At 43.0% G+C, this 72,089-nt stretch overlaps 1 protein-coding gene across 1 annotated transcript; it reads right to left on the bottom strand.

The window, feature by feature from the left end:
- Nucleotides 1–46,369: 46,369 nt before the first annotated feature.
- Nucleotides 46,370–49,070, bottom strand: LOC109740287 (uncharacterized). The gene is made up of 5 exons (XM_020299322.4): nucleotides 48,373–49,070; nucleotides 48,193–48,243; nucleotides 47,461–47,537; nucleotides 47,038–47,378; nucleotides 46,370–46,594 (listed from the first exon to the last, which is right to left on the bottom strand). Exons 1-4 carry the CDS (start codon nucleotides 48,609–48,611, stop codon nucleotides 47,215–47,217), a joined length of 531 nt encoding a protein of 176 aa, XP_020154911.1. The 5' UTR covers nucleotides 48,612–49,070; the 3' UTR covers nucleotides 46,370–46,594; nucleotides 47,038–47,214.
- Nucleotides 49,071–72,089: the final 23,019 nt, after the last annotated feature.

Here is a 72,089-nt window from a genome sequence, read left to right as displayed (position 1 = left end):
GCCTTCTACGGGCCGTAGAAACAATGGGCCTTCTACGGGCTGTAGAAACAATGGGCCTTCTGCGGGCCATATCATCAATGGGCCTTATACGGGCCGTATGATCGATTGGCCAAACATGGGCCAAACAGACTGCATTATGGTCGTAAACGGGCTAGAGTTGGAATCGTCCGTTCATGGGCCGACCATAACGGGCCATCGTTAATAGGCCGTATTTGATGACGCTATGAAAACGGCCCAACGTATTAACATACCACAAACGGGCCGACTGTAACCACGGGCTGAATTTGGCCCACAAGCAGAAAATGACAGTAACGGGCCGTAAGTAAACGAATGCTGGAAATGAGCCCAAGAATAAATGGGCTCTGAGAAGGCCGAAAGATAACATGGGCTGGAAATGGCCCAACGGAATAACGGGCCGTTAATGGGTATAAAGTGATACACTGTTCATTACGGGCCAGTTTCACCACGGGCCGTTAATGGATGTAAAGTGATACACTGTTCATTACGGGCCAGTTTCACCACGGGCCGTTAATAGGCCAAGAGTTACATAGGGCCTCATATGGGCCGAAAGACGTCATGGGCCATACATGCGCCAGAAGTGAAAACAGGCTGGAATCATATTGGATGGCCCAGATGACGCTACTGGGCCTAATTCGGATAGGGCGTAACGGGCCGTTAGCGGGCTGTAAATGGGCTATATGCGAACGGGCCGTTAACAGGCTTTCCATGGGCCGGCCCGCCACCTTTTGACCAAGTCAAACGGGCCGGCCTTTTCACAGGAATGGGCCTCTGTTGGGCCATGCCACATGTCAACGTATCATAGGCGCCTTTCGTCCAAATGGTGGATGACATCTGTCCCAACGATGAGCCGACATGTGTTTCCTCCAGCCAATGATGATTTTACACGTGGAAAATCCCCATTGGTCGGGGTTGTTAACGGGTTATCGGATCCAAAACCCGACCCGATAGCTTAACGGCGTTCCGTTATGGTGGATGCCACGTGTCGGTCACCCTTGACGAAAGCACTTCTGTGACGCGCGATTTATCGTCATGGAAGTGGACACTTCCGTGCTGATAATTTTGGCAATGTCATGGAACACTTCTACGGCAGCACAGGTATGACTATCTTGATTCTGTCATAAATTTGTCATGGATGTACATGCATGACAGAAAACGCGACCTACTGTGACAAACACGTATCATCACGGAAGTGTATTTTTTTGTAGTGATAGTATCCACTTCTCATTGAAACCTTTGTGCCTCAGAATTTGAACAATAGCATCATGCTCCATAGAGTCAAAAGCCTTCTCAAAATCAAGCTTGAGAATGACAATGGGCCTCTTGGCCTGATGGCACTGGTGCAAATACTCAAAGGTCCAACCAATGTAGTCCTAAATTGTTCTGCTTTTGATAAAACCATACTAGTTCTTATGAATACATTGCATAATCACATCTTGAAATCTGTTAGCTGCCATTTTTGAAAGAAACTTCAAGCCCATCCCAGTCAAGGAAATAGGTCTGAAATCTCCCACTTCCTCTGGCGGAAGCCGTTTAGGTACTAGAGTAATGTAAGAACCATTAATGTTTTCCAGAGCTGCAGCACCATCATAAAAAGCCTGAGCTAACTCATAGAAATCCTTGGAAATGATATGCCAACATTTCTTAAAGAAAAGGCCATTGAAACCATCTGGCCCTGGGGCTTTATCAACTGGCATGTGTTTCATAACATTGTCCATTTCCTCCTTCTCAAAAGGCTTGGTGAGCACCTCAAGTCCCTCCACAGGAGTGATAAGAGCAGAGAGGTCAAACCCCATCACAATTCCTCTTGAAACACCCATTCTGTTCTTAAAACAATTCTAGATCACTCCCTCCATTTGGGAATGTCCACTGACCACTGTACCATCAGGCAGCCTCAGACTTGCAATTGAATTTCTCCTATGTCTTTCAGTGGCCATTGCATGGAAAAACTTTGTATTCCCCCCGCCCCCACTTTATTGTACCCAATAGTACATCTTTTCTTCCAATAAATGAAATGAAGATGAAGTAGTTTTTCCACATGTGCTTTAACAATTTTCCTAAAATTAGACTCCTGTCTGAACAGAGGCCTAAGCTCTTCCAGCTCATCCAAAAGCAGGATTACATGATTGCATTTTGTAACCAAAATTTTGAGTTTGGAAACATTCATTTACCACCTCTTGAGACTCATTCTTAGTGTCTTAAGTTTATCTGCAATCCTAGCAATAATGTGGCCCTTCCAAGAAGGTTTTTGCCATGATAATTCCGCACAGTCCATAAAACCCTCCAGATCTAACCAAATAATTCTCAAACCTAAAAAGATTTGACTTTGGAATGGAAGTCTTGATGGTAACTACACATGGAACATGATTAGATGCATTTCTAGCTAGAGGAATCACCTCAGTCATAGGATAGTCAGATATCCAGTCCACAGAAGTGAAGAACCAATCTAGTTGTTCTATTAAAGGGGTGTCTTGCATATTTGACCATGTAAAAGTTCTTCCCTTCAGAGGTAGTTCCAAGAGACCCAAATGTCCAATTATCTCATTAAAAATGAAGATATCATTTAAATCACCCCCAGGCAAATTTATATTATCAAGGAACCTCAAAAAAATTAAAGACTCATAACAGAAGCTAATTCTCTCCCAAGGGAATCTGCAAGTTATAAAGCCAAGTTACAAAACTATCTCTGGCTTCACCTTGGCAAGTACCCTATACAGAGACCAATGTCCATCTTTCATTATTTTGCCTGGGTATAAATTCAATCACCACAACAAACTGTTGAACTTCTAATAAAGTCCCATCAAAAGTTGATGAATTCCAGACCACAAAGATTCCTCCTGAAGCACCCAAGGAAGGGCAATAAGCAAAGCAATCAAACCTCTTTGGACAAAAGTTTCTAATTGTTCTTGAATCAAAAGAGGAGCATTTATTTTCTTGAAAACATGCAATAGCACACTAGCTCCCATCTATTTTCTACCTGACTGCCCTTTGTCTAGTCTCAGCATTCAAACCCCTGACATTCCAACAGAGAATATTTTAGTTTCTACAAGGTTTACTCACTTAAAAAGATCATCATAATGTCTACAAACCACATGGCACACAATGCCACATGCACATAACACCCAGATAAGTCTGGGAAACCAATATTACATAAAAGTTTTCCACAGAATACATCGATAGGCATAGGAGATAATTAGCAAATTTAGGGGCTTGCCAGACCCAGAAAGAAATAAACACACTATTCATTAGAAGTAGTGTTGCCAGCATTAAGAGGATCTACCATCAGCGCATCCACGGTTAGGAGCTTTGCATCAATTCCAAGGTCCTGCCCAATTCCCTAGAGATGACTGATTGGCGTTGCTGGAGGAATATCTGCATGTGCAGGGTCATCTGGCATCTCAGCAGAAAGGGGCTTGGCCTTGGGCTTCCTTCGATTGGGCTGCAAAGCCAACTCCTGGAAAATGGGCTTCATTCCATCACGCTGAACAAAACTCCTTGTGCACCGTATGACAGAGGTTTCCACATGGAGTTGGCGCCAAAGTCTTGTGTGGCCACCTCCCTTTCTTGCTCAAAGAAGTGGAAGAAAATGCCTATGTGGTTGATTTCTTCTCAACATCCTCTGAAAAAAAAGAGCCCTGGCAACAGGCCTGGCTGGTTCCTGCTACTTCCAGGTAAGCAGAGGGAGACCATCCTGACTGAAAGCAAAGTCCCGGTTTCTCTTTGAAAGAATCACAGGAGGTGCGGGCTGGAACATCAATGGTTTTGGCACTTCAAAAACAGTGGGCGCTTCCAATAGACTTTCAAAAGACCTCCTCCAAATCATCTCCGGAGGCAATGGGGGCCCAAACGGGAGAACAACAGTCTGAATCTCCAAAGATGGCAGGTGAATCATAGGAGGTTGATAAACCACAATTGCCCAATTGTTAGCTTCCACCTAAGCCTGGACATCCACCAAATGCACATGATAATTGGAATGGCAATCACAGGTACTGGCTGCACCTACTGCTGGGCTTCAGAACTAGGTTGATCAGGTCAATCCACCACCATTGACTCTTGATCTTGAACTACTGGTTGTTCTTCAGCATCATTCCAATTACCCCAATTATCATCTTCCACCTCATTATGTGTTGGCTGCTCTGGAGGGGGAGGGGGTACATCATTCTATCCCAATGCAGGATATGGGAGCAGAATAAAAGGTGCATCTCAGGGAAGGGCACACCAGGCAAGGGATGTGGGTTGCCATTGATGGGCATCCAATCCTCATCCTGGGGCATTTGCTCAGCAAAATTAGCACCAATCATGTAGAGTGGAACTATCCACGACACTCTAGCTCCCCCCAAGCTGCATAACCCATGAAAACCACATCCCTCGGTACAAGAATATCTTCTGGAAAAGAGGCAAAAAATCAGAGTTCTAACCAAGTATGGATCCTCACTGATCCAACGGTGAACTTGCCAAAAGTGTTCACTGCTGCCCTGACGTTTTCAGTGTTACGAATATCTAGAGGCATTCCCAAGAACATAAGCAGACCCTGATGAAAACCATGAGCCCCACGAAAAGTCTCTCCCTCATCATGCTTCATAAAGCGGACAAAACGATCATCGCCCAGAGCTTGTGGTGGTAGTTGAAGAAGCGAATAACGGACTGCGGCATCCCTAAGCTCAAAAATACCAACACGAATCCATGGCTGTGCAGACCTCATAAAAACCCCATGGGCTTGGAGCCATTGAACTACTTCCTCCCTAGCAGCACCAATCTGATCAGGCGGCAGTATAGGCATTACCTCAGCAAGCATGAACTCCTCGTGCGCACAATCGAGGTATGTGGCGTCACAAAAGTCTATGGCATACGAGCTTCACGACCGATCGCCCGCCTGCACATACAACATCGGATCAAGGTGGAAGTTGGCCATTGGAGCAAGTCAGAAGAAGGTGGACACGCCGCGGGCGGCAGGCTCGATGGCGGCGATGGTGTCTCCGGCGGCACATTCGATGGAGTCTTGGGGCCGTGGCTGATGGAACTGGTCGAAGGAGTAAATGTGGAAGTGCAAGAGAGGTCCAAGTTTGGTAAAAGCTCTGTCAGAGAGATATTCCCGCTGCCAGCCGACGGATCCTTGGAAGTTGCAATGTTACCGGGTTTTGGTTGCCAAACCAAACCCAAGATCTTAGCAAATCTGTTACAATCCTTTTTAATATGCCCAACCCATGAACAAGCATTACACCAAATCTTGGACGTGCACGCTGAAGAAAAATGGCCCTTCTTTAAACATTTTTGACACATATGAATTTCCTCAACCATTTCTGAAACCATATTGTCAAAATCCTCATGCGTCTGCTGAGAAGATGGCACTTCAAACGGCCCAATAGACTATGCAGGCTCAGCTCGGCCGTGGCACGCACATTTGATGGCCTAGCACGGCCTGTGACGTCCACATTTGAAGAAGCAAGATTCCCGCCTAGAGAGGGCGGCACCCGATCAACTGGAGCAATCAGATCTTGCAATGTACCAAAAGACATTGATGGCATCGCCGACGTCCACCGGAGATTTGCCGGCAGCGTAGGATGAATGACCACCCTCTCGTGTCTAGGAATCATATAACCCGCCATTTCTATGGTTTCAATGCAATTTTGAGTGGCTAGATAGCGATAACCATGACAAGCCGGATAGTTTTGGAAGGTTGCAAAAGATAATTTCTTGAATACAGAATGATCAGATCTAACTCAGGACTTGGCCGGCTTGGAGCGCATAGCTAACAAACCAAGAGCAGCACGTCGTTTTGAGGTAATCACAATGATCCATTCAGCATCACATTCCAATTTCCAATCTTAAACTCACGAGCCCAATTTGGGTCACCGTTACCCCCTAGATGAAAGTAACATTTAAAATGATCACATGAGAAAGATCTAAGGCTGAGGATAATCATTGCCACAACCTTGCAAGAAACTTGAAATCCAAATACCTTATCCTTGGTGGAGAAAACCAGGAACTCAATGGCCGAACCACTAATGGCAGCCTCAAGTGCCGCCGCCACTAAATCTTCATTAAGACGAAAATCATGACGGCCAAATGAAACAACCATGGTAAAATAGCCCGTGTCATCCATGGGGTGCACCGAAAAACCAGTAGATTGAAAAACCCTATCTGCAAAAGCCAAACCCTTGGAGAAATCCAAGCCAAGGGTAGATCCATCATTGGAACCCATAGAAGATGGGTATGAGCGTGTAGATCCCAAGACGCCGGAGAGATCTAGTGGAGAGAAACTAAAAATTGGTGGCCAGTGGAGGAGATCACCAGAGGTGGGGGAGGTCGCCGGGGTGGGGTGGGAGAGGGCCATCCCCCTAATATTGAGACAAAATTTCATGACCTAGATGTGAAGGTCATTGAGATACAGACCACTATGGAGAAGCTCCAAGAAGATGCTGAGGACAGGGAGGATAGACCCACTACAAATACTTTCCAGAGAGTGCTAAGGGCACAAAGGTCATCAGCAGTGCCAGTTGCCAGAGACTCCACGACTACAGGGGCTTATAGTTTCGCCTCCCAACGTATTCAGCTCAAGGGTGATGTCAACAATAATAACTCATGCCCACCCATATTCAACTTGATATATGTGCCTAGATCTTTCCTCACCACATGATGTTTGCAAAAGAGAAAATAAAAGGAATAGGGGAGAATACTTTGACTCTTGCATAAAAGTAAGGCCCTTCGCAGAGGGAAACAGAGGTTTCCATGCGCTTTTTCATTGTATGCTCAATCTCTTAGTGCAAAAGAACGTCACGTTATATTGCCCCTTGTGATAGCAACCTTTATTATGCAGTCTGTTGCCTTTATTATTTTGCCATCACAAGTTTGTACAACACTCATTTTTCTCTTACACTAAATGATCTAACACAATTAGAAGCAATTTTTATTGTCTTATTGCACCGATGACAACTTGAAGGATCTTACTCAATCCATAGGTAGGTATGGTGGACTCTCAAATCAAGATTTGGGTTTAAGGGTTTTGGATGCACAAGTAGTATCTCTACTTAGTGTGGAATTTTTGGCTAGCAAAGATAGGGGCAATCACCACATGTTAAAGGATCTATGACGATATAACTTCTATGTGAATATGAACAAACATAAATCATTACGTTGTCTTCCTTGTCCAATGTCAACAATTTTTCGCATATATTATTTTGATGGGGGCTCACAATCATAAAAGATGTCCAAGATAGTGTATTTGCATGTGAATCTTCTCTTCCCTTATTACTTCTTTCATGAATTGCATCATTGACCAATGTTATGTTTGTCAATCTACAATAAATTTTAATACTTATACTTTTCCTTATGTGATGTCATTACTCACTATGAGATTAGCATATGATCTTTTTCATTTATTTTCCTTTCTTTTTATTGGAACATGAAAATAAAGAAAGAAAAACTCAAACTAAACTTTATTATATATTTCACACTCGATTACAAGGATAGATAGATCACTAAGCAAACACTCGAAGAAAGATCCAACTAAATTTTTATTCAACTAATCAAAAGATAACTAAAGATCGAGCTAAGATAAATAAAGGCAAAAGATAGTGGTGGTGATACGATACCAGGGCACCTCCCCCAAGCTTGGCACAAGCCAAGGGGAGTGCCCATACCCGATACTCAAGTCTCCTTTGGTGGTGAAGAAGGTGGTGGGGGTGAAGTAGTAGCAAGTGTATCCTGCGTCGGAAGGTAAAATTATCCATCGTTAACTCCTCATTCTCCGTCTCAAGCTTTATTATCCTCTTGCATAATGCATCCTTGCTTTCTTGCTTGAAACAAGGAGGGACTGGTTCATCTTCATCTTCCTCATCGGTGAACCATATATAGGTATAGGTGTCCTTGAAGATATTTTTGTCTAAAGGCTGATAAGAAACTGGGCAATCCTCCTCTGAATCTTGAGACGACATATTTTTTAGATCTGTCCGGAAAACAGTGAGAAAGAAGAACAGAAGATTTCTCCGTGATACGGTGGTCAATAGGTTCGGGGGGTATATAAAGATTTTTTTTATCTTGGCAAACAAGCAAACGGGAGAAAAACGGAGGCCGGAAGGTACCCGAGGTGGGCACAACCCACCTGGGCGCGCTTGGCAAGCCTGGCGCTCCCTGGTGTCTTGTGCCCACCAGGGTTGCCTTCCTGGTTGTTTCTTATTTTCCTAATTTTTTTAATATTCCAAAATTGACAGAAAATATTTTTGCGGATTTTTCGGAGTCCGTTTACTTACTGTATCACGTACCTCCTTTTATTCACGATTCTGGAGTGTTCTGGAAGGTTTCTTTTATGTGTTCCTCCAGTGTCATGGTTTGGATAGTATTGCTTTCAACATTTATAGGCATACTTGAGATATAGCATTTTATTCATTGCCCATTGACAACCTTCGGGTTAGTACCTTCGGCAATATTTATTTTGATAGCTCCAAAATGATAAACCTCTTCGATAATATATGGTCCTTCCCATTTGGAGAGAAGTTTTGCTGCAAAGATTCTGAAACGAGAGTTGTACAAAAGGACACACTCACCCACTTTGAATTCCCGCTTTTGGATTCTTTTATCATGCCATCTTTTAAATTTTTCTTTAAATAATTTGGCATTTTCATAAGCTTGGGTTCTCCATTCATCTAGAGAGCTAATATCAAATAACCTCTTTTCAATCATAGTTGAGTTCTTTTATTGCCCAATATGCTTTATGTTCTAACTCAAGCGGAAAATGACAAGTGTTTCCATAAACCATCTTATAAGGAGACATACCCATAGGATTTTTATAAGTTGCTGTGTAAGCCCAAACTGCATCATCTAATTTCTTAGGCCAATTCTTTCGGGATCTGTTGACAGTCTTTTGTAATATTAGTTTTATTTCTCTATTGCTAAGTTCAACATGACCACTAGATTGGGGATGATAGGGTGATGCAATTCTATGGTTAACATCATACTTAGCAAGCATTTTATGAAAAACACCATGAATAAAGTGTGAACCACCATTAGTAATTAAATATCTAGGGACTCCAAACTTAGGAAAATAACTTCCTTAAGCATTTTAATAGAGGTGTTATGATCAGCACTACTAGTTGGAATAGCTTCTACCCACTTAGTAACATAATCAACATCAACCAAAATATGTGTATACCCATTAGAGGAAGGAAAAGGTCCCATGTAATCAAAGCCCAAACATCAAATGGTTCAACGGCAGGAGAATAATTTATAGGCATTTCTTAACACTTACTCATATTACCAATTCTTTGACATTCATCACAAGATAAAACAAACTTACGTGCATCCTTGAAGAGAGTGGGCCAATAAAAACCAGATTGCAATACCTTGTGAGCAGTTTCTATCTCCCGCATGATGTCCTCCATAAGCTTCGGAGTGACATTTCCATAGGATTTGTCCCTATTCATGCTCAGGTACACAACGTCTAATAATACGGTCTACTCCTTCTTTGTAAAGATGTGGGTCATCCCAAAAGTAAAGTCTTAAATCATAGAAGATTTTTTTCTTTTGTTGGTATGTGAAACTAGGTGGTATTTATTTAGCAACAATATAATTAGCATAGTCAGCATACCAAGGAGTGTTATGGGAGACATTTATTGCAGCTAGTTGCTCATCAAGAAAACTATCATTAATAGGTTGTGGGTCATCAAGAGGATTTTCTAATCTAGACAAGTTATCAGCTACGGGGTTCTCAACTCCTTTTTCTATTAGTGATATGTAAATCAAATTCTTGTAACAAGAGAATCCACCTAATTAGTCTAGGTTTAGCATCTTTCTTTTCCATAAGATACTTTATAGCAGCATGATCGATGTGCACAGTTACTTTAGAATCAACAATATAAGATCTGAATTTATCACAAGAAAACACAACTGTTAAAAATTCTTTTTCATTAGTAGCATAATTTCGTTGAGCACTGTCTAGAGTTTTACTAGCATAATGGATAACATTTATTTTTTATCAACTCTTTGTCCTAGAACAGTAGCAACATCATAATCACTAGTATCACACATAATTTCAAAAGGCAAGTTCCAATCAGGTGGTTGAACAATCGGTGCAAAAGTTAAGGCTTTCTTAAGTGTTTCAAAGGCTTCTACACAATCATCATCAAAAACAAATGGAACATCCTTTTGTAAAACATTTGTAAGAGGCCTAGAAATTTTAGAGAAGTCTTTAATAAACCTCCTATAGAAACCAGCAAGACCAAGGAAACTATGAATTCCTTTATATCTTTAGGACATGGCATTTTCTCAATTGCATCAACTTTAGCTTTATCCACCTAAATACCCCCAAGACAATACCTTCATTAACCATAAAGTGGCACTTCTCCCAATTCAAGACAAGATTAGTTTCCTCACATCTCTGCAAAACTTGATCAAGGTTGCATATGCAATCATCAAAAGAAGTTCCATAAACGGAAAAGTCATCCATGAAAACCTCAATAATCTTTTCACAAAAATCAGACAATATAGCAGTCATACATATTTGAAAGGTAGCAGCTGCATTGCATAAACCAAAAGGCATACATCTATAAGCATAAGTTCCAAAAGGGCAAGTAAAGGTGGTTTTCTCTTGATCAGGTTGTGAAACAGGTATTTGAGAAAAACCAGAATATCCATCAAGGAAGCAAAAGTGTGTGTGTTTAGATAGTCTTTCTAGCATTTGATCAATAAAAGGCAAAGGGTAATGATCTTTTCTAGTTGCTTTATTTAATGTTCTAAAATCAATTACCATTCTATAGCCAGTGACAATTTTGTGTGGAATGAGTTCATTTTTATCATTAGGAACAACAGTAATAGCTCCCTTCTTAGGGACACAATGAACAGGACTAACCCATCTACTATCAGCTATGGGATAGATTATACCTGCTTCAAGAAGCTTTAATATTTCAGTTCTTACCACTTCTTTCATCTTAGGATTCAAACGTCATTGGTGATCAACAATGGGTTTAGCATCAGGTTCCATATTAATCTTATGCTGACAGAGAGTGGGACTAATGCTCTTAAGATCATCAAGAGTATATCGAATAGCGGCTCGGTGCTTCTTCAGAATTTTCAATAATCTTTCTTCTTCATGTTCTGAAAGGTTAACACTGATAATAACAGGATATACCTTTTTCTCATCAAGATAATCACATTTCAAAGTGTCTGGCAATTGTTTTAATTCAAACACAGGATCACCTTTAGGTGGAGGAGGACCTCCTAGAGTTTCAATAGGCAAATTTTGTTTAAGGAGAGGTCGTTGTTCAAATAAAATTTTATCTATCTCATTTCTTTCATGCATATGCATATCATTTTTGTGGTCTAGCAAATATTGTTCTAGTGGATCAGTAGGAGGCACGGCAATAGAAGCAAGACCGGTTATTTCATCCTTATTAGGTAGTTCTTTATTATGAGGTTGTCTATTAAACTTGGAGAAATTAAATCCATGACACTCATCACCAAAGCTAACACTGACAGTTTGTCTATGACAATCTATAGTAGCATTGGCAGTGTTCAAGAAAGGTCTACCAAAGATAATGGGACAAAAGTCATCTTGTGGGGAACCAAGAACAAGAAAATTAGTAGGATATTTTATTTTCCCACACAATACTTCAACATCTCTAACAATCCCAAGTGGTGTGATGGTGTCTCTGTTAGCAAGTTTAATAGTAACGTCTATGTCTTGTATTTCAGCGGGTGCTATATCATTCATAATTTCTTGGTATAAGGTAAAATGAATAGCACTCACACTAGCACGTAAATCACATAAACCATGATAACAGTGATCTCCTATTTTGACTGAGACAATAGGCATGCCAACCATAGGGCTATGTTTATCCTTTTCATCGGGTTTAGCAATTCTAGTAGCTTCATCACAGAAGTAAATAACATGGCCATCAATATTTTCTACCAAGAGATCTTTGACCATAGCAACACTAGGTTCCACTTAGATTTGTTCAGCAGGTTTAGGTGCTCTAATATTACATTTGTGAACCACAATTGAAACCTTAGCATGTTCCTTTATCCTAACTGGGAAAGGTGGTTTTTTAATATAAGTAGTAGGAACAACTGGATCAACATTGTAAATGATACTTTCTTCTTTAGCTATTACCGGTTCTTTAATTTTTCCTGAGGCTACTATCTCAGAGTCAAGTCCATATTTAGTGCTAAACTTGTGAAAAGCATCAGTATTCATAAAAGATTTAACATGGACAAACTCAAGCTTAATACCTGACTCTTTACCTTCGTCGAGTTCCCATCTTCAGAGTTGCATTTAATTCTTTCTAAAAGATCCCACCTAAATTCAATAGTCATCTTCATAAAAGAACTAGAACAAGAAGTATCGAGCATGGATTGATCATCACGAGAAAGCCGAGCATAAAATTTCTGAATGATAATTTCTCCCGAGAGCTCATGATTGGGGCATGAATATAACATTGAATTAAGCCTCCCCAAGCTAGAGCAATACTTTCTCCTTCACGAGGACAAAAATTATATATATAATTCCGATCACGACGAACTAGATGCATATGATATTTTTTTGGTGAAATTCCAATTTCAATCGATTCCAATTCCAAGATCCAATATCATCGCATAGCCTATACCATGCCAATGCATTTCCCTTCAAAGATAGAAGGAAAACCTTCTTCTTAGCTTCATCTCCGGGTAAACATGCAAGCTTAAATAATCCACAAATTTCATCTACATATATCAAGTGCATATCAGGATATTCGGTTCCATCTCCTGCATAAGGATTAGCTAGCAGTTGTTCTATCATACCCGAAGGAAATTCATAACCAATATTTTCAGTACGTGCAATAGGTCGAGGGGCAACTAATTGTGGTTCCGGTTGAGGTGAAGATACCCTGAACAAACCCCTCAAATGATTGTTCTCCATAGTAACAAGTGACAATAAATTTTAGCACATAGTAATAATTTTTCCTTACCAATTTCCACTAACCAAGAGTGCTTCACTCCCCGGCAACGGCGCCAGAAAAGAGCCTTGATGAACACAAGTATATGGGATCAATCGTAGTCCTTTAGATAAGTAAGAGTGTCGAACCCAACAAAGAGCAGAAGGAAATGACAGGTGGTTTTCAGCAAGGTAATTTCTGCAAGCACTGAAATTGTCGGTAACAGATAGGTTGATAGCAAGATAATTTGTGACGAGAAAGTAACGGTAACGGTAATTAAAGTGCAGAAAGGTAGCCCAATCCTTTTGTGGCAAAGGACAGGCCAAAACGGTTTCTTATAATAGGCAAAGCGTTTTTGAGGGTACACGGGAATTTCATCTAGTCACTTTCATCATGTTGATTCAATTTGTGTTCGCTATTTTGATAATTTGATATGTGAGTGGACCGGTGCTCAGGTGCTGTTCTTACTTGAACAAACCTCCTACTTATGATTAACCCCCTCGCAAGCATCCGCAACTACGAGAAAAGTATTAAGATAAAATCTAACCAGAGCATTAAATTTTTGGATCCAAATCGGTCCCTTACGATAAACTAGGGTTTAAGCTTCTGTCACTCTAGCAACCCATCATCTAATAACTACTTGTAACGCCCCGAGACCGACGCTCCAGATGACTTCCATATTTTTTCGTTATCGTTGTGTGTATTTATTTATTTGTTGCATTCATCATCGCATCATCCGCATTGCATCGGCACTCGTTGCCGTCATTGTTTTTAAAACTTGCATCCGTTCGTAGTTCCCGCTTCTCCCTGTTGCCTTCATTGTCCCTTTCGAGGCCAACCGTTCTTTTGTTGTCCGACTGTTTGAGCCTCTCTGCACTATGCACAAAACCCCTTCTCGCGCGCGTTCGAAACATCTCCCGAACCTGACCCGGGCTGGCATGACCATTGGGTCCGGATCATCCCCTAACATCTATAAAACATCTTCGTTTTATTTATTGGACTCCCTAGCCTATTTTTCCCGACCGTCCGATTTTGATCGAAGGATCAGATTAACCCCCTAAGCTAACCCCTTCCTATAATTAGACCCTAACCCTAAATTTTAGGAGCAATGTCCCATCCATCCTCCTCCCTCCTCGGATCAGCCGCCGCCACCCATCAGATCCATTCCACCGCAGCCGACCACATTCCTTCCTCGTTTTCAGATCCACCCAATCGCCGCAGCCATCCATCGATCTACCCGCAGCCAACCTCCACCTTCCCGATCCGCCCGTGCACACAGGAGCCCGAGCTCCCAGCCGAGGAGACCGCGTCCCTCCTCGCTGTCGTGTGCCTCCAGCAGTTGCGCCGGCGAGCTCTGCCGCCGGACCACCGGAGCTCCTCCCCTGCTCTTCGTTCTCCCCTTCCTCTCTCTGCCTTCTTTTTCTTCCCTGTTCTCAAACTCTCTCCCTGTCTTGTTTTGGACAGGGAACCAAAGGAGGCGCCATGGCCTGAGCTCGGCCTCGAGGTCCCGTTGCCGTCTTCTGCAGCTGTTGCTCTGCTGCATTGCTCGCTGGTAGCCGGCATGCCTCGCCGGTGAGGACCTTCCGCCGCGCGCCCCTTTCTCTGTATCTCTTTTGGACGCTCTGACCTCTTCTGCTCTCCCTCCCTTTCTCTTCGAACAGAAGCAGGAGCATCCCACCAGCGCCGCCTCGCCAAGTCGTCGCCGTCCCCACCTCCGGTGCCCAAGTTCCCGCCGCCGCGCCATGTTGCCGTTCCTCTGCGCCGTCGCCTGCCGCAGTCCCTGTCGCCGTCGTCTTCAACGGTTCCTGACGAGGACGATGCCCTCCTGTCCGTCTCGAGCGCCAAGTCCCTCGCCTCGCTGCCTCGTCGCCGCAGCAAAAGCAGCAGTTCGCCAAGTCCCGGCAACCGCTCCACCTCTGCGCGCCCGTCGCCTCCTCCACCGGATCTCGCTCACTCTGTCGCCCAGCCGCCGGTCTCCTTCGCTGCATCGAGAAGCACCAGTTCAGACAGAGGAGGGCGATGCCTCTGCCTCGACACCTCCCATTGACCGCGCGTGGACCTCCTCTTGCCTCGCAAAGGGCCAGCGCCCACCTCTGCCTCCCCTTCAACCGGCCTCCCACTGCCCCAGCTGGGCCGAGCCCATGGGTGAGCAGCTCCTCTAGCCCCTCTGCTCTGTTGTGGCCCAGCCAGTTTTGGCCCGTGATGTTTTTTTCCTGCCAAGACGAATTTTCTAATTATCCAGAGACTGCCAGTTTTGCAGAAAAGTCCCTCTAGATCATGCATTTAATAACTCACAAATGGTGCATCGGATTAAAATGATTTAAATATGAAAAGTGCTTAGAATTTTGTGTAGTTTCATAATATGCCACTTTCATCCATGTTTAAAATGTTTAACCTTGCTGTTTGTTTAATTTTGCGTAAATGCCATGTTAAAATGATTTATTTCATAACTAATTAATCGTAACTCGGAATTTAATAAACTTTATATGTAAATGGGGTAAAAAATGCATAGATTAACATGGAAGCATTACTTTGCATGTTTAACAAATCTAAAATATGGTTTTAGGCAGAACAGTACCAAATCAAAAATAAGGACATGAGGATTTTCCGGAATTGTTGTTTGTCATTCCGGCCTCATTTAAACTTGCCTAAATAGGTAGTTTTCATATGCTTCACCTCTTGCCATGTTTAACAACATTTAATATTGTTGGGTACATAACCGAGAGAGAACTAAATAATCGTATGTGGTGTTTCGTCAATATGCAACGAGTTGCATATTGAGCTCCACTTAATTTGTAGTATTGTTTGTGCATTTTGCTATGCCATGCCTCATTAAATCGGACATGCATCATACTTGATTGTGCATCATGCCATGTTTATGTGATGATTGTTTACTATGTTGCTTGCTTCTTTCCGGTTGCGCTTCTCCTTGATAGTTCCGATTACGTTGCGATTGTGAGGATCCGTTGGACTAGGTCCGTTTGTCTTCTTCATGGACTCGTTCTTCTTCCTTGCGGGATCTCAGACAAGATGACCATACCCTCGAAATCACTTCTATCTTTGCTTTGCTAGTTGCTCGTTCTATTGCCATGCTGCGCTACCTACCACTTGCTATATCATGCCTCCCATATTGCCATATCAAGCCTCTAACCATCCTTTCCTAGCAAACCGTTGTTTGGCTAAGTTACCGCTTTTGCTCAGCCCTTCTTATAGCGTTGCTAGTTGCAGGTGAAGTTGAAGTTTGTTCCTTGTTGGAACATGGATATTATTTTGTGATATCACAATATCTCTTATATTTAATTAATGCATCTATATACTTGGTAAAGGGTGGAAGGCTCGACCTTATGCCTGGTGTTTTGTTCCACTCTTGCCGCCCTAGTTTCCGTCATACCGGTGTTATGTTCCTTGATTTTGCGTTCCTTACGCGGTTGGGTGATTTATGGGACCCCCTTAACAGTTCACTTTGAATAAAACTCCTCCAGCAAGGCCCAACCTTGGTTTTACCATTTGCCTACCTAAGCCTTTTTCCCTTGGGTTCTGCAGACTCAAGGGTCATCTTATTTTACCCCTGGGCCAGTGCTCCTCGGAGTGTTGGTCCAAACTAGAGCCACTTGTAGCGCCACCTCGGGGAAACTTGAGGGCTGGTTTTAGTTGTACGTAGTGTTCATCCGATGTGTCCTGAGAACGAGGTACGTGCGACTCCTATCGGGATTGTCGACACATCGGGCGCCTTTGCTAGTCTTGTTTTACCATTGCCGAAATGTCTTGTAAACCGGGATTCCGAGACTGATCGGGTCTTCCCGGGAGAAGGAATATCCTTCGTTGACCGTGAGAGCTTATAATGGGCTAAGTTGGGACACCCCTGCAGGGTATTATCTTTCAAAAGCCGTGCCCGCGGTTATGTGGCAGGTGGGAATTTGTTAATATCCGGTTGTAGAGAACTTGACACTCGACTTAATTAAAATGCATCAACCGCGTGTGTAGCCGTGACGGTCTCTTTTCGGCGGAGTCCGGGAGAGAACACGGCTTTTGGGTTATGTTTGATGTAAGTAGGAGTTCAGGATCACTTCTTGATCATTACTAGTTGACAATCATTCCGTTGCTCCTCTTCTCGCTCTCATTTGCGTATGTTAGCCACCATATATGCTTAGTGCTTGCTGCAGCTCCACCTCACTACCTTATCCTACCCATAAGCTTAAATAGTCTTGATCTCGCGGGTGTGAGATTGCTGAGTCCTCGTGACTCACAGATACTTCCAAAACAGTTGCAGGTGCCGACGATACCAGTGCAAGTGTTGCAACCGAGCTCAAGTGGGATTTCGACGAGGACCTTGGTCGTTACTATGTTTCGTTTCCTGATGATCAGTAGTGGAACCCAGTTGGGACGATCGGGGATCTAGCATTTGGGGTTGTCTTCTTTTCTTTTGGTTCCGTAGTCGGACCTATGTGTGTACTCTCATTGATGTATGATTTATTTATGTATTGTGTGAAGTGGCGATTGTAAGCCAACTCTTTATCCCATTCTTGTTCATTACATGGGATTGTGTGAAGATGACCCTTCTTGCGACAAAACCACAATGCGGTTATGCCTCTAAGTCGTGCCTCGACACATGGGAGATATAGCCGCATCGTGGGTGTTACACTGCTCCACAATGCATCCCCCTTAGGCCCAAATGTGGTGAATTGTCATGTAGTCGATATTCACATGACACCACTAAGGGAATCACAACATACATATCATCAAAATATCAAACACATATCAAGTTCACATGATTACTTGCAACAAGATTTCTCCCGTGACCTCACGAGCAAAAGTAACTACTCACAAATGATAATCATGCTCAAGATCAGAGGGGTATTAAATAGCATAATGGATCTGAACATATAATCTTCCACAAAATAAACCATATAGTAATCAACTACAAGATGTAATCAACACTACTAGTCACCCACAAGTACCAATCTGAGGTTCCAGTACAAAGATTGAACACAAGAGATGAACTAGGGTTTGAGAGGAGATGGTGATGTTGAAGATGTTGATGGAGATTGCCCTCCCCAAGATGGGAGAGTTCTTGGTGATGACAATGATGATTTCCCCCTTCGGGAGGGAAGTTCCCCTGGCGGAATCGCTCCACCGGAGGGCAAAAGTGCTCCTGCCCAAGTTCCAACTAGAGACGGTGGCGCTTCATCCCGAAAGTCCTCTCCTCATTTTTCTATGTCAAAATGACTTATATGCCAGAAGAGGGGCATCGGAGGTGGGCCGATGAGGGCACAACCCAGGCCCAGGTGGGTTGTGCCCACCTGGTGGGCCTCCTCCGGTAGTTATTTGCTCGAGTATTTTTCTTTTATTCCAAAATAATTCTCCGTAAAGTTTCAGCTCATTTGGAGATGTGCATAATAGGTAACTCTGACATAGCTTTTCCAGGTCCAGAATTCCAGCTGCCGGTATTCTCCCTCTTTGTGTAAACCTTACATATTATGAGAGAAAAGGCATTAGAATTACTCCCAGAAACATTATTATGCATAAAAACATTGTAAATAATAGTAGGTAAACATGATGCAAAATGGACGTATCAGCAAGAAGAAAGGTGTTTGTCATGTCTGCGGAGATCCTGATCATTGGGCTCCTAGTTGCCCTAATCGTTATGACAAGCGTCAACATGGGAAAGGCGACAAGAGCGCCAAAGTTGTCATTGTTGACACTGAGATGAAGGATGGTGGGTACGGTATACTTCCCACTATTCTCCCAGTATGTCGTTCTCCCGATTGGTTGATTGACACGAGTGCTAATGTACATGTATGCGGTGATATTTCCATGTTATCTTCTTATCAGGCCGCAGGGACTACTTCCATGCTGATGGGAAACGGTTCAAGTGCTTCTGTTCCTGGTGTTGGCACAGTCGATCTGAAGTTTACTTCAGGGAAGACCGTGCGGCTGAAGAACATGCATTATGTCCCCTCCGTCAATAAAAATCTTGTTAGCGGGTCTCTTTTGTGTAGAGATGGCTACAAGCTTGTCTTCGAGTCCAACAAATTTGTAGTGTCCAAGTATGGAACTTTTGTTGGGAAAGGGTATGAATCAGGAGGCTTGTTCAAACTGTCCTTGTCAGATGTTTGTAATAAAGTTATTAATCATGTTTGCAACAATAGTGAATCGAATGTATGGCATTCACGTCTCTGCCATATTAACTTTGGTTGCATGACGAGGTTAACCAAATTGAGCTTAATCCTGAATTTCACCGCTGTTAAGGGATCTAAGTGTCAAGTTTGTGTGCAAGCTAAGCTACCCCATTTGACTGGTGGAGAGTATTTTTCCAATGAATTTGATACTTTTTGTGCGGAACATGGTATAATCCATGAGAGGACGCCTCCCTATTCACCTCAGTCAAATGGGGTAGCCGAAATAAAGAACCGTACTCTAACTGATTTGGTTAACGCCATGTTAAACACATCAGGTGTCTCCAAGGCATGGTGGGGCGAGGCGATATTGACTGCATGTCATGTCTATAGAGAACAAAGAGATAACTCCATTTGAGGAATGGGAGAAGAAAAGGTTGAAACTCTCTTATCTACAAACCTGGGCCTGCTTGGCGAAAGTGAATGTACCAATTCCAAAGAAGCACAAGCTTGGACCAAAAATTGTGGATTGTGTTTTCCTGGGCTATGCTTTTCATAGCATTGGTTATAGATTCTTGATTGTAAAATCTGAGGTATCATACATGCATGTTGTTACAATCATGGAGTCAAATGATGCGACTTTCTTTGAAGACATCTTTCCCATGAAGGATATGGGTAGCTCATCAAATCAGGAGTTGGCCTAGTTCATCGAGTCAGGATATACTTGCAATTGAACCTACCATTCCGACGCAACATCTTGAAGATCATGTGGAGGATAAAAATGAGACTCCTAAAAGGAGCAAGAGACAAAGGACTACAAAGTCCTTTGGTGATGATTTTCTTGTTTATCTCATAGATGACACTCCTTGTTCTATTTTAGAGGCCTATGCATCTGAAGATGCCGACTACTGGAAGGAAGCAGTCCGTAGTGAGATGGATTCCATCTTGGCAAATGAAACTTGGGAGAACATTGATCGTCCTTATGGATGCAAACCTATAGGGTGCAAATGGGTATTCAAGAAGAAGCTTACGCCTGATGGTACCATGGAGAAGTACAAGGCATGGCTCATGGCTAAGGGTTGTACTCAAAGGAAGGTGAAGACTTCTTTGCTTACTCATGTGTGACTCGACTAACCACTATTCGAGCACCGCTTTCATTAGCTGCCTCACATGGTCTTCTCATTCTTCAAATGGATGTTAAGACGACTTTCCTAAATGGAGAGTTGGACGAGGAAATTTACATGGAACAACTAGATGGGTTTATAGTGGACGATTGGGAAGGAAACCTGTGCAAATTGTTGAAGTTTTTGTATGGACTTAAGAAAGCTCCTAAGCAGTGGCATGAGAAGTTTGAAAGAGTTTTAACAGCTGCAGGCTTGGTTGTAAACGAAGCTGATAAATGTGTGTACTATCGCCATGGTGGGGGCGAGGGGGTTATCCTTTGCTTGTATGTTGACGACATATTGATTTTCGGAACAAATTTGTATGTTATTAAGGAGGTCAAGGATTTCCTATCTCGTTGTTTTGAGATGAAGAATTTAGGATTAGCGGATGTTATTCTGAACATCAAGTTATTGGGAGATGATGTGTGACACCCAAAAAATTTATTTGGCTTTATCAAAATTTTATTTGATTTGAAGGAGGTTATTTGAATTTTTCTTCTAAAGAACTCTCCTTCTCAAAAAATTTCTTTTATGACAAGTATTTAGTTTGGTTTCACCCAAGACTTGATCTTTGGTCTTGGAGGTTTCATCCTATGTTTACTCAACACCAATGTTTTTCATTGGAAAAGTTTTTGAAAATCTTTTCTTTTTTAAATAGCCCTATGGCTTATGGAGTGATCCTTTCCCCTTCCAAAATCTCCTCTTGCCATGACCTAAGTGGAAATCCCCTCCCAAAGGCCATCTCCCCTCTTGGTGTCAAGATAAACTTGAAATCCAGCAAGTTGAACTCCCCCATGATTTTGTTTCCATTTATTTCTTATCAAAAACTTTTTCTGCCTTCTATTTTGATCCTTGGAGATTTACAAAGGAACTACTAGTTCTCCTTTGAGTTTTGCCTCCAAACAAATTTCCCTGGCTAGTCCTTAGAGCCCTCAACCAAGATCCATGAAGATCCACTGGTCTCCAGTTCAAAAATTTCAAATTGTGCTTGCTGCAAGTTTGGACCATATTTGTCAAATTTGATGAAATTCATTTGTTTTCCCCTCCTAAAAATCTGAGAAAATTCAGGCAGCCTCTGGATGCATCGAGAGGTCACCTCACCAAGTCCCAGCTCCAGAAAAAAAATTCCTCATGCCAAGTCATATCATCAAACACCTGGCGTGCACTGCTACTGTCAAAGTTCAGTGTTCAGTGATACAGTTTCAGAGCCGCCGTCGTTTTCTTCAGAAACCTACCTCGATCTCGCTAGTAGCCGCGGTGGCGCCTTGCTCCCTGTTCCTTCCTTCTTATCCCTGCGCCGCACGATCGCCTGGAAGCTTGCGGGCATCGGCGACGAGCTGGCAGAGGTGCGCCTCCCCGTGAGTGGCAGCAGCAGTGCCCATTGCGGCTGCCAGAGAGGCGCAGCGTTGGACGGCGCCGTCCAGCGCCGCCCAAGCCACCAGAGGCCACCGCGTGGCCGTCCACTCACCTGTGCACGCTGCAGGGCCGTCGTCGTGAACTGGAAGGCGCAGAGCGCGCTCCCTGCCGCCGTCGTGCCCGTACGGCCGTTCCGTCGAGGGCCAGTGTATTACGCAAGCCCGACCGAGGTTTGAGCAGAGAAACGGTGCCAGTGATCCACCATGATGATGCCTAGCCACCTAAACCCCCTGCCCAACCTCTGCCTCGCCGTAATTTCTCGCCGGCGTTATCCCGTTCACGGCCACCCCCTCGGATCGCCTATAAAAGGAGGTCCCGAGCTCGAACTCGAACCCGCACCATCTCTACACACCACTAGTACCACGCCAAGCCACTGGGCAGACTTCGAGGGAGTCTTCTTCCCCAACTCCAGCCGCCTCGACCCGCTTCGGGATCCAGCACGATTCACTCCCGTGCGTGCATCCCTGCCTCTCAGCTCATGCCAGTAGTCTCCTAGTACATCCACCTCTCTGACCCGCGCGCCAATTTGAAGTTTGCAGCATCCACCGGAGAGCTCCACCCTCGCCCGAACCACCGTCCGCCGGAGATAGGGTCGTCGTCGACGTGGTGCTCGCCGACGGTCAAGTCCACCACCCACCGACGCGGAAGAACACCCTGAACCCGTAGGTATCCTCCGATCACTCTGCCTCGCCGTGGTTCAACGCCGGCGACCACCGCAGCCTTCGGGCACCGGCGAGCTCGGTTCAGAGTTTAAACCTGACGGGTGGGACCCCCCCCCCCCCCCCGTCAGCCTCTCTTCTTTTCCCCTTCGAACCGTTTTCTAAAAGCACCTTCGGGCTGAATGTGTTTTCTCTCTGGGCTGACGTATTCCATACCGAACCGTTTTCTGGTTTTTCAAACAAGCCCCTGGATCTTTTCTGTTTCATCACAGATTAGCCCTTGGACTAAAACCTTTATATCTTTTTAACAAAAGATGCTTTTTGATTGATTCTTTTTCTGTTAGTCTTGTATTTTTGTCTAGTTTTTTATAGTATTTATTTGGAAAAAATTTGGAAAAAAATTTATACACGCAACGGTTTTCACGTTAGTATACAGTTTCGTTATACCGTAGGTTCCGGAGGAGGTGACGGAGCCGCGAACTTCGCCGAGCTAGACTCCGACTTCTCCGAACCAGGCAAGCATGTTTGAACCTTTGATATGATGGGTGTTTTGCATGTAAGCTTGAATGGTTTGTGCATGGCATATGAGCATCGGTGAGTGTTACGTTGCATGCAAGGCAACTAACTGTGTGCTTCGAAGTTTACTGTGATCTTTTGATGAGAGATGACCTATCATGTGGTGACATGAGAGGTAGTAAGATGGTATTGTTGTAGCATGCCAGTCTTATGTCATCCAATAAACTCCGACGTTAACGTGGACTGAGCCACGTTACCGTTCTTCCCCTTTCGTGCTGCCACATGTTTTCTGCAAAGAATACGGTTTAGTAAGTTGCTAACCTCTTTCCTTGTACACACCAAATAGAGGGGCCGGGATGAGGGTTCCATGGCCCTGGATTAAAGCCAGTCATCCGGTCAGGGGGCATGGGTGTTTCCGGTTGGGACCGAGAGGGGGGCACCCCTTAGAGCGCGCGGTATAAATTTGATCCCATGCTACGCGAGGTTGTAGCCTCCCCGTCTCAAAGTTTTTCTTGAACGTTTCCTAGGGTGATTCCTGGCATCGGAATGTGGAATGGGTGTGTACTGGTTAGATGTGTTTCTCCCAAAATACCGTAAACGGAACTAGTCCCCTGTGACTACTGAAATCTGTTGGCTGTGGTTAAGAGTACAAACTCTGCAGAGTTAAACCTTCCGAGTCATCGTGACCATGGTCAAAGACCGTGGCCAGTATATCCATATCCATGTCAGTCCATGTGTCAGTCTCCGTGGAAATCCCCGGTAAACAAGCTTGAGTGGTAAACCCGGTTGAATGTTATTCCTGTGGATGGACTAACCGTTTTATTATTTCGTACCTGAATATTCCCTTGAAATGATTTAACTTCATGAGCTACTGGAATATTAAGTTCTGAAATATAAGCCCTTTATGTGATGTCGCTCAGACGTCCGACTATGGCACTCTCGTTATTTACCTTTGATATAAGCCCTTTACGTGATGTCGCTCAGACGTCCGACTGTGGCACGCACTGTCGTTTATATCCCATTATAAGCCCTTTATGTGGTGTCGCCTTGACGCCCGACTGCGGAAAAATGTTATTTTATTTGTATCCTTTCGAGGAGTCATTTCAGACACTCGATTGGCATTCAGTATTACATTGGGATTTCGGGAGGACTACCGCCCAACTTCCTTTTTTCTTTCCACGCATTGCCATTTTATTATCTGAGTGCGCATTATTAATCTGTTCATATGCATCATGTTTGCATTTGTTATATCTTATGTCCAAACTGTCTTGCGAGTACTTTCATAGTACTCACCTGGCTTGTTGATTTGGCCAGATGTTGACGAAGGCGATCTCATGGATGAAGAGTTTGATAGTGAGTCCGACGCCTAGAGGAGTCCCAGTCAGTCCCGTGCGATCCTGGATTTTGGTCACTTGTATTATATACGCTTCCGCCACCCATAATAAGAGTCTTCAAGCCTCACTCCGACGCTCGATGAGCTGTGAGATTTAGGAGTCATGTCACCCACTTCACTGTGACATATTCCCCCCACTTTTATTGCAAGTCAGTAGTTATGCCACCATACCCCTTTGTGTCATATCCGCCTTTATGTTCAATATCGGCGTGCTTGTAATAAATTGTTGAGCAGTCTCCGCTCAACCTTGTATTATATTTAGTACTCCTGGATACTCCTGTAATCAAGAAATTGTCTACCAGTGAGAAGGATTCTTCTCTACTGGTCCGTAAAAGGGATCGGTTTCTCAATAAATGTTTTATTGGAAAACCGGTCGTGACATGATGATAGTGGGATTACATTGCTTCAGTCTCACAATGTGGAAAAGATCGTGAGTCACTTTGGCTATAGTGACTGCAGCCCTCTCCAACACCATATGATGCTAGCGTGTTGCTTCGAAAGAACCGAAGAATTGCTAGAAATCAACTGAAATATTCTCAGATTATTGGCTCACTTATGTATCTAGCCAGTGCTACAAGACCTGACATCTCTTTTACTGTTAGCAAACTGAGCCGATTTGTTTCAAAATTGGGAGATGATCATTGGAAAGCTCTAGAAAGATTTATACATTATTTGAAAGGCACTGCGAATTATGGAATTCACTACACTGGGTACCCAAAGGTCCTTGAAGGGTATAGTGACTCAAACTGGATCTCAGATGCGGATGAGATAAAGGCCACAAGCGGATATGTATTCACTCATGGAGGTGGCGTTGTTTCTTGGAAGTCTTGCAAGCAGACCATCTTAACAAGGTCAACAATGGAAGCAGAACTCACAACACTAGATACAGCTACGATCGAAGCAGATTGGCTTCATCGGCTCTTGAATGACTTGCCGATTGTTGAGAAACCTATACCGGGTATCCTTATGTGACAATCAAACTATGATCGCGAAAGTGAGCAGTTCAAAGGATAACATGAAGTCATCAATACATGTTCAGAGAAGGTTAAAATTTGTCAGGAAAATAAGGAACTCCGGAGTTATTGCATTGGATTATATCTAAACGTCTAAAAAATCTAGTTGATCCTTTTACTAAGGGTCTATCACATAATGTGATAGATAATGCATCGAAGGAGATGGGTATGAGACCCAAGATATAAGTTGTTCAGAGTGGTATCCTAGTCTATGTGATCGGAGATCCCGTGAATTAGATGTGGAAGACAAGATATTGGTCAACTAAGAGGAGAGTGTCCTTACTATTAACAATACCACTCCATGAAGATGCAATACTCTCCTAATTTGCATGGTAGGTTGATGTATATCTTAGTGTGTTCTAAGTGGCTCATTTAAGAAGAGATGTTGTCCTGCAGAACCTCTTGAAGAACACACCTATATGAGTCTAATTGTTAAACATTGCAATCTATGAGAGTAGGGTGCTCTCTAGTAAACTCATGGAAGGCCTCGGAGTATGACGCATAAGCTCCACCCGTGGGGAAGTCCCACGGTAGCATAGTACCAGTCAAGGCTTTGTGTGAAGCTAGATTCGCAGAAAACTTATAGTTCAAGGCCTAGTCCACTGTTCAAGTTGCTTACTAGTGTAGCATAGAGTTCTATGTGGAAGTTCAACTTAACAGTTTCCACTGCAGTACCGGTATATAAAAACAGTGTTTTGAAACAAAAGGCAAATTTTATGTTCCTGTAGGATCTGGTGAGGGATTGCTGGAATTTAATCTATTTTTGGGCCAACCCCTAGCATTTTAAGATTTCCTAATAAATCCTAGAGGCCCACCTAGCCCATTCGTGCAAGGCAAGAGGTGGGACTAATTTTTAGTCCCACATTGCTAGTTTGGTAGGAGTTGGACCTCCTTATAAGCGAGGTTGTTTCTCCACATGTATGAGCATGAGAACAAGAGAGACATACACATGCGCTCCTCCTCCGCCACTTGCCTCTCCACACCATGCCTCGTCACGACGCGCCATGGGTTGCGGGAATGAGCCGAGCCGTTGTTGGTTGCTACCTGTTTGTTTCGTCTCCCTCTTTTGCTTCACCTCCCGATGCTGCCTGTTCGCCTCCTTCTCATGTGCCTATAAAAGAGAGGTCGCTCCTCTCCAAAGAGACACAACACAACAACATCTTCCTCATGCCTCCAAGTTCCTAAGCACTGAGCTACTACTACGATCTTCCCCATCCCGACTTGCGGCGTGCACCGCAGGTTGGGACAGTAGGCCTCTGAAATCCCACCTCTTTGAGTCTTGTACAGGAGAAGGGTGATAAAGTTTTTGGGGAGCGCTCTGCACAACTACTGACCTCTTCATCATGGAAGCCACGGATGCCGACGACCACTTCCCAGGCGACGACTTCTTCCCCGACGTCGACAACCTCTTCGACAACATGGCCGACGAGGACGTCGTCCCCAAGACCAGTGCTTCTATCGCTGCTCCATACGTGTTCGTGTTTTTCTGTTTAAGATCCTACCACAGTTTCTTGTTCTAGCTTCTGTTCTACATATATTATGTTCTAGTTCACATGTGCAAATGCTATTTCCGTTCTCTCTGTTAGATTACATGACTTGTTTCATATCTGCTATAATAGTCATGTTTTATCTAGTATTTCTATGGATTAAATCATATGGTAAATTGCTCATATTTCCAATAGTAAAATGACTCGGGATCCTCTATATCATGAATGTCATCCTAAAAGAATTGAGCAAGATTCTCAGAGAATTAATAGTGATGCACCTAGTTCACCTAAGAGGAAGAAATAGAAGAAAAGGACAGAAATTTGCATGCTTCTAGTGAACCTGTTTTAGAAAAACCTTCTGAGAATCCTAGTAATGTTTCTATTTTTGTTGCTGAGACACAATCTGGTAATGAAGATCCACCTAGTGATAATGATAATGATGATGTTAATAATGATCATCCTGATGGTCAACCACACAATGATAAAGAATTGGATAATGAGGTAGAAATAGAACCCGCGGTTGATCTTGATAACCCACCTCCTAAGAACAAAAGATATGATAAAAGGGATTTCATTGCTAGATAACATGGTAGAGAAAGAGAAATGTGGGTTTAAAAACCTATGTCTTTCCCTAGTAAGGCTGTGAAATATAAGGATGAGGAGGATCTTAATAGCTTTGTTGAAATGCTTGGACTTTTGTACTTGCAAACATGTTTTACTGATATCTTGAAAATGCCTCCACACTCTAAATATATGAAAGATATTGTCACTAATAAGAGAAAGATATCGGAATTTGAAATTTCCACCATGCTTGCAAATTACTCTTTCGATGGAAAAGTACCTCAGAAATCAGGAGATCCAGGGATACCCACTATACCATGCTCCATTAGAAATATTATGTTAAAACTGCCTTGTGTGATTTAGGAGCCAGTGTCAGTGTGATGTCTTTCTCTTTATATAGAGGACTTGATATGAATAAGTTGACACCTACTAAAATCTCTTTGCAAATGGCTGATAATTTAACTGTTATACCCATCAGTATTTGTGAGGATGTTCCCATTATTGTTGCTAATGTTAAAATCTTAATGAACTTTGTTATTCTTGACATGCCTGAGGACGACAACATGTCGATTATTCTTGGTAGACCCTTTTTGAATACTGCAGGGGTTGTTATTGGTTGCAACAAAAGTAAGGTCACTTTTCATGTCAATGGTAATGAGCATATAGTATATTTTCCGAAGAAACAACCCAAAGTGAATGGTATCAACTCTATTGAAAAAATTATAATAAATACTATTGGAGGCATTGAATTTCCTATTCTATCTGTTAAAAAGAAATATCACACTCTTATTGTTGGGGCAATGCATATCCCCATTGAGGTAATCTAGTGTTATACAAAAGTTCTTCGCTTTCATGTTACTTAGAAATAGTTCGTTAATAAGACTTGATCAACCTTATTAATGGATTCTTTTTAGGGGCATGCGGGCGATGAATTTAGTAAGCACAACCTACTGTGCCTATAGTTTGCCCTCTGTTATTTATAGTTTAATAAGGAATAATGCCATGATTATCCTATTTTTTGAGTTATCCGTGCAATAAAAAATGTCCTGACAATAAAAGTCCTCAGAATGACCTGAAAATTTAGTATGATTTTTCCAGAATATATTAGAATTTTTGGCACTGAACACACCCCAAGGGGGTGCACCTGTGAGCCACGAGCTCACACGGCGCGCCCACTGTAACACCCACGATGCGGCTATATCTCCCACGTGTCAAGGCACGACTTAGAGGCATAACCGCATTGTGGTTTTGTCGCAAGAAGGGTCATCTTCACACAATCCCATGTAATGAACAAGAATGGGATAAAGAGTTGGCTTACAATCGCCACTTCACACAATAAATAAATAAATCATACATCAATCAGAGTACACACATAGGTCCGACTACGGAACCAAAATAAAAGAAGACAACCCAACTGCTAGATCCCTGATCGTCCCAACTGGGCTCCACTACTGATCAACATGAAAAGAAACAACACAACGAACAAGATCTTCATCGAGCTCCCACTTGAGCTCAGTTGCGTCACGTGCACTGGTATCATCGGCACCTGCAACTGTTTTGGAAGTATCTGTGAGTCACGAGGACTCAGCAATCTCACACCCGCGAGATCAAGACTATTTAAGCTTATAGGAAAGGATGGTGTAATAAGGTGGAGCTGTAGCAAGCACTAAGCATATATGGTGGCTAACATACGCAAATGAGAGCGAGAAGAGAAGCAACGGAACGATCGTGAACTCGCAATGATCAAGAAGTGATCCTGAACTCCTACTTATGTCAAACATAACCCAAAAACCGTGTTCACCTCCCGGACTCCGCCAAGAAGCGACCATCACGGCTACACACATGGTTGATGCGTTTTAATTAAGGTTAAGTGTCAGGTTCCCTACAACCGGACGTTAACAAATTCCCATCTGCCACATAACCGCGGGCACGGCTCTCGAAAGTTTAAACCCTGCAGGGGTGTCCCAACTTAGCCCTTTATAAGCTCTCACGGTCAACGAAGGATAAACCTTCTCCCAGGAAGACCCGATCAGTCTCGGAATCCCGGTTTACAAGACATTTCGACAATGGTAGAACAAGACCAGCAAAGCCGCCCGAATGTGCCGACAAATCCCGATAGGAGCTGCACATATCTCGTTCTCAGGGCACACCGGATTGTCCAAGCTTCCGGTAGGCCAGCCCAGAGTTGCCCCTGGTGGCCACCGGCGACTGACAGGTTGGACCAACACTCAGAGGAGCACTGGCCCGGGGTTTAAAATAAAGATGACCCTTGAGTCTGCAGAACCCAAGGGAAAAGGCTTAGGTGGCAAACGGTAAAACCAAGGTTGGGCCTTGCTGGAGGAGTTTTATTCAAAGCGAACTGTCAAGGGGGTCCCATAAATCACCCAACCGCGTAAGGAACGCAAAAACAAGGAACATAACACCGGTATAACGGAAACTAGGGCGGCAAGAGTGGAACAAAACACCAGGCATAAGGCCGAGCCTTCCACCCTTTACCAAGTATATAGATGCATTAATTAAATAAGAGATATTGTGATATCCCAACATAAACATAATCCAACATGGAGCAATCTTCATCTTCACCTGCAACTAGCAACGCTATAAGAAGGGGCTGAGCAAAGCGGTAACATAGCCAAACAACGGTTTGCTAGGAAGGGTGAAAGGGTTAGGGGCTGACATGGCAGTATGGGAGGCATGATATAGCAAGTGGCAGGTAGCGCGGCATGGCAATAGAATGAGCAAATAGCAAAGCAAAGATAGAAGTGATTTCGAGGGGTGGTCATCTTGCCTGAAATCCCGCTAGGAAGAAGAACGAGTCCATGAAGAAGACAAACGGATGTGGTCGAACGAATCCTCACAACTCCGGAACGAAACCGAAGCTAACGAGAGAAGCAAACCGGAAAGAAACAAACAACATAGTAAACAACCACCACATACACATGGCATGATGCAAAAACAAATATGATGCATGTCCGGTTTAATGAGGCATGGCATGGCAAAGTGCAACAAACAACACTACAAATTAAGTGGAGCTCAATATGCAACGAGTTGCAAATTGACGAAACACCACATCAATTATTTAGTTCTCTCTCATTATGTACTCGACCATACTAAATGTTGATTACCATGGCAAGAGGTGAAGCATAATAAACTATCTATTTAGGCAAGTTTAAAAGAGGCCGGAAATAACAAATAACAATTCCGGAAAATCCCCATATGTCATTTAACAATTTTAATGCAAACATCAATTGTAAACATTTAAATGTTGTTATCATGATGGCATGATGACATGATGCAATGCAAAAATAAGAGAGCAAGCACCGAAAGAAACATGCGGAGATCACAAAAATAAGGAAGTCTTCTGAAGCGTCGGTCTCGGGGCGTTACACCCACCCCCCTGGGCGCACCATGTGAGCTCATGGGTCCCGCAAGGGCCCCCCCTCACTTAGTGCACGTGCACATTGCCTTCTTCCACCTCCAGAAAAAATCACCCTTGCTCTCCATTCTGTGTTGTTGCTCATTTTCGTGCGACTTTTGATCTCCTTGCTGAGAGCTCCGTTTCCGAAACTGTTCGGAGGAAACGCTCCTTGGTATGTGACTCCTTTATTGGTCCAATTGGTTTTTGTTCTAGTGGATTACGTTTTGCATATTTTAATACTATCGGTGCTACTAAAAATGAGCTTGCATGTTGAATTCAATTAGTTCTAAGTAGTTTGAATGCTTCATATAGCCTCTAGACACTTGTGGGAGTAGTTGCTATCGATTTTGATAAGTTTGTTCACTTCTATTTTGGGGACTAAAAATTCCAGAAATTTTCAAAGAAAAGAAAATGATTAGGAGGTTGTTGTGAGGTTCTTCGAGCCAGAGTTCCGAGGAAACTTTGAAGGAGAATCCCAAGTACAACCTCCTTCGTGCGGCCGAGGTGCGGCCGTGCGAATGGCCAAGTGATACATGCTTGAGAGATGTGGGCATGCAAGAGGATTTGATGTAGGGTGGAACCCTAGTTCATGATCTTTTCACACTTGGAGGTGGGAAAAGGAAGAAATCAACAAGAACAAATAGAGGAAACTCTCACAACAAACCCAAATCACACATCTACTAGGGTAACACACATGAGATCCACAAGAATACAGGAACAATCCAAGGAAACAAGTCGGTAAAGTTCTTCCCACTCCAAAGGAGGTGAGGTCTTGATGATCTAGTGACATCCTTCTCCCTTAGGATGCCTTGATGATCCTATGATGGGGATCCTTCTCCCTAGAGAGGTCTTGATTCCCCAAGAAGAAGGTACAAGGAGCAAATCTCACTCAAATGTATGTGACAATATACTTTGATAGCCCTAACTAGGAGGAGGAGGTGGTGTTTATATAGTAGTCCATGGGGTAGGAGTGGAGGAAAAGGGGGTTACATGGGCCTCTGTCCCGGCTGAGCATACGCAGGTGCCGGATGTCCGGGCTGGGGCCCGGATGTTCGGGGCGCCGAATGTCTGGGCGCACGGTCGGATGTCTGGCCTGGCCTTTGGTCAGGGTACTGGACTCCTCGGGTCGGGTATCTAGGGCCCTGCCAGGTGTCCGGGGTCGTCAGGCCAGATGTCCAGGCCCTTGAGCTGAGCAGCCGTTGGCTGACATGGCTCGATCCATCAGGGGCCGGATGTCTGGGCCAGGGGCCGGATGTTCGAACGCTGTAGCATTTCAGTGGTATCCTTCATTGTGTTTCTTCGTCTGTGTACTTGGGGACTGGGTATTCACTCCGAGCATCTTCGAGGTGGACTTCTTCATACCTAAGCACACATAGCATTCTGGCTTGAGGTAGTAGCCATGTCTCATGTGGATCATATGGAAGTTCATTATGGAGAGATGTCACCTCGGTCTCGATATCCCTTGCACGTGCTTGTGTCATTGGTCCACTTGGCACTTGAGGAAATGAAGGTATGTGCATGGGGATGACCGTAGGATGCTCCGCATCAGGATTTCTACTATTTGGTGAATAATGACAGACTCACTCCATTCCTTGAAGCTTATGGTGACAGGACTTTTAGTTTGGGAGCTATTGTTGCACAACGATTACACTCTAACGGCTCCAAGGGTGTCACCTATGGTGGTATTTATGCCTCTCGCCCCGCTAGACATTTTGAGATCCCTATTAGACATGAGGATGATGAGCTTTTACTCACCAAATATCTTGATTATGATAGCATGGTTGAACATAATTTCATTAACTACTGCAGGATTAGATTCCAGTATAACTTGGTGTTTAGTCAGGGCACCCGTGAGGTTATTACTTTGCCTGCACCTACTTTGTCCTATTGAGCTTGACACCACCAGCAGCACCTGAACTAGCACCGGCCCCGAAGCCTACCTATCAGTGGGAGCCTCGGGAGCCTTAATATTTCCCTGCATCTAACTATTTCTAGCCGTGGCCATACACCAAGTTAGGCCAAAAGCCTAAGCTTGGGGGAGTCCCTGCTCCACTTTCCGACAAGGAACATACTGTACTACTCCCTCTGTTCCTAAATATAAGTCTTTTAGAGATTCCAATGTGGACTACATACGGACCAAAATGAGTGAATGTACACTCGAAAATATGTCAACATACATCTTTGTGTAGTTCTTTTTGGAATATCTCAAAAGACTTATATTCAGGAATGGAGGAAGTACTATACTTATTAAGAAGAACATGATAAAGAAGAGCAAGCGGATTTTAGATAATACAATGTGTGTTGCCCACCCATGATGAACTAGAACGCATAAAGAAATGCAAATCCCCGTTGTCTCTCTATATGTGGCACACATGCTTTTCGAAACTAATATAGGAACATTAGCTGACGAATTAAACGTTCTCTACTTTAGTAATATCAGCATCATATCAGATTCGTATTTGAACAACTAATGGAATTATGAGTGGCATGTTGTTTTGCTAGATGGATTGAGGAGCAGTGCTAGCATGACAAGAAGTGATGACCCACAAGTATAGGGGATCAATCATAGTCCTTTCGATAAGTAAGAGTGTCGAACCCAATGAGGAGCAGAAGGAAATGACAAGCGGTTTTCAACAAGGTATTTCCTGCATGCACTGAAATTATCAGTAACAGATAGTAGATAATTCATAACGGGTAACAAGTAACAAGTCTAGCAAAGGTGCAGCAAGGTGGCCCAATCCCTTTTATATAAAAGGATAAGCCTAGACGAACTCTTATATAAATCAAAGCGCTCCCGAGGACACATGGGAATTACTATCAAGTTAGTTTTCATCATGCTCATATGATTCACGTTCGTTACTTTGATAATTTGATACGTGGGTGAACTGGTGCTTGGGTGCTATCCTTACTTGGACAAGCCTCCCACTTATGATTAACCCCTCTCGCAAGCATCCGCAACTATGAAAGAAGAATTAAGATAAATCTAACCATAGCATGAAACATGTGGATCCAAATCAGCCCCTTACAAAGCAACGCATAAACTAGGGTTTAAGCTTCTGTCACTCTAGCAACCCATCATCTACTTATTACTTCCCAATGCCTTCCTCTTGGCACAAATCATGGGGAAGTGTCATGTAGTCGACGTTCACATAACACCACTAGAGGAAAGACAACATACATCTCATCAAAATATCGAACGAATACCAAATTCACATGATTACTTATAACAAGACTTCTCCCATGTCCTCAGGAACAAACATAACTACTCACAAAGCATGTTCATGTTCAAGATCAGAGGGGTATTGAATATCATTAAGGATCTGAACATTTGATTTTCCAGCAAATAAACCAGGTAGCATCAACTATGAAGAGTAATAAACACTACTAGCAACCCACAGGTACCAATCTGAGGTTTTGAGACAAAGATTGAATAGAGGAGATGAACTAGGGTTTGAGAGGAGATGGTGCTGGTGAAGATGTTGATGAAGATTGACCCTAGCTCGATGGGAGGATCATTGGTGATGATGATGGCTTCGATTTCCCCCTCCCTGAGGGAAGTTTCCCCGGCAGAATAGCTCTGCCGGAGCCCTAGATTGCTTCTGCACAGGTTCTGCCTCGAGACGGCGGCGCTTCATCCCGAAAGCTCTCTTCTGATTTTTCTAGGTCAAAACCCTCCATATAGCAGAAGATGGGCACCAGACGATGGCCAGGGGGGCCACAAGCCCTGAGGGCGCGCCCCCAGGCTTGTGGTCTCCTGGTGGGTCCCCTTCTGTTGTTTCTTCGCCCAATATTTTTTATATATTCCAAAATGGTTCTCCGTAAAGTTTCAGGACATTTGGAGTTGTGCAGAATAGGTCTCTCAGATTTGCTCCTTTTGGGTCAGAATTCCAGTTGCGGCATTCTCCCTCTTCTTGTAAATCTTGTAAAATAATAGAGAAAAGGCATAAGTATTGTACCATAATGTGAAATAACAACCCATAATGCAATAAATATCAACATAAAAGCATGATGCAAAATGGACGTATCAACTCCCCCAAGCTTAGACCTCGCTTGCCCTCAAGCGAAAGCCGAAATCGATAATCATGACCACATGTTTAGGGATAGAGGTGTCGATAAAAATAAAATACGGACATGAGGGCATCATGACCAGCTTTAGAACAGCAACATATTGTCATATAACTTGTCATGCTAAAGTGATAATTCATTCACATGGTAAAGTGTGAATCAAAAACTTTATTGAAAACTAACAAACTATGATCTCAATCATTGAAGCAATTGCAATTTATCATAATATCGAAAAGAGTCAATGTAAGAGCTTTTATGTAGCAAGTCCACATACTCAACCATCTTCTAGTCTTTCACTAGCAAAAGGGCCCGTGCGTTGCAACGGGTGAGGAAAAAATATCACCCCCGCCTCTATTTCACTATGGCGCCCCAGCTATGTTGCCAATTATCCTTCTTACCGCACTTGTTGCCAATGGCTGTGGTGTCCATTTGATTGCAACATGTGATGATGTCAGACACCACACAACACACTTATCAATTAATCGCGCCAGCTCAAGGGAACACTAAAACTAATCCTGTCGAGCTGGAAGTGAGGGTCACCCTTCGCAAGCCCCTCCATTCACCTCGTCCTTACACCATCCTCATACCCCCGCTCACTATTGACTTGTAATGTCGTGGACTTGTTTTTTTGGAGGGAGGGCATGCATATCATACAAAGGATGGAGTATAACATAACATGATTATTTGAACTGCACATGCATGCATAGATACTCTTCTAAGTAAACTTAATACATACACAACTATGACAGAAAATAAAATTGCACAAAATGTTGTAGATATATAGATTCTATACCTCATAGGAGAAATCATGCTAGTGAGCGTAGCTTCTAATGAATATGTGCAGGCTTCAGTTTTAGGCTGTTGCCTCCGAAAGTAGTTCCACAATATAGAAGTTACTACTATAAATAACTCTATCCAAACACTGTGACAACTACTTTGCAGATAAAAAAGGTGGTAGCATGCTTCTTATGAGTTGATAAAAGTAGACATGCAAATAGTGGATCAACATTAATAACTCAGATAGAAAATACAGGATGGGTATTTTATCTATTAGCAGTGAAGAAGTGTAGACTTGTCCTTGGTAGCAGTCATCTGTATAGCTTTGAGTCACTTGAGCAATACTAACGACATGCAACATGAAGATGCATGAACTTTCAAATAATAAATGAGGTTGTTCACATTGATACACATGATCATTATAACACTTGCACCGAGATGGAATTTAAAAGGAGCAAAATCAAACAGCAGAAGCATCATTGTCAGAAAAAAATTTACTACACCAACCTACTACTAGTATTACCTCCAAACAAATGTTTAAGCAACCTTGTAAACTGGGATCTGGTAAGGCCCCCTGAAAAAACACATGATTTCGATTTCTTCCATATTAGCGACATGCACCAAATTCCAGCTCAGTTTGGATTTATTTTGGCCCTCCAAGTAAATATTTTTGCTTATCTTTTTCTTTTTATGTAAACAGGTTCTCAAAAACCAACTTAGTTAGTCATCCGGCCCATTAACTGCAAGGCCCAGTCGACCTCCCTTTTACCCTATCAAGCCCCATCTCTCCACTCACTCTCTCTCTCTCTCTCTCTCGCCCTACCGCGCTGTCACAGGAAGAGAGGGTGCCCGACCCCCTTCTCCTGCTTGATCCCCTCCTCTTGGAAATAGCGACTCAGGCACCCTCACCCGTGGCCTTCTTTTCCCTTGTCTCTCACCTTTCTCTGTCTCTCTAAGCCTCAGCCACCGATGCTGTCGTTTCCCCATGCAGGAGGCCATCCATGGTGCCGCTGCCTTGAGCAGCCACTGCCCTCCTCTGCCGCTCCAGCTACTGCGCTTGCAGGCGAGACGTCGTTTCCTTGCTGCACGGCTACCCTTTGCCTCCTCCCTTGCATCCCTGCGTCTCCTCGAGCGCATGTGCGCCCCACGTCCTTCCTTCCCGAGTCCTCTTTCCACCATGGCGCTGCCCGGCAGCTCCTTGTCGGTGGCGCCGTCCGCAGCCAAGACTCGCCATCCCGCTTTCATCCTGCTCTTAAAATCTCTCTCTCTCTCTCTCTCTTCGTTGTCCTCTGTAGGGCTGTGGCAGAGAGAGACCAAGAGGGGACAAGGGGTCAGAACATGAACATTGGATCAGTACTTGCGAAGGAGACCGACAACATGTACCTAGTTGGCTGGATGTCAAGGGTGGTACAATCCGTTCTGTTGATCATATTTCAAATCTCAACCGTCAATCTATGTCATTTACGTAAAATTAACGGATATAAAGCAATGACGTATGGAGAACTATGAGATCATGCATCAATCTTCGTCCTTTAATATTAGGTAAAGATAATTGCTAACACTCACGCCATATTTATGAGATCAAAGCCTTAATCAGACATAGAGAAAGATAGGGGCTTATAGTTTCGCCTCCCAACCTTTTACCTCAAGGGTAATGTCAACAATAATAATTTATGATCACCTACATCCAAGTGGATATATATGTCTGGATCTTTCCCCAAAACATAGTGCTTGCCAAAAGAAAAAGTGTAAAAAGGAAGGGTGAAGATCACCATGGCTCTTGTATAAGGGCAAGGGATAAAAATAAAATATAGGTCCTTCACAGAGGGAAACAGAGGTTGTCTTGCGCTTTTATGGTTGGATGCATGAAATCTTAATGCAAAAGAGCGTCACTTTATATTGCCGCTTGTGATAGAGAACTTTATTATGCAGTTCATCGCTTTTATTTCTTCCTTATCACAAGATCGTATAAAGATTATTTTCTTCACACTAAAAGATCATACATATTTAGAGAAAAATTTATATCGCTTGCACCGATGACAACTTGCTTGAAGGATCTTACTCAATCCATAGGTAGATATGGTGGACTCTCATGGAAAAACTAGGTTAATAGATGTTGGATGCACAAGTAGTATCTCTACTTGGTGCAAAATATTTGGCTAGCATAGGATGAGAAGCAAGCTCAACATGTTGGGGGATCCATGACAATATAACTTCTATTCGGATATAAGAAAACATAACCCATTATGTTGTTTTCCTTGTCCAATGTCAACTTATTAGCATATAATATTTTAATGAGTGCTCACAATCACAAAAGATGTCCAAGATAGTGTATTTATATGTGAAACCTCTCTTTCTTTATTACTTCCTATTAATTGCAACAATGACCAAAACTATGTTTGTCATCCCTCAACAAATTTTACTCGTCATACTCCTTATATGCGAAGTCATCACTCTCCATAAGATCATTATATAATCTTTTTACTTCTTTTATTCTTTTCTTTTCTTTTCCAAGATCAAGGCAAGAAAGCAAAGCCCCCAACTCAAAACTACTCTTTATTATATAACTCTCAGACTTGATTGCATAGATAGATCACAAAGCAAAACTCAAAGACTAGATCATACTAAAACTTTTATTCTACTAGATGACGATAAAACAAAAAGGATCGAACTAAGATAAATGATAAAGGTAAAGATGTGATGGTGATACGATACCGGGGCACCTTCCCCAAGTTTGGCACAAGCCAAGGGGAGTGCCCCTACCCATGTACTCAGGTGTCCTTCTTCAGAGGTGGTGGTGATGAGGTTGATGATGTGGAAGGCTTGTCCTCCTTCTTCCAACGCATAGGCTCACCATCGTAAAAGGATGAATGAGTCTCCAGAATCCTCAAATCTGTAGCCAAACTCATCTTCTTAAATCTGTATTCATACTCACAGTTTTGATTTTGCAGGTCATAGATCTGGGCTTGGAGATGCTCGTTTTTCTCATGAAGCTTAAAGATGTCCTCCCCAATATCCTTGGTGTCCAGCTTGTGGTCACGGGTGAATTCCGTGATCATGGAGTGGTTGGTGTTGAGTCCGCGTTCCACCATCCCTTGGCACTTGAAGACTTCCTACTCCACCGCCTTGAGCCTGGCATCCATGCTTCCGGTCCTTCTTGGCCCTTGAACGTCCCGGATGTGAAGCACCCCCTCACGCATCTCAATGGTTTGAGGGTGTTGCACCACCTCCGGAAGGTAGGGGTTGATGACCTTCTCATAGAAATTGTCCTTGGGAGCACTTGGAGATGTCATCGCGATCTAGATTTGTCAGAAAAACAGCTTGAAACAAGAACAAAGGATATTGTCGTAATAGAGTGATCAAAACCTTTGGGAGACTTTATAATGAATTTTACTATGCAAAACAAGTATTCTAGGAGCAACCGAAGTCTGGAGGGCACACTGGGTGGCCACAAGCCTAGGAGGCGCGTCCAGGGGGTAGGGCGCGCCCCCACGGCTTGTCGCCTCCTCGTGCGTTATTCGGGCTACTTATTTTTCTAATTTTTTTAAATATTCCAAAACGGAGTAAAGTTGCCATTGGAAAACTTTTGGAGTCGGTTTACTTACCGTATCACATACCTATTCCTTTTCAGGGTTCTGGAGCGTTCTGGAAGGTTTCCCTTATGTACTCCTTAGGTGTTATGGTATGAATTAAATTAGTTTGAACATTTATGGGAGTACCTGAGATTAATGTTTGATTCTTTGCCGATTCACCACCTTCGGGTTGTTGCCCTCGTCATTGTTGATCCTGATGACAATGGAACGATAGACTTCCTCGATAATGTAAGTCCCTTCCCATTTAGAGAGAAGTTTTGCTGCAAAAAAACTTAAACGATAATTGTATAGCAAGACATGGTCACCTACATTAAATTCACGCTTTTGTATCCTTTTGTCATGCCATCTTTTAATTTTTTTTAAACAATTTGGCATTTTCATAGGCTTGGGTTCTCCATTCATCGAGTGAGCTAATGTCAAATAACCTCTTCTCACCGGCAAGTTTGAAATCATAGTTAAGTTATTTAATTTCCTAATAAGCTTTATGTTCTAGTTCAAGAGGAAAGTGACATGCTTTCCCATAAACCATTTTATATGGAGACATACCCATAGGATTTTTATAAGCAGTTTTACATGCCCATAGTGCATCATCAAGTTTCTTAGACCAAATCTTCCTAGATCTATTGACAGTCTTTTGCAAGATCAGTTTTATTTCTTTGTTACTTAATTCTACTTGACCACTAGACTGAGGATGATAAGGAGATGCCATTCTATGGTTAACATAATACTTAGCAAGAAATTTACGGAAAGCACCATGAATACAATGTGAACCACCATCAGTCATTAAATATCTAGGGACTCCAAACCTTGGAAAAAACTTCTTTAAGCATTTTAATAGAAGTGTTGTGATCGGCACTACTAGTTGGAATAGCTTCTACCCAGTTAGTAACGTAATCAACAATAACTAAAATATGAGTATACCCATTAGAGGATGGAAAAGGTCCATATAATCAAATCCCCAAACATCAAATGGTTCAATAACAAGTGAATAATTCATAGGCATTTCCTGATGTCTACTCACATTACCAATTTTTTGACATTCATCACAAGACAAGACAAACTTACGAGCATCTTTGAAGAGAGTAGGCCAATAAAAACCAGATTGTAATACCTTGTGTGAAGTTCTATCTCCAGCATGGTGTCCTCCATAAGCCTCGGAGTGACACTTGCATAGGATATGTTCTTGTTCATGCTCAGGTACACAACGTCTAATAACACCATCTACTCCTTCTTTATAAAGGTGTCGGTCATCTCAGAAGTAATGTCTTAAGTCAAAGAAAAACTTTTTCTTTTGTTGGTATGTAAAACTAGGTGGTATAAATTTAGCAACAATAAAATTAGCATAGTCTGCATACCATGGGGTGCCACGAGCAGCACTTATAACAGCTAATTGTTCATCAGGAAAACTATCATCAATAGGTAGTGGGTCATCAAGAATATTTTATAACCTAGACAAGTTATCTTCTACGGGGTTCTCAACTCCTTTCTTATCATTAATATGTAAATCAAATTCCTGTAGCAAGAGAACCCACCTAATAAGTCTAGGTTTAGCATGATTAGTGTGAACAATTACTTTGGAATCAACAATATAAGATCTGAGTTTATCACAAGCCAACACAACTACTAGAAATTATTTTTCAGTAGTAGCATAATTTCTTTGAGCACTGTCTAGAGTTTTACTAGCATAATGGATAACATTTAATTTCTTATCAACTCTTTGTCCTAGAACAGCACCAACAACATAATCACTAGCATCACACATAATTTCAAAGGGTAGGTTCCAATCAGGTGGTTGAACAATAGGTGTAGAAATTTAGGCTTTCTTAAGTATTTCAAATGCTTCTACACAATCATCATCAAAAACAAATGAAACATCTTTTTGCAAAATTTTAGTGAGAGGCTTAGAAATTTTAGATAAGTCTTTAATAAATCTCCTATAGAAACCAGCATGACCAAGGAAACTTCTTATACCATTGATAGGACAAGCCATTTTTTCAATTGCATCAACTTTAGCTTTATCAACTTCAATACCTCTTTTGGAGATTTTATTCCCCAAGACAATACCTTCATTAACCATAAAGTGGCACTTCTCCCAATTCAAGACAAGATTAGTTTCTTCACATCTCTGCAAAACTCAATCAAGGTTGCTTAGGCAATCATCAAACGAAGTTCCGTATACGGGAAAAAAATCATCCATGAAAACCTCAACAACCTTTTCACAAAATTCAGAGAATATAGCAGTCATACATCTTTGAAAGGTAGCAGGTGCATTGCATAAACCAAAAGGCATACGTCTATAAGAAAATGTACCAAAAGGACATGTAAAAGTGGTTTTTTCTTGATCCTCTTGTGACACAGGTTGTAGGAATCCGACCTCAAACGGTCAAATCTCTGTGTATAAGTGTCATCCCTGGATCGGTAATGCTGACACACACAGTACTTGAAGGATTTATAACAGAGTGCAATCACACACTTATTACATCGAATGTCTCAAAAGAGAACTTAATACAATAATATGGCTTAAGGCCATCTAAATAAAATGACAGCGGAAGACTTGGAAGATAAAGTGAGTCCATCACCTCCAACGGCGTAGCTGAGTGCACAACAACGATGTAGCGCACCTTACTCTTCATCTGAAAAGTCTGCAACATGATATATTGCAGCCCGAAACGGGTCAGCACATGGAATATGCTGGCAATATAACACAGTAGAGAAAATGAACAAGTAAATGCTATCACTACATGCATATATGGTTGGGGAAAGCTATAAGGTTAATATTTTGCATAAAGCCAATTTTTCCCTACAACAAAGGAATATATCTTATTTAGCTATCATGGTAGTTGATAAAACATTGAGAATGGTAACCCCATCTCAGTCCCAATTAAGCAGTAATTAACAACCCAACATATTAATTTAGAGTGATGAGATCAACATGATAATCCAAGAACCAGATACTCAAGATGTCCATAACCGGGGACACGGCTAACCATGATTAGTTTGTACACTCTGCAAAGGTTTGCGCACTTTTCCCCACAAGACTCGATCTCCTCCGTTGGATTTCTCACACTACATGGTGTTTGAGAAATGGATGACCGAGACACAGTCTTTCAGAAACATTAACTCTTTACTCTGGGTAGACAGCTACACCTACTTTCCCCTACATCTTCTAGCCTACCACTGAAATGGATGACCGAGACACAGTCTTTCAGAAACATTAACTCTTTACTCTAGGTAGACTCGTAGTAGCACGCTTCGCACTCTGGGAATTCTATCGCAAACAAACAATAGCATACATAAGCACTCAAGCATAGATGCACAGGTAAAACTCATATGATAAAAAATCAAATCTGAAAGTTCAACTCAAGAGCTTCGATTTGCAAAAAAGAATCAATCGAATCGGAGCTACAGAACTGAAACTACGGTCAAAAGAACTTCGAATTCAAATCTGCTTGAAACCAAATGTTAAATTGTCAAAACCATGTTCAAGTTGATTAACCAGAAAGAGGGGCTCGAGACGAAGATTTTGGCATTGGTTTCACTGGATTTGGACGAACGGTTAAAAAGTTGCGAGGGTTTGAAGATCAGGGGCTAATCTCCGATAAAAATAATCGCGGATAGGTCCCTGGCGGAAAAAAACAGAAAAAGAAAAATCTACCGGACGAACGTCCGCTAACAGAGACTAACGAACGAATTCGTTCGTTAATAGATCTAAATGAACGAACGTTCATAAAATAAAACTAACCGAAGAAAACCGAGAAAAATGAACCGATCTAATTCGAAAAAAAATGATCTAGGGTTTTCAAAAAAACCGAGCGGTTTATAACTAAACCGAAAAAAACCGGCGGCTCGGCGGGGTCAACGGCGGCGGACGGCGAGGCGGCTTCGGAGGGGCTCCGCGGCTGCGGCGAGGAGGCGGCGCTCCGTGGCGGCGGCACGACGCGGCGGGGAAGCGGGCGGCGCGGCGCGGTGGCGGCAGCAGGCGGCGCGGGGTAGCGGCTGCGGCGGGGGGGCTGCGGGCTCGGGGTGGAGAGAGGAGGCGGCGGCGGGGTATTTAAAGGCCTCGGGGGTGGTCCGACTTGGGGGAGGGGGCGGCGGCGCGTTTCCAGGACGGACACGGCGTCCATGGCCATGGCGGCGCTCGGGAGTCCGCTCCGAGCCGGAGCGGGAGGCGGCGGCGCGCTGGGCCGTTGGCCCAGTCGGGCGACGCGTTTTTTTTAAACAAATTCCGCCGAGAATGAAAAATCCTAAATAAGTATAAAAAGGATTCTAAAAAATGCCAAAAACAAATTTCGCCGTCTAAATAAAATATTTAGAACAAAGTGAACATTTTCCTAGCCTAAAAATGCAATTTTGAAAAATGCATATTTTTCTAATTCAAATAAAATAGCAATAAAATACAAATAACTTATTTATTTGATTTTTAATATTTTCCTCCAATATTTCTTTTATTAGATAAAAATTATTAAAACCAAATTGATCCTCTTTTCAAATTTGAGAAAAATTCAAATATAAAAATAAATGAAATCCCCAACTATCTCCGTGGGTCCTTAAGTTGCTTAAGATTTCTAGGTTAACAAACGAAATGCAAATAAAATATGTTATGCATATGATGACCTATGTATAACATTCCAAATTGAAAATTTGGGATGTTACAACAACTGAAGAGCTTCGATTTGCAAAAAGAATCAATCGAATCAGAGCTACGGAGCTGAAACTACGAAAAAAAGAACTTCGAATTCAAATCTGCTTGAAACCAAATTCTAAATTGTCAAAACCATGTTCAAGTTGATTAACCAGAAAGAGTGGCTCGAGAGGAAGATTTTGGCGTTGGTTTCACTGGATTTGGACGAACGGTTAAAAAGTTGCGAGGGTTTGAAGATCAGGGGCTAATCTGTGATAAAAATAATCACGCATAGGTCCCTGGAAAAAAATAAAACAGAAAAACAAAAATCGACCGGACGAACGTCCGCTAACAGAGACTAACGAACGAATTCGTTCGTTAACAGATCTAAATGAATGAATGTTCGTAAAATAAAACTAACCAAAGAAAACCGAGAAAAACGGATCGATCTAATTCGGAACAAAAAAACCGATCTAGGGTTAAAAAACCGAACGGTTTATACCTAAACCGTAAAAAAACCAGCGGGTCGACGGGGGCGGACGGCGAGGCGGCTCCGGCGGGGCTCCGCGGCGGCGGTGCGAGGCTAGACGGCGGCGCGGGCGTCGGCTGCGGCGGCGGTGGTTGTGGCGGCTGGGCTGCGGGCTCGGGGTGGAGAGAGGAGGCGGCGGCGGGGGGTATTTAAAGGCCTGGGGGGTGGTCCGACTTGGGGGAGGGGGCGGCGACGCGTGTCCGGGACGGACACGGCGTCCATGGCGGCGGCGGCGCTCGGGAGTCCGCTCCCGAGCCGGAACGGGAGGCGGCGGCGCGCTGGGCTTTGGCCCGCTCGGCTGGGCCGTTGGCCTAGTCGGGCGACGCGTTTTTTTTAAACAAATTCCGCCGAGAAGGAAAAATCCTAAATAAAAATAAAAAAATTCTAAAAAAATGCCTAAAACAATTTTCATCGTCTAAATAAAATATTTAGAACAAAGTGAACATTTTCCTGGCCTAAAAATGCAAATTTGAAAATGGATATTTTTCTAATTCAAATAAAATAGCAATAAAAATCCAAATAAATTATTTATTTGATTTTTAATATTTTTCCTCCAATATTTCTTTTATTTTGGAGAAGTCATTTTATCTTCCCTCTTTTATTTTTATATTGGAAATATTTCGGAGATAAGAATTATTAAAACCAAATTGATCCTTTTTCCAAATTTGAGAAAAATTCAAATATGAAAATGAATGAAATCCCCAACTCTCTCCGTGGGTCCTTGAGTTGCTTAAGATTTCTAGGATAACAAACGAAATGCAAATAAAATATGTTATGCATATGATGACCTATGTATAACATTCCAAATTGAAAATTTGGGATGTTACAAACCTACCCCCCTTAAGATGAATCTCGTCCTTGAGATCCGGGTTGGTTAGAAAATAGATGTGGGTGGTCTTTCCGTAGGTCTTCCTCTCATTCCCAGGTGGCTTCATCCTCGGTATGGTGGCTCCACTGAACTTTGCAAAACTTGATAACCTTGTTGCGGGTAACTCGGCTGGCAAACTCAAGAATCTTGACAGGTTTCTCCTCGTAGGTTAAATCATTATCCAACTGAATTGCTTCCAGGGGCACTGTATCTCTCAGATGGATATCGGCCATCTCATCATGGCACTTCTTCAACTTAGAAACGTGAAACACATCATGGACTCCTGACAGTCCTTCGGGTAACTCCAACTTGTAGGCCACTTCTCCCATACATTCCAAAACTCGGTATGGTCCTATAAATCTCGGGGCTAACTTTTCCTTAACTCCAAAACGCTTAACTCCTCGTAGAGGTGACACACGAAGATATGCTCTGTCTCCGATTTCATAGACTACCTCCTTGCACTTTGAGTCTGCATAACTCTTCTGTCTGGACTGAGCTACCATAAGTCTATCTCAAATCAACTTAAGCTTCTCTTTGGACTCTTTGATCAAATCTGGTCCAAACAACTGACGGTCTCCAACTTCATCCTACATCAACGGTGTCCTGCACCTTCTTCCATACAAAGCTTCGAAAGGGGTCATCTTCAAACTGGCTTGATAAATGTTGTTGTATGAGAACTCCGCGTAGGGAAAATTATCATCCCAACTAGATCCATAATCTAGCGCACATGCTCTCAACATGTCCTCCAGAATCTGATTGACTCGCTCGGTCTGTCCATCTGTCTGCGGATGAAAAGCTGTACTGAACTCTAGCCTGGTACCCAAAGTCTGGTGCAACTGGTGCCAAAACTTTGAAGTAAACTGTGTTCCTCTATCCTACATGCACCAAGCATCAGGCATATGTTCAAGAAGATAAGGAATTTGAGATGGAAACAGGTACAACTAACAATCTAACATGTGTAGTAGCACCAGCAAAAGAGCGAGACATGGAAGAATTTACAAGAACAACACCCTGGGAGTCCAATTACATGTACATGAGGTACTGCTGCTAGTGTTTATAGAACCAATCAATCTACTGGTGTAGGAGCAGAGCATGAGTCCAACAGAGCATGCTATAGGAGCAGAAAAGAGGGAGCTAGGGTAGGGAACAATAGACTAATCCAGAAGCATAATTTGGCACCTACACAACCTAACTAATAATGCTTGCAAGAACAACCAGACAATGATGGATAAGGACATATAATCAACAGATATCCAATAATCCAATCACAGGCATTCACAAACAGTACGTGTCACACTCCCATGACATATTGTTTTGTTACCACAGGGTTTGCTCATAAACTATTCTCTACAAGACAGGGACATTTGCAGCAGCAACAAAAGCAAATTCATGTTTACCTTGGGTCAAAGTCTATGGGGAGCTCAATAAGAGGTCCAACCGAAGCCCCTTCCAGGAGGGCTCACATAGCTCTTTACGCTGTATCAGAATTAACACATATTTTAGATGACAAATAGAATCCTAAACACACCAGTAATAATCGACTTCTGACTAACAATGGCAAACAGATTCAGGCACAAGCAATTTTATAGCAGGATGGAAAATCTATGTGTAGAATTCATGAATGGAATTATATTAGTACACAAAGGACCCTCACAGACATTTGTAATAGTATGCAAAGGTAAATAGAGTTCCCAACAGACAATGTATTCCAGGTATTAAACAAATGCTCGCCAAGATAATCAGTACAGTGATGAACCGAACACAGTAATAATCCAAAGCTGATACTAATAAGCAGCAGGAACCTCCCTACTTTTGTGATATAAAACTAATATCAGACCAATTTTGTACCAAGTTGTACATAATCAGTGATGTACAACACGGGAATGTCAAACAGTCAGTTGTTAAAAATGTTCAACAACCTTGGCGCCCTTGAGGTTCTCGGTGCCTAGCTTGACGAGGAAGGAGCGCCAGTGCAGCTCTCCGGCACGCCAATGATGAACATCACCATCGCCACGATCGTCAGGACCGTGCCCAATAGGAGCAAATCGGTCAGTGCATCTTCAGAGACCCAAAAAGTGAGAGTTATGGGCAGTGAACTAACTGACCAGGAGAAGATGGAGAGGATGACGCCGAGCCTGTGCCGCTTGGACGGTGTTGGCGCCAGCCGGCGGCGCTTGGTCCAGCAGGGGCAGCAACAACATAGGCAGTGCCACCAGCCGCTGGCGTAGGCTCTTGTATCGCGGAGTTGACCCATAGGAGGCTGCACAAGAAATCAGACAATGGGTCGCATATCACAGGAAACACTACATTTGCCTGTGCGGAAGAAGTGACAGCCAACTAACCTCCAGTTTCACATGCCATGATCACACCATCCTTGTACTTCATTGCAATCACCGAGTTACTAGTCACATAGGGGTTCCTGTTGATGCAATACAGCGTCGAGAGTTAACCATGTGCGTATACAAATAAAAATTTATTGAAACAAACAATAGCACCATGAAAGAAGTTGCAGTTGCACATTAGCGGAAAGCCTGGGCACTGAAGGTATTTTGGAAAAAATAATAACACACACAAGATTGCTATAAGCATCTTCTTGGACAAATTACAAAAGGCATCAAATTTAGTGAAAGACACAATAGCACCACGATAAAGTTGCAGTTGCACACTACAGGAAAAGCCTGGCCACTGAAGTAGTATTTTGGAAAAAAAAACAACAGCAAGCACAGGATTGTCAGAGCCATCTTCTTGGACAAATTACCAAAAGCAATATATCTATTGGGATGGCTAATTATAAGCTAGGACAGAGGAGAGGCTTCTATATTAACACCATAAGATCATTCATTCTGTCAAAGAGGTCAAAAAATTCAGATAGGTAACACAACAGCCCACAAATCAACATATCCACAAGGCACTATAACTGCTGGGTTGGGTGGGTCGGTCATGAGCTGAGGGAGACTAAGCCAGAGGCTTGTAGATCAACACTAGAAAATCCATCCATCCATGCTATATCAACCGCATAAAAAAATTCGCGGAGCACATGGCATTCTAGATCGGAGAAAGAGGGGGTTGCTTACAGCGTCCTCTGCGTCCCCCAGTTTCGTTGGGATGGTGCTAATGCCATGGGCCTGCACCAGAGGAAATCATGGATACGAAGTTAGTATTAGTATGGTGGTGCTCGACCCCCTAGAAAAAATGGAATTGGTAATTAACACAAACAGGTGGCGTGCTTGGAGGACGGATGTTCAGGCATTTACCTCCGTGGGCGTGGAGCTCCTGCTGAAACCTGTAGCAGTCGAGCTCGTTGACCGCATAGTCGGCGTCGTAGAGCAGCTGCTTGAGGGCTGCGAGGGTCGCCCTGTCGTTCACGGCGGAGACGACCTAGTCGACTTGCTCGATCTCGTCCCTCAGCCCCTCCACCTCGCCGGAGGGCCCTGCTTGGCGAATCCACCCATCCAGCTTGCCGAGGCTCGAAAGGACGGTCTAAAGCAGCCATCGAATCGCCGCCTGCAGAGAACTGGTGTGGTCTGCCGCCTCCATTCCGTCGGCAGATCCCGATGGCAGCGGAGGCGCCTCGTACTCCTCCACGGCCGCGGCCTCGTCCACCGGCGCCGGCGTGTGGGGGAGTGGAGAGGATGAGGCGACGGGTGGCAGTGAGGCGGCGGGGCCGGAAGTTCGGGGCCGGGAGGGGAGGCGACGGGGTTCACCATGGGAGGGAGCGGGGAGGGGAGGAGGAGAGGGGCGGAGGGACGGAACCCTAGCGCGTGGGTAGGGAGAGATGGTGAGGGGAGGGAGGGACGAGGTGGGCGGCGGTGGGTGAGGAGGACGGCGGGGTCGGCGGTGGAGAGAGGACTGAATCGGGAGGGGGCCGGGGACGGGGAGGAGGTGGCGGCGGCGCTAGGAGTTGGGGACAAGGGAGGAGGGGTGCGATGGGATCTGAGCTAGGGTTTGGGCTGTGGGTGGGGGTATCTTTTTTCTTTTTCTTTTTTCTGTAGATAGATGGATGGATGGATGTGGCATGGGGAGATGAATGGATGGATGGATGGGCGCCATGTCATCGATCCGTGGGAAGAGTTCTGATTGGTTCAGAAAACCAATGATTTAAAATAGTTTCCAAGTACTAAAAATAGAGAGATTTTGTGAAATAGCTACAAAAAATATTTTGTAAAAGGGCACCACACAAATTTTCACTAGAGTTAGACCACATTTTATGGATAAGGACCAATTTGTATGCATTTATAGTCTTTTTAGCTATTTTAATCATTTTTCGAGTGCCCAAAATGAGTTTTTTGGTGAAGGACCTACCATATATTTCTTGCAAAATTGGACCAAATCAATTTTCTAAAATATTAGGCCATATTCAATGTATAATTGACCAAATGGTTGGGTGTCAAAAGATTTGATCCACTTCTCGTGAAAAAGACAAGTTTCCGTTGATTCAACTGAAAGTGGGTCAAATTTGAACTGCAGATACCTCATAGTTTGCTCTTTATTTTTTCCAAAAATCATTTCTAGTTACATAAGTACCTATTTAAGCAGAAATACATGGTTTGGTGGCGATACGTCGAGGTTTGGACGGTGGCCCAGCGCCCCAACTCCAAAGCGCGTAAACTCGCATGCCCGCCGCGTGGTCACCGCGTGACCTTGGCGCTGACATGAGTTCTGGGAGGCCTAGGCATGTCTAGTGGGTTGGGCACTCCCCATGTAGGTGTTAGGAAGAAAATGACAACAGAAGAATCTCACGAGGCGATCGAACTATGCTCAAACATGAATTAGCAGCCGAGTGTTTGATTAGCGGTACGGGAAATGCACATGGCCAATGGGCCTGAGTTTTTGCTGAGGATGATCATATACTAGGGAGACTGGCTTGGCAAATTTTCAGCTCAAATGGAGGAGCTTAGATGAATAAATGGATTGAGCTGAAATTTTCAGCTCATATGGATGTTGAAGTTGGGCTCAAATGAATAAATGGATTGAGCTGAAATTTGGTGTTGGGAGTTTCTATGGTCAGGGTAATGTCCTGGTAAAGCTTCAGCAATTATAAAGCAACATAAAATGTAGTTGCTTCACAAACTAAAAATATTACCAGAAACAAAGATTTGATGGTGAGCTTACATGGATTGTTAGATAGAGCTTAAATTTTGTGTAAAATATGACTTTGGTATATAGAATATTTGGCAAAAATTCAACTCATTAGGATATTCCTATCTAGTACTTCCTTCACAAAGCTTCAAGCTAAACAGAAACTTTGGAAATGTGTCGAGGAAGATTTACTAGTCAAATAGAGCTGAATATTGGCATGTGGCAATGATTTGGATATGGAAGATTGACCAAAAAGTTTGAGGGAAATAGGAGGGGTATAGATAGCACTTGCTTTGCAATGTGCCAATTTAGACAGAAAATAAAAGTTGAAGCTGGGCTCACATAGATGATTTGATTGAGCTGGAATTTGGAGGAGGGTGATAATTTGGGCATATCAAGGCACTGTGTAAATTTCATGCCATTTGGATATATATAAATGGTACTTCCTTCACAATGCTCTCCACCGAACAGAAAATTGGGAAAAATATTGAGGGAAAATGGTTATATTAAATGAGCTAAAATTTGGTGGAGGGAGGTTCTATGGGTAGGGTCATATCCTGGTAAATTTTCAGCAAATATAAAGCAATATAAAATATAGTTGCTTTACAAACTGAAAATATTACTAGAAACAAAGGTTGGATGGTGAGCTCCCATGGATTGTTAGATGGAGCTAAAATTTGGTGGAGAGCTATGATATGGGCATATAGAATATGTGGAAAATATTCAACTCATTAGGATATGCATAGGTAGTACTTTCTTCACAAAGCTTCTAGCTGAACAAAAACTTTGGAAATTTGCCGAGGAACATTTACTAGGCAAATGTAGCTTAATTTTATCATGAGGCAATGATTTGGATAGGAAAGAGTGCCCAAAAAAATTGAGGGCAATCAAAAATATATAAATAGCACTTCCTTCACAAAGTGCTGTTCTGAACAGAATAGGAAAATGAATATTGTTGAATTATATTTGAACTAGGCGAGGAAGGTTTTTGACATATTCGACGAAGATATGATCCAAAGAATTTATGAGAATTTTTTGGGAATTCTGGGAATAACAGAAATATAGGTTGCTTCACAACGTAGGGCAAAAATTGACACATGGACATGACACGTAGGCAAAAACTGATGAGGTGGCGCCTAGTCATAGCAATAAGTACCAATGCATCCACGTTCACAACCTCATGATCATTTATATTGGTCGTAATCAGGTAGAAATAAGGTCATCGACCACTCTTGTATGCTTTATGACCATTTGGTGTAAGGCAATTTCAGGTTTGAGCCCTTCCAAGCGAAATGGCCGTGGATTTACGACCAATTCAGCTGGGGTCACTAAGAGAAGGTCACAAGTTGCCATATTTCTTGTAGTGGCAGGGGCATTAGTCAATCCAAATGACATAACCGTGTACTCATATAGCCCATACCTTGTGGTGAAGGCTGTCTTGGGTATATCCTGTTCTCGGATCTTCAGCTGGTGATATCCTGATCGTAGATCGATCTTGGAGAATACTTTAGCTCCTTGCAGCTGGTCAAACAAATCATTGATCATCGGCAGTGGGTACTTGTTCTTGATCGTCACTTCATTCAATGCACAATAATCAACAACCATTCTCAACGATCCATCATTCTTCTCAACCAAGAGCACTGGGGCTCCCCACGGTGATGAACTTCGCCGGATGTAACCTTTCTCCAATAACTCCTTAATCTCTTCTTAATCTCCTCCAGATCATTTGCGGGCATCCGGTATGGTCTCTTGGATATCGGTCCGGTGCCTGGCAACAGCTCTATCAAAAACTCAATATCTCGATCTGGCGGCATGCCTGGTAGCTCCTCTCGAAATACATCCGGGTAATCCTTCACTACGGGCACTTCCTCCTGAACAACTCCTGAAAGGGAATTTACTTGGGTCCTCCTAGGCGCATGTCTGGATACATAGTTAATCCTTTTTCCCTCCGGGGTGGTGAGCAGAATTGTCTTACTGGCACAATCGATGTTTCCTCCATACATCGATAGCCAATCCAAGCCTAGAATCATATCCAATCCTTGCGACTCCATAATTATTAAGTCTGAGGGGAACACGTGCCTACCTATGGTCAATGACATCTGAAAACATCCTTGGCTTGCCATATACTCCGCTCTTGGCGAGCTTACTAACATAGGTGTCCTAAGAACTTTAGTGGGCAACTTATACTTATACACAAATCCCCTTGAAATGTACGAATGCGATGCACCAGTATCAAAAAGAACGATTGAAGTAAATCACTTAACCAAAAACTTACCAATTGATACGTCTCCAACGTATCTATAATTTTTTATTGTTCCATGCTATATTATATTCTGTTTTGGACATTAATGGGCTTTATTATCCACTTCTATATTATTTTTGGGACTAACCTCTTAACCGGAGGCCCAGCCCAGAATTGCTGTTTTTTGCCTATTTCAGAGTTTCGCAGAAAAAGAATATCAAACGGAGTCCAAACGGAATGAAACCTTCGGGAACGTGATTTTCGGAACGAACGTGATCCAGAGGACATGGACCCTACGTCAAGACATCAACCAGGAGGGCACGAGGTAGGGGGCGCGCCTAACCCCCTAGGCGCGCCCTCCACCCTCGTGGGCCCCACGTTGCTCCACCGACGTACTTCTTCCTCCTATATATACCTACGTACCCCCAAACTACCAGACACGGAGCCAAAAACCTAATTCCACCGCCGCAACCTTTTGTACCCGTGAGATCCCATCTTGGGGCCATTTCCGGAGCTCCGCCGGAGGGGGCATCGATCACGGAGGGCTTCTACATCAACACCATAGCCTCTCCGATGATGTGTGAGTAGTTTACCTCAGACCTTCGGGTCCATAGTTATTAGCTAGATGGCTTCTTCTCTCTTTTTGGATCTCAATGCAATGTTCTTCCCCTCTCTTGTGGAGATCTATTCGATGTAATCTTCTTTTGCGGTGTGTTTGTTGAGACCGATGAATTGTGGGTTTATGATCAAGTTTATCTATGAACAATATTTGAATCTTCTCTGAATTCTTTTATGTATGATTGGTTATCTTTGCAAGTCTCTTCGAATTATCAGTTTGGTTTGGCCTACTAGATTGATCTTTCTTGCAATGGGAGAAGTGCTTAGCTTTGGGTTCAATCTTGCGGTGTCCTTTCCCAGTGACAGTAGGGGCAGCAAGGCACGTCTTGTATTGTTGCCATCGAGGATAACAAGATGGGGTTTATATCATATTGCATGAGTTTATCCCTCTACATCATGTCATCTTACTTAAAGCATTACTCTGTTCTTATGAACTTAATACTCTAGATACATGCTGGATAGCGGTCGATGTGTGGAGTAATAGTAGTAGATGCAGGCAGGAGTCGGTCTACTTGTCTCGGACGTGATGCCTATATAGATGATCATACCTGGATATTCTCATAAATATGCTCAATTCTGTCAATTGCTCAACAGTAATTTGCTCACCCACCGTAATACTTATGCTCTTGAGAGAAGCCACTAGTGAAACCTATGGCCCCCGGGTCTATTTTCCATCATATTAATCTCCTGTCAACAAGTTATTTCTAGCGTAGTCTTTATTTTGCTTTCTTTACTTTGCATATTTATCATAAAAATGCCAAAAAAATTATCTTATCATATCTCTCAGATCTCACTCTCGTAAGTGACCGTGAAGGGATTGACAACCCCTTTATTGCGTTGGTTGCGAGGATTTAGTTGTTTGTGTAGGTGCGAGGGACTCGTGCGTGGCCTCCTACTGGATTGATACCTTGGTTCTCAAAAACTGAGGGAAATACTTATGCTACTTTGCTGCATCACCCTTTCCTCTTGAAGGGAAAACCAACGCAGTGCTCATAAGGTAGCAAGAAGGATTTCTGGCGCTGTGGCCGGGGAGGCTTACGCAAAGTCAAGTCAAGATTTGGACTCCCGACAACGAGCCATTTCTGGCGCCATTGCCGTGGAGTCTACGCAAAAGTCAACATACCAAGTACCCATCACAAACCCTTATCTCCCACATTACATTATTTGCCTTTTGCCTCTCGTTTTCCTCTCCCACACTTCACCCTTGCCGTTTTATTCGCCCTCTCTTTTCTGTCCGCCTTCCTCTCTCTTTTTGCCCCTTGCACTTTCTGTCGTTATGTCTGAAATTGGGGAAATTATTGTTGATATGAACAATAATATCATGGAAAATTCCGATGCTCCTGCTGAGGAACCCCCTATCTTACATACAAAAAAGTCCGAATTGGTAGTGGTAATATTATTGGAAAAGGAGTTATCCAAGATTTCTTTACTTGTGCCGGTGCTTTGCCTTCTATGGGTAGTTCTATTCTTCATAGAACTAGTAGTCTTGCGGACGCTATCGCCATGCTTGTAGTTGAACTTGAAAGACAATTTATGCACATGCATCCTTGCATACAAAGGATTTTCCTAGAATTTTCTAATATTGAGCATTCTTCTATTAAGCGTGCCGCTACTATCTTTTTGGCACATGAGTTCAGATTTATAATAAAAGAGGCCAAAGAAATCTTTGCGCATTATAGGGTGGATGCTGGCCGTCCTCCCATAGAAACTATTTTATTTGATCAAGAGGAAATAATGCGTTTTCAATCTCTAGACTATGTTGCTTATAATGAAAACCTTAGAAAAAAGGTTCCTACCAATATTCTAGTTGATAGAATTTCTGAACTTAATAATGATTTTGCTATTCGAAATAATGAGCTAGGATATTCTCTTGAATATAGGCTCACAAGGTTCTGTCAAAAGAATGCTTATAATGATGAATTAGTTGTGCAATACGAAAGGCCAAAGGAGGAACCTATACCTCCTAAAGTTGATCTTGGGGATTTTTGTCCCATTAAATTTAGCCCTTTTGATTACTTTTGCTTGCCTCAAAGAAAACTTTCTGCTGAATGTACAGAATATGAAATGAGTTTTAATGATCTATCTTATTATTATGGCAATACCTAGATCTATCCTTGCTATTATGCCTAGCTAGGGCGTTAAACGATACCGCTTGTTGGGAGGCAACCCAATTTTATTTTTAGTTTTTACTTTTTGCTTCTGTTTAGGAATAAATATTTGATCTAGCCTCTGGTTAGATTTGTTTTTATGTTTTAATTAGTGTTTGTGCCAAGTTTAACCTATAGGATCTTCTTGGATGATAGTTATTTGATCTTGCTGAAAATTTCAGAAACTTTCTGTTCACGAAAATAATTGTTAAAAATCACCAGAACGTGATAAAATATTGATTCCAATTTCTTCTGATCAATAAACAAATTGTCTAGGTCTTCCTATTTTGTCTGAATTTTTGGAGTTCCAGATGTTTGCGTTAGTTACAGATTACTACAGACTGTTCTGTTTTTGACAGATTCTGTTTTTCGTGTGTTGTTTGCTTATTTTGATGAATCTATGGCTAGTAAAATAATTTATAAACCATAGAGAAGTTGGAATACAGTAGGTTTAACACCAATATAAATAAAGAATGAGTTCATTACAGTACCTTGAAGTGGTGTTTTGTTTTCTTTCGCTAACGGAGCTCACGAGATTTTCTGTTAAGTTTTGTGTTGTGAAGTTTTAAAGTTTTGGGTAAAAGATTTGATGGATTATGGAACAAGGAGTGGCAAGAGCCTAAGCTTGGGGATGCCCATGGCACCCCAAGATAATCTAAGGACACCAAAAATCCAAAGCTTGGGGATGCCCCGGAAGGCATCCCCTCTTTCGTCTACTTCCATCGGTAACTTTACTTGGAGCTATATTTTTATTCACCACATGATATGTGTTTTGCTTGGAGCGTCTTGTATGATTTGAGTATTTGCTTGTTAGTTTACCACAATAATCTTTGCTGAACACACCTTTTGAGAGAGACAAACATGATTCGGAATTTATTAGAATACTCTATGCGCTTCACTTATATCCTTTGAGCTATATAGTTTTTGCTCTAGTGCTTTGTAACGCCCACGATGCGGCTATATCTCCCACGTGTCGAGGCACGACTTAGAGGCATAACCGCATTGTGGTTTTGTCGCAAGAAGGGTCATCTTCACACAATCCCATGTAATGAACAAGAATGGGATAACGAGAGTTGGCTTACAATCGCCACTTCACACAATACATAAATATAATTCATACATCATCCAAAATCCACACATAGACCGACTACGGTCAAAATCCAAAAGAAAATAAGATAACCCCAAATGCTAGATCCCCGGTCGTCCCAACTGGGCTCCACTACTGATCATCAGGAAAAGACACATAGTAACGACCACGTTCCTCATCGAACTCCCACTTGAGCTCGGTTGCGTCATCTGCACTGGCATCGTCGGCACCTGCAACTGTTTTAATAGAATCTGTGAGTCACGAGGACTCAGCAATCTCACACCCGCGAGATCAAGACTATTTAAGCTTATAGGAAAGGATGGTGTAAAAGTGGAGCTGCAGCAGGCACTAAGCATATATGGTGGCTAACATACGCAAAGAGAGCGAGAAGAGAAGCAACTCAACGGTCGCGAAGCTAGAAATGATCAAGAAGTGATCCTGGAACTACTTACGTTCATGCATAACTCAAACCGTGTTCACTTCCCGGACTCCGCCGAGAAGAGACCATCACGGCTACACACACGGTTGATGTATTTTAATTAAGTCAAGTGACAAGTTCTCTACAACCGGACATTAACAAATTCCCATCTGCCTCATAACCGCGGGCACGGCTTTTGAAAGATAACACCCTATAGGGGTGTCCCAACTTAGCCCATTATAAGCTCTCACGGTCAACGAAGGATAAACCTTCTCCCAGGAAGACCCGATCAGTCTCGGAATCCCGGTTTACAAGACATTTCGACAATGGTAAAACAAGACCAGCAAAGCCGCCCGGTGTGCCGACAAATCCCGATAGGAGCTGCACATATCTCGTTCTCAGGGCAACACCGGATGAGACTAGCTACGAGTAAAACCAGTCCTCAAGTTTCCCCAAGGTGGCCCCGCAGGCAGCTCGGTTCGAACCAGCACTCGAAGGAGCACTGGCCCGTGGGGGTCTAAAATAAAGATGACCCTCGGGCTCGCGAAAACCCAAGGGAAGTGTAGGTGGTAGGTGGTCAAATGGTAAAACCAAGGTTGGGCCTTGCTGGAGGAGTTTTATTCAAGGCAAACTGTCAAGGGGGTCCCATAGATCACCCAACCGCGTAAGGAAGGCAAACTCAAGGAACATAATACCGGTATGATGGAAACTAGGGCGGCAAGAGTGGAACAAAACACCAGGCATAAGGCCGAGCCTTCCACCCTTTACCAAATATATAGATGCATTAATTAAATAAGAGATATTGTGATATTCCAAAATATCCATGTTCCAACATGGAACCAACTTCAACTTCACCTGCAACTAGCAACGCTATAAGAAGGGCTGAGCAAAAGCGGTAACTTAGCCAAACAACGGTTTGCTAGGAAAGGATGGTTAGAGGCTTGACATGGCAATATGGGAGGCATGATATAGCAGATGGTAGGTAGCGCAACATGGCAATAGAACGAACAACTAGCAAAGCAAAGATAGAAGCAATTTCGAGGGTATGGTCATCTTGCCTGCAAGGTTCTCATAGTTGTCGAAAGCTTGATCCTCGTAAGCGTACTCAACAGGTTCCTCGTTCATGAACTCGTCTCCCGGCTCTACCCAAAACAAGAACACAATCAAGGGAACCACAATCAATCACGGGAAATGCACAAGCAAGATGACGCAAAACATGTATGATATGCGAGATGTGGTATGTGATGCATATGCGTGCTCCGGAAGAAAAATGATGAACAAGGCAGTAACTTGGCAAACCAAGCATGCCACTGGAAAGATGAGATGATTTCGGTCGAAATCGATATAAAGATCACCGGAAACGGATGCACGGTTTGCAAATGGCAAGCAAAACAAGAATGACACGAATCTGTGATTAACAGCATGATAGCACTTAGAATGCAACAAGAAACTATGCTACAGCACCCCAACATAGCAACAAAGCATATGACAGTAATCTACAGGAGATGCTTGACAAAAGATGAACACTGATCTACGGCTAGATCACACCACAACAGGCTCAAACAAGCATGGTAAAAGTGCAAAAGATATCAGGTTCACAGACTTGGTGAAATTACTAGACATGGCAGAAACAGCATCAGGTAGCAATGTTCAGAGCACGAAATCAACATGCTACAGGAACTTAACATACCAAAACAAGGCATAGCATGAATCGACTAAATTCATATGACAAAAGTCCCTTACTGACCATAAGCCAAAAAGGACCAGAAGATATGATGGCAACCTTGTAAACATAGCAAGTTTCGTTAACAGGTTCCAGACTTGGCAGAAAACAGACCATGGCAGAAACAATAATATGAAGGCATCTTGGTGAGCTTGATACACTCATCACAAAGAAACGCATGACAAAACAAGCACACCTACAGCAAGATGGCATATTTATGAAGCTATCCATGGCAAGAGAAAATACATAGCATGAAAGGAACAACTACAACAAGCTTGGCAAAATTGAATATCATGTTAACAATCTGCCAGAAATATTTTATAGCAAAAGTAGAGCAATATTGAGTCATGCTATGGCACTCCATAATTGCAAAATAGGGCATGAATGGATTAAATACAACAATATCTACAAAACATCCTTACTGAACATCACCAAAATAAGCATGGATCTCTCTGTAGACATATGGATACATAGCAACAAAATAACAGCAGTCACAAACAGTAAAATTACTAAGTCCCTGAAAACAGAAACATTACGAAGCCTAATTTGCATGCTTGTTCTAGTCACCACAGAGATCACAAAAATACATGGCATACACCTCTGTAAAGATGGCATGTCATACATCAAAACACATGTAGGGCTTATGCCCATAAGATGCACACATCAAATGCAACAAAAATAACAAATCACCAAGTTCTGATAAGTAACAGCAGATAACAGCAATTAGCACTCATGCACCAGAGATTTGGGCATCAATATGGACTCAAATGAACATGGTGCAATGAAACAAAATGAAGAGCATCTCGAGAAGAACATTTTGATATATTACACGCACGAAACAGAGCTATATGCAGAGAGTTATGATGCGATGAACATGAGCATGTACTGTAAATATTTCATGACTTAAAGAAAAAACGAGAGGGAAGGAAAAGTCAACCTCCGGCGGATCTGAGATCTGGCGCGGCTAGGGTTCGAGCTCGCCGGAGAAGAGGCTGTCGCCGGAGCTTCTTGCCGGAGCGGAGGGCGGGGCGGCCGGCAACGGGACGGAGAGGAGGTGGAGGAGGCACCGCGGGGAGGAGGAAGACGGGGCGCGGCGGAGGACGACGGCGGCGGGGTCCGGTGACCCGCGGGCGGCGGCGGGGTCGGCGACGGCGGCCTCGGGGCGCGGCGTCGGCACGCTGGAGGAAGGAGGCGGTGGGACTCGGGCTGCGGGGCGAGGAGGCACGAGCCCGGCGGGTGCCGGCCACGGGCTTGCGGGCTGCGGCGGCGGCGCGGCGTACGGCCGCCACGTGGCGCGCCATGAGTGGCTGCGGCCGGCGGCGGAATTCGTCCGGCCGTAAACGGACGTGTCCGGCCGCGGCGGGGTGGTTTGCTAGGGTTTGATCTGTGAATAATTTCGGAGGGGGAGGAGTTTTATAGGTAGAGGGAGCTAGGAGACTCCAAATGGAGTGCGGTTTTCACCCACACGATCGTGATCGAACGACCTAGAGCATGGAAGAGACTTAGAGGGGTTTTTAGGCTGTTTAGAGGGGGGTTTTGCTGCAACACACAAACGGACGTTACGGTTACCCGGTTAACCGTTGGAGTACCAAACAACCTCCAAATGGAACGAAACTTGACAGGTGGTCTACCGGTGGTATACAAAGGCCACTTGACAAGACTCGGTCCATTCCGAGAATGTTCAACACCCGCTCACGAAAAGAAAACAAGAGGGGTGCGCCGGAGGAGGTGGGAGGGCCGGATTGCAAAACGGACAACTGGGAAAATGCTCGGATGCATGAGACGAACACGTATGCAAATGAGATGCACATGATGATATGATATGAGATGCATGACATGAACATAAAGCAAAACGAAAAACAAAACCCAACCACGAAGGGAATATCATAACACATAGCCGAAAAGTTACATCCGGGGTGTTACATGCTTCACTTATATCTTGTAGAGCACGGCGGTGGTTTTGTTTTATAGAAGCTATTATTCTCTCATGCTTCACTTATATTATTTTGAGAGTCTTAAACAGCATGGTAATTTGCTTAAATTGGGAAATTAATCCTAATATGTTAGGTATTCAAGACTAGTAAAAAACTTTCTTATGAGTGTGCTGAATGCTAAGAGAAGTTTGATGCTTGATGATTGTTTTGAGATATGGAGGTAGTGATATTAAAGTTGTGCTAGTTGAGTAGTTGTGAATTTGAGAAATACTTGTGTTGAAGTTTGCAAGTCTCGTAGCATGCACGTATGGTAAGCGTTATTTAACAAATTTGAAACATGAGGTGTTCTTTGATTGTCCTCCTTATGAGTGGCGGTCGGGGACGAGCTATGGTCTTTTCCTACCAATCTATCCCCCTAGGAGCATGCGCGTAGTGCTTGGTTTTTGATGACTTGTAGATTTTTGCAATAAGTATGTGAGTTCATTATGACTAATGTTGAGTCCATGGATTATACGCACTCTTACCCTTCCATCATTGCTAGCCTCTTCGGTACCGTGCATTGCCCTTTCTCACATTGAGAGTTGGTGCAAACTTCGCCAGTGCATCCAAACCCCATGATATGATACGCTCTTTCACACATAAACCTCCTTATATCTTCCTCAAAACAGCCACCATACCTACCTATTATGGCATTTCCATAGCCATTCAACTTTCCACCGTTCCGTTTATTATGACACGCTCATCATTGTCATATTGCTTTGCATGATCATGTAGTTGACATTGTATTTGTGGCAAAGCCACCGTTCATAATTTTTCATACATGTCACTCTTGATTCATTGCTATCCCGGTATACCGCCGGAGGCATTCATATAGAGTCATACTTTGTTCTAGTATCAAGTTGTAATCATTGAGGTGTAAATAAATAAAAGTGTGATGATCATCATTCATAGAGCATTGTCCCAAAAAAAGAGAAAGGCCAAAAAAAAAAGGAAGGCCCAAAAAAAAGAGAATAAAAAGGGACAATGCTACTATCCTTTTTTCCACACTTGTGCTTCAAAGTAGCACATGATCTTCATGATAGAGAGTCTCTTGTTTTGTCACTTTCATATACTAGTGGGAATTTTTCATTATAGAACTTGGCTTGTATATTCCAACAATGGGCTTCCTCAAATGCCCTAGGTCTTCGTGAGCAAGCAAGTTGGATGCACACCCACTTAGTTTCTTTTCTTGAGCTATCATGCATTTATAGCTCTAGTGCATCCGTTGCATGGCAATCCCCACTCCTTGCATTAACATCAATCGATGGGCATCTCCATAGCTCATTGATTAGCCGCGTTGATGTGAGACTTTCTCCTTTTTTGTCTTCTCCACATAACCCCCATCATTATATTCTATTCCACCCATAGTGCTATATCCATGGCTCACGCTCATGTATTGCGTGAAGGTTGAAAAAAGTTTGAGATTACTAAAGTATGAAACAATTGCTTGGCTTGTCATCGGGGTTGTGCATGAGGAGAGCATTCTTGTGTGACGAAAATGGAGCATGACTAAACTATATGATTTTGTAGGGATGAACTTTCTTTGGCCATGTTATTTTGAGAGGACATAATTGCTTAGTTAGTATGCTTGAAGTATTATTACTTTTATGTCAATATTAAACCTTTATCTTGAATCTTTCAGATCTGAATATTCATACCACAATTAGGAGAATTACATTGAAATTATGCCAAGTAGCATTCCACATCAAATATTCTGTTTTTATCATTTACCTACTCGAGGACGAGCAGGAATTAAGCTTGGGGATGCTTGATACGTCTCCAACGTATCTATAATTTTTGATTGTTCCATCCTATATTATATTCTGTTTTGAACATTAATGGGCTTTATTATACACTTTTATATTATTTTTGGGACTAACCTCTTAACCGGAGGCCCAGCCCAGAATTGCCGTTTTTTTGCCTATTTCAGAGTTTCATAGAAAAAGAATATCAAACGGAGTCCAAACGGAATGAAACCTTCGGGAACGTGATTTTCGGAATGAACGTGATCCAGAGGACTTGGACCCTACATCAAGACATCAACCAGGAGGGCACGAGGTAGGGGGCGCGCCTACCCCCCTGGGCGCGCCCTCCACCCTCGTGGGCCCCATGTTGCTCCACCGACGTACTTCTTCCTCCTATATATACCTACGTACCCCCAAACTACCAGACACAGAGCCAAAAACCTAATTCCACCGCTGCAACCTTCTGTACCCGTGAGATCCCATCTTGGGGCCTTTTCCGGAGCTCCGCCGGAGGGGGCATCGATCACGGAGGGCTTCTACATCAACACCATAGCCTCTCCGATGATGTGTGAGTAGTTTACTTCAGACCTTCGGGTCCATAGTTATTAGCTAGATGGCTTCTTCTCTCTTTTTGGATCTCAATACAATGTTCTCCCCCTCTCTTGTGGAGATCTATTAGATGTAATCTTCTTTGGCGGTGTGTTTGTTGAGACCGATGAATTGTGGGTTTATGATCAAGTTTATCTATGAACAATATTTGAATCTTCTCTGAATTCTTTTATGTATGATTGGTTATCTTTGCAAGTCTCTTCGAATTATCAGTTTTGTTTGGCCTACTAGATTGATCTTTCTTGCAATGGGAGAAGTGCATAGCTTTGGGTTCAATCTTGCGGTGTCCTTTCCCAGTGACAGTAGGGGCAACAAGGCACGTCTTGTATTGTTGCCATCGAGGATAACAAGATGGGGTTTATATCATATTGCATGAGTTTATCCCTCTACATCATGTCATCTTACTTAAAGCGTTACTCTGTTCTTATGAACTTAATACTCTAGATGCATGCTGGATAGCGGTCGATGTGTGGAGTAATAGTAGTAGATGCAGGCAGGAGTCGGTCTACTTGTCTCGGACGTGATGCCTATATACATGATCATACCTAGATATTCTCATAACTATGCTCAATTCTGTCAATTGCTCAACAGTAATTTGTTCACCCACCGTAATACTTATGCACTTGAGAGAAGCCACTAGTGAAACCTATGGCCCCCGGGTCTATTTTCCATCATATTAATCTCCCGTCAACAAGTTATTTCTAGCGTAGTCTTTATTTTGCTTTCTTTACTTTGCATCTTTATCATAAAAATACCAAAAATATTATCTTATCATATCTATCAGATCTCACTCTCGGAAGTGACCGTGAAGGGATTGACAACCCTTTATTGCGTTGGTTGCGAGGATTTATTTGTTTGTGTAGGTGCGAGGGACTCGTGCGTGGCCTCCTACTGGATTGATACCTTGGTTCTCAAAAACTGAGGGAAATACTTACGCTACTTTGCTGCATCACCCTTTCCTCTTCAAGGGAAAACCAGCGCAGTGCTCAAGAGGTAGCAAGAAAGATTTCTGGCGCCGTGGCCGGGGAGGATTACGCAAAGTCAAGTCAAGATTTGCACTCCCGACAACGAGCCATTTCTGGCGCCGTTGCCGGGGAGTCTACACAAAAGTCAACATACTAAGTACCCATCACAAACCCTTATCTCCCGCATTACATTATTTGCCTTTTGCCTCTCGTTTTCCTCTCCCCCACTTCACCCTTGCCGTTTTATTCGCCCTCTCTTTTCTATCCGCCTTCGTCTCTCTTTTTGCCCCTTACTTTCTGCCGTTATGTCTGTAATTGGGGAAATTATTGTCGATATGAACAATAATAATATCATGGAAAATTCTGATGCTCCTGTTGAGGAACCCCCTATCTTACATGCAAAAAAATTCCGAATTGGTAGTGGTAATATTATTGGAAAAGGAGTTATCCAAGATTTCTTTACTTGTGCCGGTTCTTTACCTTCTATGGCTAGTTCTATTCTTCGTAGAACTAGTAGTCTTGCGGACGCTATCACCATGCTTGTAGTTGAACTTGAAAGAAAATTTATGCACATGCATCCTTGCATACAAAGGATTTTCCTAGAATTTTCTAGTATTGAGCATTCTTCTGTTAAGCGTGCCGCTACTATCTTTTTGGCTCATGAGTTCAGATTTATAATAAAAGAGGCCAAAGAAATCTTTGCGCATTATAGGGTGGATGCTGGCCGTCCTCCCATAGAAACTATTTTATTTGATCAAGAGGAAATAATGCATTTTCAATCTCTAGACTATGTTGCTTTTAATGAAAACCTTAGAAAAAAGGTTCCTACTGTTGGGGAACGTAGTAATTTCAAAAAAAATTCCTACGCACACGCAAGATCATGGTGATGTATAGCAACGAGAGGGGAGAGTGTTTTCCACGTACCCTCGTAGACCGAAAGCGGAAGCGTTAACACAACGCGGTTGATGTAGTCGTACGTCTTCACGATCCGACCGATCAAGTACCGAACGCACGGTACCTCCGAGCTCAGCACACGTTCAGCTCGATGACGTCCCTCGAACTCCGATCCAGCCGAGTGTTGAGGGAGAGTTTCGTCAGCACGACGGCGTGGTGACGATGATGATGTTCTACCGACGCAGGGCTTCGCCTAAGCACCGCTACGATATTATCGAGGTGGATTATGGTGGAGGGGGGCACCGCACACGGCTAAGAGATCAATGATCAATTGTTGTGTCTATGGGGTGCCCCCCTGCCCCCGTATATAAAGGAGCAAGAGGGAGGCGGCCGGCCTAGGAGGAGGGCGCGCCAAGGGGGGAGTCCTACTCCCACCGGGAGTAGGACTCCTCCTTTCCTTGTTGGAGTAGGAAAAGGGAAGGGAGAAGGAGAAAGAAGGAAGCGGGCGCCCCCCTCCCTAGTCCAATTCGGACTAGTCCATGGGGAGGGGTGCGGCCACCCTTTGGGGCCTTTCTCTCCTTTCTCGTATGGCCCATTAAGGCCCAATACGAATTCCCATAACTCTCCGGTACTCCGAAAAATACCTGAATCACTCGGAACCTTTCCGAAGTCCGAATATAGTCGTCCAATATATCGATCTTTACGTCTCGGCCATTTCGAGACTCCTCGTCATGTACCCGGTCTCATCCGGGACTCCGAACTCCTTCAGTACATCAAAACATATAAACTCATAATATAACGTCATCGTAACATTAAGTGTGCGGACACTACGGGTTCGAGAACTATGTAGACATGACAGAGACACCTCTCCGGTCAATAACCAATAGCGGAACCTGGATGCTCATATTGGCTCCCACATATTCTACGAAGATCTTTATCGGTCAGACCGCATAACAACATACATTGTTCCCTTTGTCATCGGTATGTTACTTGCCCGAGATTCGATCGTCGGTATCTCGATACCTAGTTCAATCTCGTTACTGGCAAGTCTCTTTACTCGTTCCGTAATACATCATCCCGCAACTAAATCATTAGTTACAATGCTTGCAAGGCTTATAGTGATGTGCATTACCGAGTGGGCCCAGAGATACCTCTCCGACAATCGGAGTGACAAATCCTAATCTCGAAATACGCCAACCCAACAAGTACCTTTGGAGACACCTGTAGAGCACCTTTATAATCACCCAGTTACGTTGTGACGTTTGGTAGCACACAAAGTGTTCCTCCGGTAAACGGGAGTTGCATAATCTCATAGTCATAGGAACATGTATAAGTCATGAAGAAAGCAATAGCAACATACTAAACGATCGAGTGCTAAGCTAACGGAATGGGTCAAGTCAATCACATCATTCTCCTAATGATGTGATCCCGTTAATCAAATGACAACTCATGTCTATGGCCAGGAAACTTAACCATCTTTGATTAACGAGCTAGTCAAGTAGAGGCATACTAGTGACACTCTGTTTGTCTATGTATTCACACATGTATCAAGTTTCCAGTTAATACAATTATAGCATGAATAATAAACATTTATCATGATATAAGGAAATAAATAATAACTTTATTATTGCCTCTAGGGCATATTTCCTTCAGTCTCCCACTTGCACTAGAGTCAATAATCTAGTTCACATCGCCATGTCATTTAACATCAATAGTTCACATCACCATGTGATTAACACCCATAGTTCACATCATCATGTGATCAACACCCAAAGGGTTTACTAGAGTCAGTAATCTAGTTCACATCGCTATGTGATTAACACCCAAAGAGTACTAAGGTCTGATCATGTTTTGCTTGTGAGATAATTTTAGTTAACAGGTCTGTCACATTCAGACCCGTAAGTATTTTGCAAATTTCTATGTCGACAATGCTGTGCGTGGAGCTACTCTAGCTAATTGCTCCCACTTTCAATATGTATCTAGACCGAGACTTAGAGTCATCTAGATTAGTGTCAAAACTTGCATTGACGTAACCCTTTACGACGAACCTTTTGTCACTTCCATAATCGAGAAACATATCCTTTTTCCACTAAGGATAATTTTGACCGATGTCCAGTGATCTACTCCTAGATCACTATTGTACACCCTTGCCAAAAATCAGTGTAGGGTATATAATAGATGTGGTGCACAGCATGGCATACTTTATAGAACCTATGGCCGAGGCATAGGGAATGACTTTCATTCTCTTTCTATCTTCTGCCGTGGTCGGGCTTTGAGTCTTACTCAATTTCACACCTTGTAATACAGGTAAGAACTCTTTCTTTGACTGTTCCATTTTGAACTACTTCAAAATCTTGTCAAGGTATGTACTCATTGAAAAAACTTATCAAGTGTTTTGATCTATCTCTATAGATCTTGATGCTCAATATGTAAGCAGCTTCACCGAGGTCTTTCTTTGAAAAACTCCTTTCAAACACTCCTTTATGCTTTGCAGAATAATTCTACATTATTTCCGATCAACAATATGTCATTCACATATACTTATCAGAAATGTTGTAGTGCTCCCACTCACTTTCTTGTAAATACAGGCTTCACCGCAAGTATGTATAAAACTATATGCTTTGATCAACTTATCAAAGCGTATATTCCAACTCCGAGATGCTTGCACCAGTCCATAGATGGATCGCTGGAGTTTGCATATTTTGTTAACACCTTTAGGATTGACAAAACCTTTTGGTTGCATCATATACAACTCTTCTTTAATGAATCCATTAAGGAATGTTGTTTTGTTTATCCATTTGCCAGATTTCATAAAATGCGGCAATTGCTAACATGATTCGGACAGACTTAAGCATCGCTGCGAGTGAGAAAATCTCATCGTATTCAACACTTTGAACTTTGTCAAAAACCTTTTTCCGACAAGTCTAGCTTTGTAGATAGTAACACCACTATCAGCGTCCGTCTTCCTCTTGAAGATTCATTTATTTTTTATGGCTCGCCGATCATTGGGCAAGTCAATCAAAGTCCATACTTTGTTCTCATACATGGATCCCATCTCAGATTTCATGGCCTCAAGCCATTTTGCGGAATCTGGGCTCACCATCGCTTCCTCATAGTTCGTAGGTTCGTCATGGTCAAGTAACATGACCTCCAGAACAGGATTACCGTACCACTCTGGTGCGAATCTCACTCTGGTTTACCTACGAGGTTCGGTACTAACTTGATTTGAAGTTACATGATCATCATCATTAGCTTCCTCACTAATTGGTGTAGTAGTCACAGGAACAGATTTCTGTGATGAACTACTTTCCAATAAGGGAGCAGGTACAGTTACCTCATCAAGTTCTACTTTCCTCCCACTCACTTCTTTCGAGAGAAACTCCTTCTCTAGAAAGGATCCATTCTTAGCAATGAATGTCTTGCCTTCGGATCTGTGATAGAAGGTGTACCCAACTGTCTCCTTTGGGTATCCTATGAAGACACATTTCTCCGATTTGGGTTTGAGCTTATCAGGATGAAACTTTTTCCAATAAGCATCACAACCCCAAACTTTAAGAAACGACAACTTTGGTTTCTTGCCAAACCATAGTTCATAAGATGTCGTCTCAACGGATTTAGATGGTACCCTATTTAACGTGAATGCAGCTGTCTCTAATGCATAACCCCAAAATGATAGTGATAGATCGGTAAGAGACATCATATATCGCACCATATCTAATAAAGTACGGTTATGATGTTCGGACACACCATTACACTGTGGTGTTCCAGGTGGCATGAGTAGTGAAACTATTTCACATTGTTTTAACTGAAGGCCAAACTCGTAACTCAAATACTCTTCTCCACGATCAGATCGTAGAAACTTTATTTTCTTGTTACGATGATTTTCCACTTCACTCTGAAATTATATGAACTTTTCAAATGTTTCAGACTTCTGTTTCATTAAGTAGATATACCCATATCTGCTCAAATCATCTATGAAGGTCAGAAAATAATGATACCTGCTACGAGCCTCAATATTCATCGGACCACATACATCTGTATGTATGATTTCCAACAAATCTGTTGCTCTCTCCATAGTTCCGGAGAACGGCGTTTTAGTCATCTTGCCCATGAGGCACGGTTCGCAAGCATCAAGTGATTCATAATCAAGTGATTCCAAAATCCCATCAGTATGGAGTTTCCCCATGCGCTTTACACCAATATGACCTAAACGGCAGTGCCACAAATAAGTTGCACTATCATTATTAACTTTGCATCTTTTGGATTCATTATTATGAATATGTGTATCACTACGATCGAGATCCAACAAACCATTTTATTGGGTGTATGACCATAGAAGGTTTTATTCATGTAAACAGAACAACAATTATTCTCTAATTTAAATGAATAACCGTATTGCAACAAACATGATCATATCATATTCATGCTCAACGCAAGCACCGAATAACACTTATTTAGTTTCAACACTAATCCCGAAAGTATAGGGAGTGTGCGATGATGATCATATCAATCTTGGAACTACTTCCAACACACATCGTCACCTCGCCTTTTACTAGTCTCTGTTTATTCTGCAACTCCCGTTTCGAGTTACTACTCTTAGCAACTGAACCAGTATCAAATACCGAGGGGTTTCTATAAACACTAGTAAAGTACACATCAATAACATGTATGTCCAATATACCTTTGTTCACTTTGCCATCCTTCTTATCCACCAAATAGTTGGGGTAGTTCCGCTTCCAGTGACCAGTCCCTTTGGAGTAGAAGCACTTAGTCTCAGGCTTAGGACCAGACTTAGGCTTCTTCACTTGAGCAGCAACTTGCTTGCCGTTCTTCTTGAAGTTCCCCTTCTTCCCTTTGCCCTTTTCTTGAAACTAGTGGTCTCGTCAACCATCAACACTTGATGTTTTTCTTGATTTCTACCTTCGTCGATTTCAGCATCACGAAGAGCTCAGGAATTACTTTCGTCATCCCTTGCATACTATAGTTCATCACGAAGTTCTACTAACTTGGTGATGGTGACTAGAGAATTCTGTCAATCACTATTTTATCTGGAAGATTAACTCCCACTTGATTCAAGCGATTGTAGTACCCAGACAATCTGAGCACATGCTCACTGCTTGAGCTATTCTCCTCCATCTTTTAGCTATAGAACTTGTTGGAGACTTCATATCTCTCAACTCGGGTATTTTCTTGAAATATTAACTTCAACTCCTGGAACATCTCATATGGTCCATGACGTTCAAAACGTCTTTGAAGTCCCGATTCTAGGCCGTTAAGCATGGTGCACTAAACTATCAAGTAGTCATCATATTGAGCTAGCCAAACGTTCATAACGTCTGCATCTGCTCCTGTAATAGGTCTGTCACCTAGCGGTGCATCAAGGACATAATTCTTCTGTGCAACAATGAGGATAATCCTCAGATCACGGATCCAATCCGCATCTTTGCTACTAACATCTTTCAACATAATTTTTCTCTAGGAACATATCAAAAATAAACACAGGGAAGCAACAACGCGAGCTATTGATCTACAACATAATTTGCAAATACTATCAGGACTAAGTTCATGATAAATTTAAGTTCAATTAATCATATTACTTAAGAACTCCCACTTAGATAGACATCCCTCTAATCCTCTAAGTGATCACGTGATCCATATCAACTAAACCATAACCGATCATCACGTGAAATGGAGTAGCTTTCAATGGTGAACATCACTATGTTGATCATATCTACTATATGATTCACGCTCGACCTTTCGGTCTCAGTGTTCTGAGGCCATATCTGCATATGCTAGGCTCGTCAAGTTTAACCTGAGTATTCTGCGTGTGCAAAACTGGCTTGCACCCGTTGTAGATGGACGTAGAGCTTATCACACCCGATCATCACGTGGTGTCTGGGCATGACGAACTTTGGCAACGGTGCATACTCAGGGAGAACACTTTTATCTTGAAATTTAGTGAGAGATCATCTTATAATGCTACTGTCAATCAAAGCAAGATAAGATGCATAAAAGATAAACATCACATGCAATCAATATAAGTGATATGATATGGCCATCATCATCTTGTGCTTGTGATCTCCATCTCCGAAGCACCGTCATGATCACCATCGTCACCGGCGCGACACCTTGATCTCCATCGTAGCATCGTTGTCGTCTCGCCAATCTTATGCTTCTACGACTATCGCTACCGCTTAGTGATAAAGTAAAGCATTACAGGGCGATTGCATTGCATACAATAAAGCGACAACCATATGGCTCCTGCCAGTTGCCGATAACTCGGTTACAAAACATGATCATCTCATACAATAAATTTAGCATCATGCTTTGACCATATCACATCACAACATGCCCTGCAAAAACAAGTTAGACGTCCTCTACTTTGTTGTTGCAAGTTTTACGTGGCTGCTACGGGCTTAGCAAGAACCGTTCTTACCTACGCATCAAAACCACAACGATAGTTTGTCAAGTTGGTGCTGTTTTAACCTTCGCAAGGACCGGGCGTAGCCACACTCGGTTCAACTAAAGTGAGAGAGACAGACACCCGCCAGTCACCTTTAAGCAACGAGTGCTCGCAACGGTGAAACCAGTCTCGCGTAAGCGTACGCGTAATGTCGGTCCGGGCCGCTTCATCTCACAATACCGCCGAACCAAAATATGACATGCTGCTAAGCAGTATGACTTATATCGCCCACAACTCACTTGGGTTCTACTCATGCATATAACATCAACGCATAAAACCTGGCTCGGATGCCACTGTTGGGAACGTAGTAATTTCAAAAAAAAATTCCTACGCACACGCAAGATCATGGTGATGTATAGCAACGAGAGGGGAGAGTGTTGTCCACGTACCCTCGTAGACCGAAAGCGGAAGCGTTAACACAACGCGGTTGATGTAGTCGTACGTCTTCACGATCCGACCGATCAAGTACCGAACGCACGGCACCTCCGAGTTCAGCACACGTTCAGCTCGATGACGTCCCTCGAACTCCGATCCAGCCGAGTGTTGAGGGAGAGTTTCGTCAGCACGACGGCGTGGTGACGATGATGATGTTCTACCGACGCAGGGCTTCGCCTAAGCACCGCTACGATATTATCGAGGTGGATTATGGTGGAGGGGGGCACCGCACACGGCTAAGAGATCAATGATCAATTGTTGTGTCTATGGGGTGCCCCCCTGCCCCCGTATATAAAGGAGCAAGGCGGGAGGCGGCCGGCCTAGGAGGAGGGCGCGCCAAGGGGGGAGTCCTACTCCCACCGGGAGTAGGACTCCTCCTTTCATTGTTGGAGTAGGAAAAGGGAAGGGAGAAGGAGAAAGAAGGAAGGGGGCGCCCCCCTCCCTAGTCGAATTCGGACTAGTCCATGGGGAGGGGTGCGGCCACCCTTTGGGGCCTTTCTCTCCTTTTCCGTATGGCCCATTAAGGCCCAATACGAATTCCCGTAACTCTCCGATACTCCGAAAAATACCCGA

The sequence above is a fragment of the Aegilops tauschii genome, chromosome 7 (genome assembly GCF_002575655.3).
Source record: "Aegilops tauschii subsp. strangulata cultivar AL8/78 chromosome 7, Aet v6.0, whole genome shotgun sequence".
Lineage (NCBI taxonomy): Eukaryota > Viridiplantae > Streptophyta > Magnoliopsida > Poales > Poaceae > Aegilops > Aegilops tauschii.
Note: the sequence above shows the minus strand (reverse complement) of the source record. Positions and strands in the feature narration are given on the sequence as shown.

Coding starts and splice junctions, on each gene's coding strand:
- LOC109740287 (XM_020299322.4), bottom strand. CDS start 48,611: ATGGCTGCTTTAGACCGTCCTTTCGAGCCTCGGCAAGCTGGATGGGTG. Junction 47,538..48,192: donor TGGGGGACGCAGAGGACGCT/GTAAGCAACCCC, acceptor TTGCATCAACAG/GAACCCCTATGTGACTAGTA. Junction 47,379..47,460: donor CATGGCATGTGAAACTGGAG/GTTAGTTGGCTG, acceptor TTTCTTGTGCAG/CCTCCTATGGGTCAACTCCG.